Genomic DNA, 61,625 nt, shown 5'->3' on the forward strand with positions numbered 1-61,625 from the left:
ACACTTATTCTCCTTATGTGGCTGCATGGTTAGTGGGGATGTGGGCTACTGATTTAAAGCTATTTGCAAATGAATGGAGGTCTCTCACTGGTATCAGTAGGATGGCTATGTAGGACCTCCAGTTGCTGGGGGTGGGGGACAAATGCAGGGAATGGTTATTGCCTTCATTTCCTGCTTGTGGGCTTCTCAGGGGCATAGGGACATCAGACCATTAGTCCATGAAGCTCAGTATGGTCAACAGTGACTGGTACTGCCATTTCAGGCAAGGTTCCTTCCCCAGCCCTACCTGGAGATGCCAGGGGTTGAACCTGGGACCATCTACATGCAAAGGATACACTCTTCCACTGAGCTACAGCCCCATCCCCTAACATAGGAAGCTGCCTTATGCAGAGTCAGATCATTGGTCCATCTAGCTCAGAATTGTCTACTCTGGCAGTGGTTCTCCAAGGCTTCAGTAATTTTTCTCAGCCTTACCTGGAGATGCCAGAGATTGAACCTGGGACCTTCTGCATGCCAAGCAGATGCTCTATTACTGAGCTACAGCCCCATCCCCTGATAGTCTTCCTGATACCAATGCGAGACCTCTCCTCCAATAATTTACAAATGGCTTTGGTCGTTCTCTGTAGGAAACAGGATGCTGAGCTAGATAGACCAACGTTGACCAACCTGAGGCTCTCCATCTGTTGTGGACTACAACTCCCATCATCCTCAGTTCCAGTTGTGACCGATGATGTAATAAGTTTTCGCAGCTTCCTTTTGCATTTAGTAGTGCCACATCTTTTCCTTCCCCCTCCAAGCTTTTAATAAGTGCAGACAAACTGTGAAAACGATAGCTCCACACTTAATGCTGTATGTGGCACTTAAGACAAAGGAAAAACTCTGTTCATTTACATATTGAGAACAGAGTAAATTGTAACTAAGCCACCCTCTACAGATGCACTATAATACAAGAAAATAAATACACCAAAAACAACAAAAACCCCTTCACCCAAAAAACAATTACAAGCTGGCATACTTACTGCTTCTCATTTCAATAATAATGTGAACTATTAAGTAAACTAAGGCATAATGAGCTGTGGTTCATTAACTTATCTTACTGTAGAAACAGCACTGCAGTTTGGTATAATTAGCAACCCAGCAATCAGTACAAACAGCATATGGAAAACGTCGCTTTGCTGCTCCTACTGACCACTGAGAGAGTGCTTTCCACACCTTTAATGGGCAGAGACAATGACACCAAATAATACAACTTAAAAGGGAAGGCTGTAACCTCAGGTCTGCGGTTACACATGTTGCCAGAACCCAGCACTGACCAATTTCATTACAGAATTTCTAGATTTTGAGCCATGCATTTCATTTCATATTATTTAACCTCACACCCCACTCCCAATTCCTGTAGACAGGGCAATCCCTGTCTTGAACCGGGGTTAGTACAGAGATTTGATTGTGGACCGAACCAGGGCAGTCCGATCCGTGATTGAACCGAACCAGGTTCAGGGTAACCAATTCAGCACGGGAAAGGCGGCTGGGTGGGGGCAGCGAGAGTTAGTAAGCTGCTTACCTTGCCAGCACAGTTGCAGGTGCCACGGCTCACCCTCCCTGGCGCAGCCCCAAGTGCACTCTCCACTCCTTTACCAAGCCACTGCCAAGCTCCACAACGGGTAAGTTTTGCTTACCACTGGCCGGATAAGCAGCTTATAACCTCTCTCGCCACCCCTGCCCAGCTACCCCTTACCTTTTAGAGGATCCCCCCACCCTTGTTCTTGTAAAGGGGAATCCTCACCGGAATCCCCAAGTATATTGGCCACATGAACCGCCTGAACGGGATCAATCTGACCAGACCAGCTAGCCGGTTTGGCCAAAACAATTTGGAGGAATGTGGTCTGGTTTGAATGGGTTTGATTTCAAACAAAACCAGGTTTTTGGGTTCGTTCACACCCCTAGTGGTAGTCCAGCATCTGCAAGGGCACTGTAGTTGTGCAGCCCTGATACAGATTCTAAAAAGGACTTGTATTCAAAATAGTCACAATATTAGGGCCACCCACTAGCCCCATGCTGTGGGTGGCATTTTGCTTCACCCCATGCCTTAAAAGACATGGGATGCCTTATGTTGCCTGGGCACTGGAACACAGTAACATAGGAAGCTGCCATATGCTGAGTCAGACCATTGGTCTATCAAGCTCAGTATTGTCTTCACAGACTGGCAGCGGGTTCTCCAAGGTTGCAGGCATGAATCTCTTTCAGCCCTATCTTGGAGAAGCCAGGGAGAGAACTCGGAACCTTCTGCTCTTCCCAGCATGGCTCCATAGCCTGAGGGGAATATCTTACAGTGCTCACACTTCTAGTCTCTCATTCATATGCAACCAGGGCGGACCCTGCTTAGCTAAGGGGACAAGTCATGCTTGCTACCACAAGACCAGCTCTCCTCTCATAGGAAGGACGGGACTTATTGGCCATTTAGACAGACTGCCCTCTCAGGTCCTCAGTCATGGCAAGAGAAGCTTGGGGGAAGGAGCCTTTTCAGCTGCTTTTCCTGGGGCCTAGGTGGTTGGTGCAACATTGGCGCTTGCAGCCTTCCTCGGCGGTCCATCACAGTGGCTGGAGAATGCCGCGTTAATGGTGACTTCAGTCCCTTGAGGGTGAGGAGCACTGCCCAGTTGGGCTGGGCAGCATCGGGTAGCAGTGTTGCTTTTTGGTGGTAGCAGCAGCGGTCTGCAGCAGCAAGCTGGCTGCAGTGGCTGGAGAATGCCGCATTTGCATAGGGAGGTGCACAAACTGGCATTCAGGCTGGTTTGGCAGTGGGGGTTACCGTAAGGAGCAGGGAGGGTGTCCTTACCATCCTGTACCCCCACCACACACACTGCATTTCCCCTGCCAGCACTGCCCTCTACTTCCCTGCACTCCATCCATTGGCCTCATGCTTATTGTTAACTTTTTAAAAGTGTGTGTGTGTGTGTGTGTGTGTGTGTGTGTGTGTGTGTAGGGGTAGCCAGCCAGACATACAATATAACTCCTGTGAGCTTCTACTCATCGTACTGGGGGCCCCTTTATCTTATCTTTGCATCCTTATAGGCAGGGGTTAGGAAATGTTGGCTCAATTTATCAGCCAGACAAAATATTTTACTCGTCAAGCTATGTTGGTATATTACTCATCAAGGACTTTTTTCACTTGTCAGGCATCATATTTCCCTCATCACAGGCTAGTAGACTAGTGGATTTCTGCAGCCCTGCTTATTGGGATTTGGTGCCACCTTTGTGGTCCTGCTTCTGGAGAGCGCATTGCCTTGGCAGTATAGATGCCTCCTTAAAAAAAGCAAAGGTTTAAGAAGGTTAAGCAGTGTGGCCTCCACATAGACCTGTGGCTCCTTAGTTGTCTTCAGTGGATGATGATGAGGATTTGGGTGAGGTTAGGGCCCTGATAGTACGACTAGAGGTGTTTGAGAAGGCTAAGAAAAACAATGGTAGGGCTGATGGTGCTTGGCCCTATAATCAGTCCAGTGCAGACTGTTTGTTTGTTTGCTTGTTTGTTTATTTAAAATATGTATACCCTGCCCCTCGAGTACACTACTGCTTGGGGCAGCTCACATCAATAAAATAGATACAATATGCAATAAAGTAATACAATCAACCAAATTAAGTGAACAAGTTAAAAGTCAGGTTAACAACTACAATCAGTATTAAGTTTCAAATTAAAAGTTATTTATTTATTTATTTATTTATTTGATTTTTATACCGCCCTTCTAAAATGGCTCAGGGCAGTTTACAATTAAAACAAAACCTCTGCCAGGAAACCTAGAAAATTGTACTTTAGTGTGAGATTTCTAAACACCTTCCTAAAACTACAATTCCCCTTTGTGAAGAAGTTAACATGGTTTTTGATCCAACTGCTGCAAAGCAAGCTAACCAGCCATGAAATACAAGAATCTTCTCACCAAACAGAATTGGGGAAATCACTGTGAAAAAACTGAGAACTTAAATAGTGATTCTCCTTATCCAGAAAGCAAAGTGATAAACTAAAACAGAATTCAAAATGAAGGTACACTGAAAACATACCGGCCCGCTATTCCAAGAATATATCCATCTCCCCAGCTGCTCAAGTTTAATTTTTACTGGGGTACCAGTTGGGGGTACTCCATTACATACAACATGCTACCACATGTATGGTTAAAAAGTACATAAAACTATCTGAACCCCTTATTTCTAGCCCTATATCTTAAAAACAACTTCATATATACATTAGCAGATGGTTACTTACTGCAAGCAAGGACTTGGTTACTACAGCTTGGAGCTATATTAACATCACAGCCACATTTTATTAATGTGCATCTGAAGACATTTTAAAGGCAGAGTTAAATGTACAGTGGACCCTTTCTCTTTCAGCTCCTCCTCTTTTGAGACTCTAAACTCAAAACTTGTTTAAAATTTGGCCCAAGTTTTTTTTTTCCATTATAAAAACTAAAACCCGAAGAACCTACCAGATATAACCAAAAATGGAGCATTTAAAAGCCTCTTTAAAAATGTGTGTTTTTAGTGTTGTTGTTGTTTTTTTAAAAAAAATACTGGTTAAGTAGTACTTGGACCTCATTCATTGTGCCTTCATGGATTTCTTGAGCATATCCTGGGTGCACTCTGATGAGGGCAGCGTTGGATCCCACCATCCCCTGGGACACCCCACTGTGGGAACTTTGGCTGTTGATCATGTCCCCTTCGCAGCCCGTTCATGGCAATTGGGCCAATATTGTTGTTGTTGTTGTTGTTGTTGCTGCTGCTGTAATAATAATTTATCTCTTGTTTACACAGTCAGACAGGTGTTATTGACTGGTTTGTCTTATCCAGACATCACTTTTCGACTTTTGCTCTTATTGCATTTGTTCTTAGTGCCTGTTCTTGTGCAGCCAGTATTAAACCCTCTGTTTCTTTCTTCAAGTTGCCATTCTTAAGCCATTGCCATGCTTAAGCCATTTTTGGAAGGGCGGTATAGAAATCAAATTATTATTATTATTATTATTATTATTATTATTATTATTATTATTATTATCTTGTTTACACAGTCAGACAGGTGTTATTGACTGGTTTGTTTTATCCAGACATCGAGTCCTTCCCAAGGACCTGGGATGCCAGAATTTTATTGTCAATTGTTATAGATATCGTTGCAGAATATAGGCTGTTCCCAGGAAGGCTGCTTTTTGGAATTGGCTGATGGTGATTTCTGTGACCCCTATGGTGTTGAGATGCTCTTCAAGGTCTTTTGGAACTGCACCCAGGGCACCAACTACCACTGGGATTATTTTGGTCTTTTTCTGCCACAGCCTGTCAATTTCAATTTGTAGATTTTTGTATTTGGTGATTTTTTCTATTTCTTTTTCTTTTATTCTGCTATCCCCTGGTATTGCTATGTCGATTATTTTGACTTGTTTTTCTTTCTTCTCGACTACAGTGATATCTGGTGTATTGTGTGGCAGATGTTTGTCTGTTTGTAGTCGGAAGTCCCATAATATTTTTACATCTTCATTTTCTTCAACTTTTTCAATGTTATGGTCCCACCAATTTTTGGCTACAGGTAGCTTGTATTTTTTGCAGATGTTCCAGTGTATCATCCCTGCTACCTTGTCATGCCTTGGTTTGTAGTCAGTCTGTGTGATCTTTTTACAACAGCTGAGGAGGTGGTCCACTGTTTCATCTGCTTCTTTACAAAATCGGCACTTGCTGTTTGTTGTGGATTTTTCGACTTTTGCTCTTATTGCATTTGTTCTTAGTGCCTGTTCTTGCGCAGCCAGTATTAAACCCTCTGTTTCTTTCTTCAAGTAACCATTCTTAAGCCATTGCCAGGTCTTGGTGATGTCTGATTTTCCACTTATATTGTGCAAATATTGACCATGCAGGGGCTTATTTCTCCATTTTTCTGCTCGGTTCTTGACTTGTTCTTTCTTGTAGGCCTGCTTTGTTTCATTGGTGTTGAATAGTTTCACATTATTGACCATTTGAAGTGCATCTTCTTCACTGTCCTTGATATATTCTTCAGTGTCTCTTTTCTCCTCCTCTACTGTTTGATGGACTTGCAGCATTCCTCTTCCACCTGAGCTGGGAGGGAGGTATAGCCTATTGACATCACTGCGGGGGTGCAGAGCATGATTGATGGTCATGATTTTCCTGGTCTTACGATCTAACGTCTCTAGCTCTGCATGGGTCCAGTCTATTATTCCTGCAGTGTATCTGATAACAGGTATAGCCCAGGTGTTTATGGCTTTTATGGTGTTCCTGCCATTGAGTTTGGACTTGAGGATTTTTCTAACTCTCCTGATGTATTCACTTCCAGTTTTTCTTTTAACTTCAGTGTGTGCGATGTTTTCAGCCTGTAGCATGCCCAAGTATTTGTAAGGTTCTTTCTCTTCCAGGTTCTTGATCTTGCTTCCATTGGGCAGTTCTATTCCTTCTGTTTTTCTTATTTTCCCTCTGTTCATTATTAATGCAGCACACTTGTCTAGTCCAAACTCCATTGCTATATCGCTACTGAATATACGGACAGTGTTTAGCAGTGATTCGATTTCTGACTGGGACTTTCCATACAACTTCAGATCGTCCATGTACAGCAGATGGTTGATTTGACTTGATGTTTTAGATGTTTGGTATCCGAGGCCTGTTTTGTTTAGTATTTGTGAAAGTGGGGTCATGGCGATTACAAACAACAGAGGGGATAGTGAGTCCCCTTGGAAAATGCCTCTTCTAATGCTAACCTGTCCAAGTGTCTCGCCATTGATTTTTAACTATGTACTCCACATGCTCATTGCTTTTTAAATAAATATCTGAATGTTTTTGCTGACACCAGTTGTTTCTAAACATTTTAGTATCCATGTGTGAGGCAATGAATCGAAGGCTTTCTTGTAGTCAATCTATGCAACACTTAGATTGGTTTTTCTTCTCTTGCAATTTTCTAAAATCATTATGTCAATCAGCAGCTGGTCTTTTGTGTCTCTGGTGTTCGGGCAATTTCCTTTCTGTTCAACTGGAAGCTGTTTGTTAGTTAATAAGTGTGGCATCACTTCATCTGCTATTATTCCAGTTAATAATTTGAACATGGTTGGCAGGCAGGTTATCGGTCTATAATTACTTGGAATTGCACCTTTTGCTGGGTCTTTCATGATGAGATGAGTTTTCCCAGTTTTTAGCCATTGTTCAATATCACCTCCTTGCAAAATGTGATTGAACTGTTTTGATAGTTGTTTATGAAGGCTTGTTAGGTGTTTAAGCCAAAAGCCATGCAGTTCATCGTCGCCTGGCGCAGTCCAATTTTTAATTTTCTTTGCTCTTTCACTTATTAATTCTGGTGTTCTTATTAGATCTTGCATTTGTTGATTACATTTTTTGACCTCGTTCATCATCATCATCATCATCATCATCATTATTATTGCAGCCATTTGCTGTCTAAGCCAGCAGGTTCCATAGGTACTCCTGGTACAGGCCAGCTGAGGGTTCAACGCCACTTTCTCGGCTGGGAATTTCAGAGGGGGACGTTGTTCCCATAACCTATGTAGATTCCACCATGCTTGTGGAATCTGAATTATGCAGCGGTTCTTCCTGCCACCCTCAGCCGCCATGCTGGGCTCGGCCTGTGGCCTGCTCTTGGTGGGCCAGTGTAGAGCTGCTGCCGCTGCTGCTACCACAGCAGGAGGCAGGTGCTGGGCAGGCTGCTGCAGAATGGCGCTGGAGCCAGTGGGGCCTCTCGCCTCGGTTGAGTGGCGTCTGAGGAGCCAACTGACCACGACAGTGGTGGGGAGGAGGTGGCAGTAGTGAAGAACGGTGGGTCCCTTGATGTAAGTAGCTAGCCTGGGCCTGGGAGGGCATTGGCCCCGCCCTCTTGTGTCTGACATCAGGCACGTGGGTGTGGCTTTGGGTGCATGTGTGCTTTGTGCACGTACTGCAAAACTGAGGTGGTGGTGGCTGCACTTTGTCCACCGGCCACCTGAAAGCTCGCACTACACCACTGGTTCATTGTTTGTAGTTTGAATTTGTATTCCCATATCACTAGTGCTCTGTGCCTGTCTGTACCTCCTTACTTTCCCATGGCTGACGTTCTAAGATTCCTTTTGAATTTCATCAGCTTTCCTAATCTCCTGCTGTTGTGCTTCCCCTAAACACTCTGCTGCATGCCTACTGTTTCAGTAGGAGCTTGGAACTCAGAGGAGGATGCTAGACAAATAGCGGCAATAAACAGTTAGCAAGCAATCTGTAGCACTCCATTCTCCGAAAACATTGGTCAAACAATTGCTAACAGCAAATATTTGCTGGGGCGGGGGAGAACACAAACACGCACACCCATACACACACATTCTGTTTGTAGACAATTCGCTCTGAGGAAATTAGGTTAAATTAGTCAAAATAAATTATTCATTGTAAATTATTCACTCAGCTGTACCCAGAACGTTACAATATCTAAACATAGCATAGCATGCAAACCATTTGTTCCCTTTCAGTACCTCCAACAAACATATTCAATGGCTCTTTCACACATCATGGAACTGGCCCCGTATTAGCCCAACAATGGTGCCACTATGGATAACTCTGTCACATTTAAAAGCTGTATAAAGAGGAAGCCAACAGCATATTCATGAGGTAAATAGGAATGAGCTGAGTCAGTATATTTCAACAACACTCCCTGCTCTATTTGGCATCTCAGTTTCGCTTCGGTCTAGTGCCCACCTGAATATTTCTTAAATGTTTGCCCTTGAACTGTATATTTAACCTAAAGCAAGATTTACCAAATTTAATCTAAATTTGGTACCAACTTCATCAAATGTACCAGCTTTCATCTTCCAAATCTAATATAAGCTACCAAATACCAAATTTAATCTTAAGGTAGATTTGCCTTAAGATTAAGGTCAGACCTTTGGTCCATCTAGCTCAGTATTGTCTACCAGGCCTGCTCAACTTAGGCCCACCTCCAGCTGTTTTTGTACTAGAGCTCCCATAATCCCCAACCACAGTGGCCAATAGCCAGGGATTATGGGAATTGTAGGCCAACATCTGCAGGAGGGCCAAAGTTGGGCAGCCCTGGTCTACACAGACTGGCAGCAGCTTCTCCAAGGTTGCAGGCAGGAGTCTCTCCCGGCCCTATATGGAGATGCCAGGGAAGGAACTTGGAACCTTCTGCATGCAAGCATGCAGATGCTCTTCCCAGAATGACCCCATCCCCTAAGGGGTATATCTTACAGTGCTCACAAATGTAGTCTCCTACTTGCATGCAAACCAGGGCAGATCCTGCTTAGCAAAGGGGACAATTCATGTTTGCTACCATAACACTAGATCTCTTCCCTCTCCTCTCTTCCCTTCATAAGTGGGGTGTGGCTTACCTTGTAGCAGATCAGAGTGGTGGGATTTTTTAAAATTGTTTTAAAAGTGCAAAAGGTCTGTCACAGATCTTCTGGCAGCTGCCTCTTGATGGCTAATATGGTTTCCCTCAAAACACTCCAACACTGCATCGGTCTGGGGCATTTTGGGAGAAAAACTTACCATTGTCAATGGTGAAGCCATGTTTTTATGGTGGGAGCCATGTTTTTTTCCTGCAATGTCCTGGTCCTACACAACATCCAAGTGATCTTGGCGGGGTGGAGGGGGGGCACTGCTAGAAACACGGCAGCAGGTAGCAGGTAGCCACAGGCAGGAGATCTAATGCTCCTTGTTTATGTTCTGGCCTACTATGAAGCAAGTCCACCATCAGGGTTCACTGTAAGAGGGATTCCCAGATGTTGTTGTCTACAACTCCCAGAATCCTGGAGATGGTCTGCAATGGCCTTTGGCTGGGGATTATGGGAGTTGTAGTCAACAACATCTGGGAATCCCTCTTACAGGGAACACTGCCCACCATCCCCCTTTCTCAAGAAAGGACCCCAATAGGCCAAATAGCCCATGTGTGGGGTTGCACCCCATTTATGGAAGAGACTCCCCAGTGAAGTTTGCTTGGCTTCATCACTTTGTTCTTTTAGACACCAAGTAAAGACCTTTTCACCCAGACCTTTTAAATTCGGGTTTTCAGATTTTTTTCCTGATTTTTAACTAATTTTAAAATGAGTTTTTAAGCTGTTTTGTATCGTGTTTTCTATTTTCTTTTTACCTTTTTTTCTGTTATGATTTAATGTGTTACTAACTGACCTGGCGCAGAACATCTGCACCCCTGGTTCTCTCTGTCTCCCCTGCCCTTCAGCCCATTCGTTCTCCTCCCACCAGCTCGTTCTCCCTTGGTGGACATCCTGCCTGGCTGCCGCTTCGCCTCCACAGCTGGCTGGCCTGGCCACCTCTATGGCCTCTGACTCCTTCTTCCTCCCGCCTGCCCGCCCATCCCCACCGCCACCTCCTTCCACCCACCTGTTGCCATTTTCTCCACTGGCCAGCCTCCGCCACCATCCTCCCCCCACAGTTGGCCGGCCGGCGCCACTATTTTCTTCCCTCCCACCCATGGCTATCCAGAAACTCACCAAACTGTCACAAGAGCTGCCACGTATGGGATTAACCTTGGGTTCGTCTTAGAGAATTAAATATATAGATGTGTTTTTATTGTATGTTTTAATCCTCTGTTGTGAGCTGCTGAGAGAACAATTTGTTATGTTTGATGATGATGATGACATTTGGCCCATCGGGCCCTGTGGACACTCATTTAGAGGTGAACATTAATTGGTCCAATTGTGCCCAATTCAGTACAATTCTCCCTTCATCACAAAACAACCTTCACGCTCCTATTAAGTGGTAGTTCTAGTTCCAGTTGTTATTTTGGGCATGGAGCAATTCTTTTGGAAGGAAGCCATGTGCGCATCCAGACAACATTCAAAAATGGCACTGAAATTGTTACACAACTCTCCAAACAGCCAGGCACCACAGTTCTGGAGATTCTGAGAGGGGTTTTACAGATGAGACACTGATGTCCTGTGTGCCATAAGAGCTAGAGGATGGAACTGAACACTTTAGCTCAGAGTTCTCCTTCACAAACTTGGGTCTCCAGAAATTATTGAAATATAGCTTCCACAGTTGCTAGCCACAATGGCTGATGGCCATTTTGAGAAGAACTGCCCTACTGATGAACCTGGTGGCATCAAGGTACCACTCTGGTTCCACGGAGTGATATAGCTCCCAGTCCTCTGCTTTCCTTGAGCCTGGCAACTTGTTGCCAAGGGAGGTCCACAGGTTCTCCCCCACTGAGACTCCCCAGAACTGCCACACACCTGGTCTTTGGCCTGTTTGCTATTTGACTAGTCGGCTCCCACCTGCATGTTGGCCTGCTCAAGGTACTAGTCTGCTCTTGGGCCTCACAAATATGTTCATTAGTTCTTCTTGGGCAATACCAGATTTTTTAAAAGCATGTCGTGCTACCCTAATAGAGTTGATTCTATTTTCTCCTCACAACACCCCCATGAAGTAGCTAAGCTAAGGGACAGAGACTGGCCTACTGAGCTTCGTGGCTGACTGAAGATTTGATCCCAGCTCTCCCTTGTTGAAGTACAATGCACTCACTACTACACATACTACCTCTCATTACACGCATCTCATTTCTTCGTTCTGGGAAATTGCTCGGTCCATAATTCAAAGCAAGCACTTCGTTGTTCTTGTCAAAATATGTGCAAATCTCAGGCCAAAGAGAAATATTTTAGAGCAATTTAAAGGAGCAGGCATTTCTCCCAGACTGCTAATGCAGAATGCTTCTCCAACATTGCTTCAGAGATGTTGTGTAAATGCGTTTAGCAGGGCTCCGAAGTCCCTACGGTGATTACACACACTACTTAAAGCCGAGTACCCCTTCCATGGTACATTTGTGAAGCCAAGTGCTTAATTAGGTATAACCTCATAACTTTAGAAATAAGTTACAGGCAATTTAAAATTGGTCAAAGCCCAATTTATCCACAGCAATGATATACACTCAGAGTTTGCTTTTGGAAAAAAAAAATTAGACAAGGCCTGCAAAATGTTTGGCCACTAATTTCCAGTAACCCTAACCTGTGCCAACATTTTTAAAAAAGGAAAGAAAAGCGAATTTACTGACATGCAAAATTCCCCATATCATTTTCTCATTGTGCATTAATATCCGTGAACAAAACAACATTGTTCGTCTGTGGAGTCTCTCTTTTAATCTCTCGCTATAAACAGTGTGTCAGACAATTACAATATTATAAACATTCACAGCCATTCATGGGGAGGCCTCTCAAATTCAGATACAGCATTTGTGATTCTTGAGCATATTAATATATCAATTAGATGATTGTGATTAAAGCTTTTTGATAGTTCATATTCGACCACCATGACTAGTAATGTGTTTGAGTCCCTACTTCAGTTGAATTTACAAGGTATTTTTGTCTCCCCCGCTCCTTTGAGTGCATTAATTAAGCTGGGGCTCATACTTGAAACATATAATGACATCCTCAACATAAACACCATTTTTTCATTTCATTGTTCAGTGGAGATATTGCACTGCTTTGTGTTTTATATCTTCCCTTTGGAAATAACCACTATGCCATTGCCTTGTATTACTGTACCACGGTGACGACAACGTGGTTAAAACCACAAAGTCTTTGTTCTCAAAATAAGCCTGATCACAGTTAAATAGTTAATCATGATCAGTGAGGCATGATTAGAATGGGACATGAGAACCTGGAATTTGGGGGCAATCCTAGTTAAATTGCTGAAGTTAACTGGCACTTAACCGGGTTAATTAAGCAGTACCCTAAAGTGTAACATAACAATTGAGTCAACATAGGAATTTGTCATATATAGAGTCAGACCATTGCTCCATCTAGCTCAGTATTGCCTACACAGACTGGCAGCAGCTTCTCAAGGTTGTAGGCAAGAGTCTCTCTCAACCCTATCTTGGAGTTTCCAGGGAGGCAATTTGCATAAGAACAGCTGTGCTAGATCAGGCTGAAGGCCTTTCTAGTCCAGCATCCTTTTTCACACAGTGGGCCACCAGATGCCTGAGAAGCCCACAGGCAAGAGGTATGTGCATGCCCTCTCTCTGATGCTGTTGCTCGCCTGCAACTGGTATTTAGAGGCATCTTGCCTCTTAGGCTGGAGGTGGCCTATAGTCACCAGAATAGTAGCCATTGATAGACCTGTCCCCCAGAATTTGTCTAAGCTTCTTTTGAAGCCACCCAAGATAGTGGCCATCACGACATCCTGTGGCAGAGGGAACCTTGGAACCTTCTGCATGCAAGCATGCAAGCACTCTTCGCAGAGTGGCCCTATCCCCTATGGCGAATCCCTTGCAGTGCTCACACATGTAGTCTCCCATTCAAATGCAAACCAGGATGAAACCTGCTTAGCAAAGTGGGCAATTCATGCTTGCTACCACAAGTCCAGCTCTCCTCCCTTAGCTCTCCAGATCTGTCAACTGTCATAGACAGCTCACTTATTGTCTTCTATTGACAGTGGCTGACATCCTGACGAATGGTGTCGGTGTGGAAATACATTGTGCTTGTGCAAGGATGTTGCAATAAACTTGCATTCCAGACTAGTGCTCTAGCAGCATAAAGGATGTCGTGCAAAGAAAGAAATGTCTCTAGACTAGCCCTTGTGCTAGAAGAAGATGTTGCCAAATTGCACATTTGCTGCACACTGTGCCACAACATTGTTCCACAACATCACTGCACAACATCATTGTGAAACAACTGTTGCCCAACACTCATTGCACAACCTTGTAGTGCAGCCTTGTAGATGCCCCAAAGAAGATCTTCAGGTAGCAGTTGTGCAACACCATAGAGTGCCACAACTTCATGGAGCTTCTCAGCTTTCTTGCAGAGTACAATTTTGTTCATTTCTCAAATGCACTGTTAGTCAGGATGTCAGTAAGCATTTAATATTCTGATGTCTTACCCTGCACATATCTATTTACACAAAAAAGCAAACAATAACAGATTTTCAAGAACTTCTACACAATGGTGAGCATTCCCACTGACTGTACAGATTCACACAGGAACTGCTTCCTTAGCTCCATAGAGCTGATTATGCAAAGAGAGGAGTTATTTTCACCAAATGAATTTCTGGGAGCCCTCTACCACCTGAAAATAGGTCCCTGAGGGTTGTGTGACCCTTAGGGACATAGGGACAACAGCATAGGGACATAGGAAGCTGCCATATGCTGAGTCAGACCATTGGTCTATCTAGCTCAGTATTGTCTTCACAGACTAGCTTCTCCAAGGTTGCAGGCAGGAATCTCTCTCAGCGCTATCTTGGAGATGCCAGGGAGGGAACTTGGAACCTTCTGCTCTTCCCAGAGTGGCTCCATCCCCTGAGAGGAATATCTTACAGTGCTCACACTTCTAGTCTCCCATTCAAATGCAACCAGGGTGGCCCGTGCTTAGCTAGGGGGAAAAGTCATGCTTGCTACCACAAGACCAGCTCCTCTCCATATTTTCAGCTGGCACAGGGAACTTCCTGGAGTAGGAGAGACCACCTTTTCCCATATCTAGCTGACCTTCATAAATTCTAACAGTTTTTTCCATTAATGAGTCTTTGGTTCTTTAATAGTACTCGATCAACAACAGTTCTTCTGAAGATTTGTTACTGTTATTAATAATAATACATTTTTAAGTGTCAGTCCTCCAAGGAACTTACAGATCTCCTCTCTGTTTATTCTTGCAACAGCCCTGTGAAGTAAGTTAGGATAAAAGACTGTGAGGCTGTTCACATGATCAAAAAATGCATAGGACATGTTTCCTACTCAGGTTTGAGAGCTGTTTATGCCCCCAATTTTTAGTTGTGTGGGAGCAAACAACTAGGTAGGAGGAGGGAGATGTGATTAAGGTGCTTCACATGATTGGTGTGAAGTGCCTGAGGGGGTTCTGCGGGGAGAGCGGGCTTAGCCCGATCTCTCCGCAGACAAGCAGCCGCTCGTAGCTGGACTGCCGGCTCTGTCACGGAGCCAACAGGGGCAGCAGAGATCGGGGGCCACGCAGCCCTCGGAAGTTCCAGGATACCCCATGTGAGTCTGCAGGGCATCTAGGAGAGACCTCCCTCTGTTTGCAGCCTCCTGGCAGGGGTCTCCTCGTGTGTCACCATGGTGCGGAGCCGCTAACCTGGGCTAAGGGGAGGGCTACTCTCTGCTAACCTGGGCTAAGGGGAGGGCTACTTTGGCAGGCTAGCCACCAGGAAACCACTGGGCTCACCCACGAGCCCTCTGGTTCTCACGATGGGGAAGAAACCAGGCTGGGCTTCTTTAGCCCAGTTTTCCCCCATCGTGAGAATAGCCTCATTGTGTGGGAGGCAGCAGCTGAATAGGACAACACTGACTTGTTCGGTTTTCAAAGCCAGCATTTGACCAAGGCAGGAGGAAAAGCTGTCCGACTCAGCTCCTGCCTCCCACATGCTCACTTCTCCCTCCTCCAAATTAGTTCTTTGCTCCCACGCAACTGATAATTGGGAACATGTACAGCTCCTAAACCCGTGTAGAACATTTGTCCTACCCATTTTTCAGTTGTGTGAACAGCCTCAGCAACTGGCCCAAAATCACCCCAAGAGCTTCATCATCACAAAGAGAACCCAAATCTCCCTGCACAAAATCTAGCCACAAGCTTGTTTTGTAGGCTTGATAAGATGTACTGATCCACTCTATCTTGCGAAGACTTCATTGTTACTGGCAGTGTTCTGTCTCATTCTCTTTTTGTTGCCAAAGCTATTGGCTTCCATAACTGCTTAAAACAAAAATAATTGCCTCCGTTCATTAACTTCTACCATTACACTGGTAGGGATGTGCAAATCGATTCAAATTCAAGGTGATTTGTCTCGAATCTGGGTGATTCAAGTGATGCAAATTAGAATTGAATCAAAAGGGCAATTCGAATTCAAAATAAATTTTGAAATTTGATTCAAATTAGATTCGAGAGCCCTTTGGCACCTTTCAAAAACCATTCAGCCCCCTCATTGGTTAAAAAGGCACTAAAACAGGGTCAAATCAATTCAAATTTGATTAAAATTTGAATTAGATTTTCAGACCTGATTCGAATTGATTCAAATTCATAACCAATTTTTAGAATTTGATTTGAATTCAAAATGAATCAAAAAATGTTTTTTGTGCACATCTCTATAAGCTGGTTTCTTACTATGAAATACTTCATATAATTCATCAACTAAAACTAGAGTCTTTGCCTGGTGATATAAGTTTATAAAGATATATTTGTAGTAACAAAAAACCCTTTCAAACACATGAAACTCTTTTGCAAAAGGTTTATGTTCTATTTCAGCCACAGAATGCCCTCTATATATTTGAGCAGCTGGAAGCCTTAAGAGGCATTTATTTGAAGCAGGGGTGCCAATCAAATAACTGCTCCTCTCTCCCCGCTCCCAGTATTTTCCATATGTGGCAAATCAACAAATTCATCAAGAAGCAAGTTTTATGACATCAGCAACAGAGAAAAGCAGCATGAAAATAGCCACCTCATCATTTGATAGAGTTTGATACACCTCTATATGATACAGAAAATATCAGGCGGTGCCAATATTAGCAATTTTTCACTGAAACCAATATGATGAAAACATTGCCAGTAGAGACTGTATTGAATTGGATCTGATTATTGCTGCAATTCGATGCATCGTCCCAACTTTTTTTTAATAATCTCCCAATGCTAATGTCTCCTTTTCCATAAAAGCATGTTGACATGCATGTTCCAATTTTATCCATATTTTTTAGCAGTGCTGTTCCTAGTCTTTGTTTGGAAACATGTGATGTAATCCTATTTGACTTAATAATTTCAGTACAGGTGCAGTTCTAATCACCTCTTTAAGATTCACAAACTCCCACTGATGTCCCATACATTATGTTTACACGACAAAGACTTGAAAAGCACTGTTTCCACTGCCAAGTTGGAATGCACTTTCTCAAGCTTTTGAGATACAATTTCCTGGGGATTTCTGCGACCCTCCTTTGTAGGGTTGGTTTTGCTTGTATTCTCCTGCTTACAAACCTTTGTCAGATGGTGTGTTCTCCTAGAGCAAGAACATATTTCACCATACATTTATCTGGACCATGCTATCTTCATGGTTTTTGCAGGCTGATTTGGATGATAGAAGGTTTTCCTAACTACTTTTCCTTTATTTTTCTTGATCCACTTCACAGAAAGTTCGACTTCATCCCTCTGCACAAGAGCTCCACTGGTTCACTTCTGCAGCTGATTCATGTTCACAGCAGTGTCCAAACTTAATTCAACTACTGCTTATACATGCCATTGTTTCTAATGCCAAACACAATTTGATCTCTTTGAAGCAAGTTCCACTTGTTGTACTGTATTTTTGACTTTGGACACTCAACTCCAAAAAACCGACCCCTCAGTGGGTTTCTCTATTTCTCTGACATCAAGAATGGAAAAGGCACTTTTCTGTTGTTCTCCCTGGAAGGCAATGCTCCTCATATTCGCTGCAGCATAAAAACTGACTCTTTTCTCATCGGACAGCTCAAAGGAACTGCAAACACTTAAAGCTTCTGATCCAGCAATATTCAGAAAATCACTATCTTGCTGATATTGGTTACCAGCTGTCTGATGGGCTATCAAAAACAGCTGAATTCCTGCTTAAACATTTCCAGTCCTCAGAAAAACATTATAAAAAGATTCAAATAATGAGAAACCCTTAAATGTGACAGAATACTGTATTTACCTGAATCCAAGACTAGGTGTTTGTTTGTTTTGCAAGTTCTTTGATGTTAAAAAGTTGGGGTTATCTTAAATTCAGAGTCCTCTTTCTTACAGGTAAATACAGATATAGAGGACTCTGGATTTAAGATATAATATGCATTTAACCTCTATTTTTAAGGGGTTCGCCTTAAATTCAGAGTCATTCTCTGTTCGGGTAAATATGGTAATACAGTTTCTACAAGTGCCAAGTTGTAAACCACTCAGAGACATAAGTTTTGGGTGGTATAAAAAATAATAAATAAAATAATAAAAATAAAAATAAAATGGCAGCACTTCCCCATCTGCAATGCTCCCCTTCCTGTGCCTTCCTGCCCTGACTAGAGAGCCCAGCTATGACTCCCTCTATGCCCAGCAGGATAGTCACTGACCTTCACAATCTATGAATACTTCCATCGACTTTAGAACTCTCTGCCAGTTGCTGAAAAGGGGACACGTGTTACAGCTAGTGAAAGAGTTCATGAAACATAGAGTACTCCATTTTGGCTCAGCCATAATCAAAGCCCACCTTGACAGAAAGTTGCTTAAGTGTTCAGATTCCAGTTTGTTTTTTTAAAACTTTTCTAATTATGCCTGCTTAAAAGTGAAGTAGCTGGATTCCCACCCCCTCCCCTGTTCCATCTAAGAGAAAAAGATTTTATTCATCCTGTCATCCTAACTTTGAACTGGCTTCAAGGATTGTCTCTATACTGGCCTCAAGAATATTATTTACCTTCAAAAGAGACACCAAGCATGAACAGCTTCGGCCTAAAAATAGATACTTGCAGAGGGAGTTGGGCTTGGATTATAAATAGACACAAACACAGACACAGGCACACACACATGCGCGCGCACACAGACACAGACACACAGACACACAGAAAATCTTTGCAACCAATAACCAATTTAATTCATCTGACATGAGGAAAGAGAACAAAGAGCAGGAATCATTTCCCTTAGGATTTTGTGGGTTTTTTTTCATGTTGGCAGAGATTGATTAGTGTGATTCCTAATTGGTCTGCCTGTGGCTGAATTTTTCTGTGCTATGTTTTCATGGCAGTTCTAAAAAGAGCCATTAAAAAACTCCTACCTGGTTTTTGGCGATTTCTCAGAAGTGCTTATGGAAATTGTCCTGAAAGTGCCTCAGTTCTTCATATCTACCACCACCATTTCATTCCAGATAAAAATGAACATGCTAGAGAGGATGAGCAATGAATAGCCCAGAAGGTGCACTGCAATTTGACAACTCTGTTTTAAATGGTGCAAGCTTTGCCTCGGACCTTAAAGAACAGTATCTGAACTCAGAAAGAGTTGCCCATACCTAACACATTTAAGCTGGAATTAAGGGCCGATTAGATTAATCCAAGATGTGTAGCAAGCAGTGATGTCACCACAGTTTGGAATTGCCTAGCTGGAAACACAAATTTATGGGGGTCAGTGTTAGAAAGCTCCCACCCCAGTAGCAGCTCACGATCAGAACCTCTTTTTGGATCAGCAAACCTAGGAAACACACAGGTAAGCCAGGCAAGGCGTCCATTGCTGAAATCAGGAGCTGGAAGCATGGAAAGACCTCCAAAGGCCTCCCCAGAATGCTTTGCTTTGCAAAGCATTTGGAAGGCCTCCTTACATCAGCAGCTACCTTCTGATTGGTGATGAAGGGGCAGGAGGAAGGCCCAATATAGGATGAAAGAGTGTGCTTTGCAGAGTGGTACATTCATGGATGGCCGCCCTACATTCACATCTCTCTATTGTTTCCAGGCCTGCTGCTGATAGAAAAGGTGAGAAGATCCACACAACAAGGTAAGAGTGCTCTTCTCTCCTCCTACCTTGGTTAAGAGCAGGGTATAAAAACTGGACTACCCTGCTTTGAGCAACCTGGGTTGGAGAGATTTCATGAGTTCACACAACCATGCAAACCAGGGTACAAGGCCTCCTACCCTGATGTTAATGGATGTATGAACAAGCTTAGTGTTTGACTTTCAGACTGTGCAGTACATCAGCCACTGCATCCTGTGTCCGTGTAATAACCCCAGATGCTGAAATAACCCTTGAGCCTTTATATTGCAGCTGAGTAGTTTCATTGCCTTGAAAGAAAAGGACTGAGCTGATCATTTAAAATATTGAATCATATTTTAGATGGGGCTCCCTCCAGAACAACTGCCCCCTTGCCCCCTCCCGGAAAGGCCCTGGCTGTGAGCAAACTTCAGGCATATTGATAGACTTTGTTTTCTCTGCAGCAAAAAAAAAAAAAAAAAAAAATTGAACAGAGAATATCACTTAGTCTACACAACGAAGTGGAAGAATTCCGGGGTGTTAGAATAGACTGCTCCACTCCAAACTATAGGTAAGGGAATCACATTTTTTGAATGTTCCCTTCTGTTAAGAAGCACAACAAACCTATTTGCAGATAGAAACTAGTACAATAGGCAATGTGCACTGTGCTGGAACTTTTCTCCTTGCTGGCTAGACTGTATATTTCCAGGGCATTCTTCAAATCCATTGAAAAATGCAGTTTCCCCCACTTGCAGCCTGACGTGGTACAATCCGTGCTGCTCCCTCAGGATTCTAGCACCTAATTCTACGGCAAGTGTAGTCCAGGGCTGGAACAAGTCTTGCCAAACAGAATCAGTGTGGGTGTGAGAGTTGGTTTGCATGCTGCTGAATGCTGCAAAATCACCTTAATCAGACATCTATTCGCCGGCTTGTTAACGAGAGCTACATGTCAGACTTGCTGCACATGAAGTTATGAGGCTATTCCCCAAAGAGGCAGCTTCCTGGCTAGGTGGGTTTTCGAGAGCTCCCCCTCTCTAATAGCTGTAATTTTCTCCCGCTTTATTAACTCGGAGCTTGCAAAAAGCTCCAGAGATTTTCCTGACAACAAGGGGGCTTGCTGAACGGGAAGACAAAATGGAATCAAAGACCTGCTTTTTGCCACTGGAGAGAATTCCCATTCATACAGGGGATGAGAAGGAGTGGAGTTGATAAGCGCCTCTAGCCATGCATTCATTTCAAAGGGTTGTGAATTTAATGAGCATGCCCCCCCCCCCGTCGCCACAGTACTTCTTACCAGGCACAATTAGTAGTACTTGCACTCAAGGGTGACATGACAGACGGACATAGCACCCTGGGGCTGTGATTCTATGCACACTTACCTGGGAGTAAGCCCCTTATAACACAGGGGACTTTCTTCCCAGCAAACCTCCTAATGAGATTGCACCGTGAGGTTGTGTGATCCTATCCACACTTAATCTGAGAGGAAACATTGGCTGACATCCTAGTTAATTTCAGTAGGACTACTCATTAGTAACATAATCTGGGTGTCAGCCAGTGAGAGCAGGGCAGCATCTACAGCAGGCCTGCTGAGCTTCATCCCTTCTACAGATGTTGGCCTACAACTCCCATAATCCTTGACTACTGGCCACTGTGGCTAGGGATGTTGGGAGTTGGAGTCCAAAAATAACTGGAGGGCCAAAGTTGAGCAGCTCTGATCTACAGAGACAGAAGAATGAGGTGGTGAAAGTCCAAGGTGCAAGAGAACTCAAGTAAAAGTGGCCATTTCTGAATGTCACACTGGCCGCCTTTGGATGTGATGCAGAACTGTGGTCATGATTCTGCTCCCCCGTCCCTCCGCTCTCCCATCCAAATTCAGATGTTCTGGAGAGTTCCCTCTCTGCAGTCTCACTGACTGCAGAGAGGATGGGGAACTGACTGCCTCGGCTTCCGTCTTTATGAAGGACAGCCCTGGCAGCCAATAGCAGCCAGAGTGAGGGAGGAGCTTCCTCCCTCAATTCCAAATGCAAAGCAACCAGAATGCAGTGCCAGTGTTCGGACATAATGCTGGCACTGTAGAACCGGAAGTCCAGGCAATGGAACTCACTACATACCAAAAGTATAAATCACTGTCTGGGGAGGAAAAACCCGAGTCCATTTTCCTGTGAAACTACGGTTGTCCTCTTTCATACATACAGAAAATGAAACTGGAGGTCCCTTCACCTCCGGTGTCATGTTAGGTGCAAATGCAACCTCTAATTCACTTCCTGGAAATAGAATACTAGCAATATCAGGGGGAAAGAACATATCCTAGCAGGCTTCTGCCTGTGCTAGATTTCTATTTGCAGGGGGCATTTCCACCTAAGGGAGCATTTACAAAAATGAATTTCCCTGCCCATATTAAAAAAACAAGATACATTCCACTCAGGACTCAGCCATCTTATTCTTTTTGGGAGTCCACCCCTATTCACACATTATCTACAATATACATGTAATCTGTATACAGTGTACATGTGTACCAGGGCTGCTCAACTTCGGCCCTCCTGCAGATGTTGGCCTACAACTCCCACAATCCCTGGCTATTGGCCACAGTGGCTGGGAATTATGGGAGTTGTAGTCCAAAAACAGCTGGGGGGCCTAAGTTGAGCAGGCCTGAATTGTGTACAGATCTGTACACACATATAGTTATTCATACATTTTGTTCAATAACCAACAATAGTACGCTTCCTATCTGTCCCTTGCATTTGAAGGGGCCTGTACTCAGGTTCACTTTTAAAATGAACACATGTATGATCATTTGCACAAATGCATGTTGTTGTATTTGTCTGGTCAATGACCGAAATAAAGATTCCATTCCATTCCATGTTGGTGTATATGCCTGTGTACGGTTTCAAGAATCAGATTCTGACAAGACCCAGCCCAACCATGGCATGTTGGCCTCTCTGTGGCTTTGAGCCAGTCACATATCTCTCAGCCTAACCTACCGCACAGGGTTGTTGTGAGGATAAACATAACCATGTACACCACTCTGGGCTCCTTGGAGGAAGAGCAAGATATAAATGTAATTAATACACTTTTGTACCATGTGTGTCATGTGGAAGATTCAACATGTCTGTTGGAACCCCCCTCTCTTCATTGCCCTCTCTTTTTCCTTACCCCCCTCCACTTCCTCCTCCATCTTTGACTGAGTAGGGGCCGAAGACAGGGTGAAGATTGTTTGATCTTTCAGGGAAAGGGAGAGAGAGAGAGAGAGAGAGAGAGTTGCCTCCTGCAGCTACAGGAGGGGCTTTTGTTTTTTTAAGGGGGCTTTTTAAAAAATTGCTGGGCCGAATGCTTCTGAGATTAGTAGATTTATCTGAGGCTGCAGCCACATTATTCACAGAACTAAAAGGGCCATGAAAGTTGTGCGTGTGTGCGCACACACACACACTACCTCTGGAGAAAAGATCAAGCAACAAGCAGACTGTCCCCAATCCTACCTAGTCAGAGATAAAGGAGGAAGAGAGGGAGGGTGGGTGGGTGTGGAGTGGGTCCGACAGATATGTCGGATCTCCAACAGAGTTCTGTAACAACAGCCGTTCCGATGGTCAGAGGTTCCCTACAGTCATGTCAAAACTGCCTCTGACAATTCCTGACAGAGGTCTTGTCACTCCTTCATGTCTGTCAGATCCGACCTGGTGCACAGCTGTAACAGACACCTACACACACACACACACACAACCTAGTGTCTACCAAGCTTCCTTGGGATACAGTTTGAAAACCAATGGCCTCAGATATTCCGAAATGGCTCCATTTTCTGAAGGGGGGAAAAAAAAAACCCTCTCCCCAACCCAGCCTGCAACAAAGGTAAATGTTCTTTCAGGGGTGGGGGGAGGAAAAGGGCACAGTGAAGTTTGTGGAGGGGGCCGCTTGCTGGGATTTTACTATCCCTGCTGGAAAGGAAATCACGGAGCTGTTTTCCAGGTGCTCTGTTATAAAAGAAATACTTTGCCGTCCTCATTCAAAAGATATTTCAAAGAGACTGTGCTGAGTTCAAAGCAGCCGTTAACATATGCTAATAATACTAATTCCCTTTTGCTGCTTCTCTCTGAGTAAGCTGAAAGGACTGCCTGAGCAGTCAAAAGGGAATTGTTATGTAGGTGTGCCTTCCCAAAGCAGGATCTCTGGTTTAATTATATGGATGTGCTGGAGAGCTTATGTTCGAGTTTGTTAAAATGTGCCAAGGTACAAAATGTTTCCAAAAGCCCAAGTGTACATTCCCTATCACCTTGCAGAGCAATTAACTCCCAGAGTCACTCTGCAATTTGCTAGGTGGTTTAACAACATTTGGAATAGAGGCTGTCTTTGGACTGCAAGCAATCGCTCCACTGTTTGCTTGTAAGGCACACTCCAATTTCTCGGCAATGGTCACCTTAAACAGGGCTGCATAGCTCTGGTGCTCCAGCTGGTTTTGTATTACAGCTCCCATCACCCCCAGCTTAGTGACAAATAGTCAGGTATGATGGGAGTTGTAGTCCAACATCTGCAGTAGGGCCGAAGTTATGCAACCCTGCCTTATAACTTATCATAGGGCTCACCTTCTCGTAGTTGCCCCAGGGCTGTGGAAGGCACTTGCTGCTGAGATTAGAGCTGCTTCATCCCAGCTGGCTTTTAGGAACAACTAAAGACACATCTCTTCAGCCAAGCTTTTTAGTTGGTATGTTTTTATGGATATTTTAAATTCATTAAATTCTTGGTTTGTTTTACGCTGTAAACTGCCTAGAGACTTTGGTAGTGGTCAGTATACACATCTGTTCAATAAATAGTGAATAAATAAATTACTACAACAACAACAACTACTACTACTACTACTATGTATATACGGCTTTTCAACAAAAGTTTCCAAAGTAACTTGGAAACATGGGAAACATGGTAGCATGGAAGAGTAAACAAATAATAAATGAGAGGATTCTCATTTAACGAAAGTTTTGGGAAGTCTAAAAATATGTTAAATAAATAAATGAAATAAATTTAATAAAGAATGAGAGGAGGAGAGCTGTTCTTGTGGTAGCAAGCATGACTTGTCCCCTTAGCTAAGCAGGGTCTACCCTGGTTGCATATGAATGGGAGACTTGATGTGTGAGCACTGTAAGATATTCCCCTTAGGGGATGGAGTCGCTCTGGGAAGAGCTGAAGGTGCCAAGTTCCCTCCCAGGCATCTCCAAGATAGGGCTGAGAGATTCCTGCCTGCAACCTTGGAGAAGCTGCTGCCAGTCTGTGTAGACAATACTGAGCTACATAGGCCAATGGTGTGACTCCGTATATGGCAGTTGCCTATATTCCTATGTTCCTATTCCCTATCCCAAAAGGCTCACAATCTATAAAGTGACATAAGGTAGACACCAACAGCAGCCACTGGAGGAATGTTTGCTGGGGTTGGAGAGGGCCAGTTGCTCTCCCCCTGCTAAATATAAGAGGATCACCTCTCTGAAAGGTGCCTCTTCCTTGTCAGGTACCATGTCTTGGTCCTGATTTCTCTCATCTCCCCTGTCTGATTCCCCTTCAGGATCAGCTTCCAAGTCGATTAACAAGGTAACTGGTATTTTACGCTTATTAGGGAGAACAGGTCTGGGATTCAGTGTGTTAGGGTCTCCTGAATCTGGATCTGACGGATCTGTTGTACTCCGGATTTGCGTTTAAAATCTCTAATCCCTTTTGAATGTTTTGTATGTTTCCTCTTTTTTGTTGCTTTCTTGGAGTTGGGCTAGATGACCTCGAGCAAAGAGGCACCCTTTGGACCTGCTCAGTTAGCAGGGGTACTTGATGGAATTCAAAGGCTGTGCCCTCACAACAAACGTCTTTTTGCCTTCCTGGTCCAACTTCCCTCTTCCTGTCAACCACCATCTTGGGAGGGTCAAGTGTGTGTTCGATCCACATCGGCCCTGTTTGCATATGGGCTGGTGTTTACATGGAAAGGACAACATGCAGAAAGGGAGTGAGACCAAAATGGTTTAGTGCGGCGGTTCCAAACTGTGAACCGCCCCCCCCCCCCGGTGTTGTTGGAGTGCAAGTCTCATCACCCCCCAGCACAATGGCCAAAAATGTGGTTCAACAATTTCTGAGAGCTCCAAGTTGGGAGACCCTAGTAAAGTGGTTAGTATGTCACAGCAGGATTCGAGAGACCCAGGTTCAGATACTACTTTGCTTTGAAATGCACTGGGCTCATTCTCATGTCTGTATGAGGGTGGGCTGGAGGGAAGGCGTGCTCCTTGCTCCTACTTCATGCCTCCCAGATGACCAGAGCCTAGTTTGGGCTCTGCAGCTTGCGTGCTCACATGAATGCCACAGTGGCATTCTCGATTCGTGAAATTGGGGGCTGGGTCCTCCACATATCCCACAATGCATTGCGTGAGCAGCACAGAGGCAGCCCTCTGTGTTGCAGCAGCTCCGCTCTGCCTGGCCCTGCTTTCCACAGAACTCTATGATAATCATGGCCACCAGCAACCTGGGAACAGTTTAAATCATGCTGGTGTTGTAGACTACATCAGAGAAAGGTAGGACAGCACTCTTTGTCTCCTACCTCACTCTTAACCTGGGTAGCGGATCTGGGCTACCCAGGTCCAGAGCTGTGGCGTTGGGAGGCCTCTCAGTTCCCCAAATATTCCTGAGTTAACCCTGTCCTACCCAGGAGTCTGTGGTCAGGAGAACAGGCTCACTGAGTGATCTTAGGCCAGTTACCCTCTCTCGTTCTAATTTAACCCACCTTACAGGGTTGTTGTGAGAATAACATGACATGGATCGGGGACACCATGACTTGAAGCATGACTTGAAGCAGCACCCCAAAGGGAGAAATCCCTGTTGTTGGTGACCCATCAGCAGTGACACACTGCCTGCCGTGGGCCCAGAGAAAGGCCCATTCTCTTCTCCCATTGAAAGTGTCATTGAAAGTGCTGAATCAGTGCTGTTGAAAGTGTCAACGCAATGTGTGGCAGATGTAAAAACGGCCAATTCCATGCTTGGAGTCATTAGGAAGGGGGTTGAAAATAAAACCGCTGATATTATCATGCCCTTATACAAAGCAATGGTGCAGCCACATTTGGAGTATGGTGTACAGTTCCAGTCACCATATCTTAGGAAAGACATTGTAGAACTGGAAAAGGTACAGAGGAGGGCGACCAAGATGATCAGGGGCCTGGAGCACCTTCCTTACGAGGCAAGGCTACAGCATCTGGGGCTTTTTAGTTTAGAAAAAAGACGAGTGCAGGGAGACATGATAGAGGTCTATAAAATTATGTATGATGTGGGAAATGTTGATAGAGAGAAATCTCTCTCTCTCTCTCTCTCTCTCTCTCTCTCTCTCTCTCTCTCTCTCTTTCATAACACTAGGACCAGGGGTCATCCCATGAAACTGATTGCCAAGAGTTTAGGACCAACAAAAGGAAGTGCTTCTTCACACAACTCATAATTAACCCATGGAATTCTCTGCCACAGGATGTGATGATGGCCAACCGCCTGGATGGATTTAAGAGGGGTTTAGGTAAATTCATGGAGGACAGGTCTCTGTCAATGGCTACTAATCTGAGGGCTATATAGGCCACCTCCAGCCTCAGAGGCAAGATGCCTCTAGATACCAGGTTGCAGGGGAGTAACAGCAGGGCATGCCTGCAGCTCTTGCCTTTGGGCTTCCCAGAGACAATTGGTGGGCCACTGTGTGAAACTGGATGCTAGACTAGATGGGCCTTGGGCCCGATCCAGCCCAAGGATCTTATGTTCTCCCCCATAGAAGTTAACCACTGGACATGGTGTGGATGTAATTATTGGTAGCTTACGTCTCCTCCTTCATAATGCAGGTGGTATAGAACCCCCTCCCCCATCGCATTTTGGGGCTTTAAATCGCCTGACGACACTGCTGTGCAAGAGGGCAGTACCGGCACTGATGATTTTTGCGCAATTGCACATCTCACACTACTTCCAGTATTCCCAGTGGAAGTAGTGCACAATGTGCAGTTGTGCAACATGTTACTGTGCAACAGTCAGCAGTGCCAGTGCTACCCAGCAGTGTCCCCTCTAACGGGGATTCCCAGATGTTTTTGACTACAACTCCCACAATCCCCAAGCAAAAGCCATTGCAGCTGGGGATTCTGGGAGTTGTAGTCAATAACATCTGGGAATCCCCATTAGAGGGAACACTGCTACCCAGTACTATGACTGTGGAAGTGGAACTAACTGGGTGATTTAGACTCTGCTACAGTAAGCCATTAATTATTATTATTATTATTTATAATATAATATTTATAATATCATATCATATCATATCATATCATATCATGGATATGTAAGCCATTATTATTATTTCACCTTACAGGTGACTCCTTATGCTTATTTTTCTATTGTGAGCCCTTTGAGGACAGGGTAGCGATGTGAAGACCTTGGTGGGGTGGGTGTGTGTGGAATGGAAAACATTAAATAAAGGGTGGGGGGCTATGGAAACAGGTTTGTTTTTCATTTTTTTCTGGGGGAAAGGATTTTCCCCATTCACCCATTCCCCACCCCCCACCCCCCAGGCCTTAACTTCTCTAAGACAAGTAATTCCTTTTGCTCTGCAAACTTCGTCAAGAACTTTTTATTATTATTAACAGAAAAGTGGCATATATTCTTTTTAACATAGAAGAGAACTCACATGATACAATTTAACTTGTTTAATTAATTTATATGTATATTTATATTATGTATATATCGTGCTTTGTCCCAAACCCCAGGGCAGTTAATAACAAGATAAAAACAATCCAATGAAAACATTAAAACAGAACAGCTAAGCATTTCAAAAGCGCAAAGGACAGCTCATTGGCCAAAAGCCTGGATAAAAGGGCAGTATTCACTTCACAATGGCACCACATTTTGAGTTTCCGCCTCCCTGTTCCCCATCATTGGCTGCTGCTGGCGGAGAACAGAAGTTTGCAACATGTGATCCCGTTGTGACCACTGGGAGGCGCTCTTTGATGTGGAATAACCCGTCATAGGGATGGCGGTGGGGGGGCATTCCTATAGGGGGCAAACTGTGCAGCCCCTCCTGTCTTAAAGACCCTCTTGCTGACCCCACAAGGTGCTCCACTTCATCCTGCCTACATCTTTCTTTCCGGTGGTATTTCAGTTCTTTGTGGAAAGGCTGCTAACAGGTACAAGCTGGCCTTTTAACTTTAAAGAGGATTAACCTTTGAGCAACTTTTCCTCAGAGAGCTCAAGACGCCGCCGCATTGCCCTGCAACCACAACAAAAGCCTGGTAATAATAAGCTTTTCTGGGTAGGGGCTCTTGAGAGTGAAGTACCTTATGCAATGAGGCAATTAAGTTGCCAGGCAAAGTAACCATGAGAGATTCCTTTGACCTGCCTATGAAGGGATGTCAGCTCTTCTCTCTCTTCCTCTCCCTCCCTCCCTCCCACGAAATCCATTTCGGTTTGCCCCTCAAACAAACAACAATAATCCAGTCTCCACCACAACGTCATACAAAATAAGGGTGAGAGGGTCAAACTACACAGGGCAAAAGAGGCACCTTTGAAAGGGAGAACTTTCATATTTAGCGGGGGGGGGAACTGTCCAAATAAAAAGGCAATGAGTACTAACAATGTAAAAGTTTTGATGCAATGTAAGTGGGGAAATGCTTGACTAACAAGAAGAAGGTTGCCGTTTCGAATCCCCACTGGTTCTATATCAGGCAGCTGCAATATAGGAAGATGCTGAAAGGCATCATCTCATACTGCACAGGAGATGGCAATGGTAAACCCCTCCTGTATTCTTCCAAAGAAAACCACAGGGCTCTGTGGCTGCCAGGAGTCGAAATTGACTTGATGGCAAACTTTACCTAACTTCCTAAACACTCACTGTAAAGAAATGTATTAAGCAGAATCTAAGTAGAACAAAGATAGCGACCAAAATGAATACAATGGATGCAAATATGCAAATAATGCAAAGTCCAAATGTACAAAAAAGGTGATATGTGCCGTGCTAAGAACATGTTTTGCTATCTTCTTCAGTCCAGATAGAAATCATTAAAAAGGGTGTTCCTAACAGTCATTCTAACAAGGAGTTCACTTGTGAAAAAATACAATAAATAAATCTAAAAACGTGGCATACCAACATTTCTTTACTAAATATTAACTTTCAGGAGTAAGAGAGAGTATGAAAATCTAGAGATTTTCTCCATTAGTCACAGATATTAAAATATTAAATATACTGTATTTATTTACTCTGAGTCTTATAGGATGTTGCACCTTACACTGCATTAAAAAACTACATTGTTAGTACTCATAGAGGTCATTCATATAATCGAAAACTGTGTTCTACCTGGGCTTGGGAGCTGTTTGTGTGCTCAATTTTCAGTGGTGTGGAAGCAAGGTAGGAGGAAAACCTGGGTAGAAGTGATTGTGTGGACGCAAGGTAGGAGGAAAAGCTACCCAGTTCTACCCAGGTTTGCCTCTTACCTTGCTTGCACACAACCAAAAATTGGAAGCACACATGGCTCCCAAAACCTGGGTGGAACACAGTTTTTGATTGTGTGAATGACCTCATAGTTTTTGTATTTGTCCAAATTTTTGTCTGAATAGTACCCCTCTTTTGCATCCATCCTATTTAACCCAACACAGTGTCCCTCCCAGTGGCTGTTACTGATGTGTTTCTTTTTAGATGGTGTGAGCCCACTCAGGACAGGGGGTCCTCTTCTCATTCCTTTTGTTACATAAAACCTCTTTGTGATTTTTGTTGTTGGAAATAAGTAGGCCTGTTCACATGGCCATTAGGAGATGGGTTGGAGGCTTACAGAGCTCCTACCAGTGTTCCTTCTAACAAGGATTCCCAAATGTTGTTGACTACAACTCCCAGAATCCCCAGCCAAATGACACTGCAGCTGGGGATTCTGGGAGTTGTAGTCAACAACATCTGGGAATCCCTGTTAGAGGGAACAGTGGCCCCTACCCCATTAGTAGCAGATGATCATAACCTCTGTTGGGTCAGCAAACCCAGGAAACATATGATTAAGCCAGGCCTGGTGTCCGTGGCTGAAATCGGGAGCTGATAGGCCTCTATGTCTTCCCAGCATGCTTTGAACTACCAGTAGACTGGAAAGTGTCATGACATGAGCAGTTGCACTGTGATTGACCATGAAGGTACAGGAGACAACCCCAGTCCTGCTGAAGCAGCTGCAGGATCATAGAGTGTGCTTTGCAGAGTGGCACAGTTATGGATGGCAGCCTTGTAGTCACAGCTCTCTATTGTTTCCAAGCCTGCTGGGTCCCAGGGCTGCATAGGAAAGGTAAGTGGATCCACACAACCCGAAAAACAAAATACGAGTGCTCTCCTCTCCCCCTACCTTGGTTACAAGCTGGGTACATAAACTGGGCTATCCTGTTTTGAGCAACCTGGATTGGATGGATTTTTGTGCATTCACATGATCATGCAAACCAGTACAGAATGGCCTAATGTGTCCCTCCTGGTGGCTGTTTTTGATTTGTCCCCTGCTAAATGAGCAAAGTTGCACCTTTTCAAAGTTAAGTTAAAATACAAAAAATATTAAAACAGGATACAATGATTAAAACAATTATGATATAAAACCAATTAAAATTATTTAAAAGTCTGAGAAAACAGATGTATCTTAAGGGTCTTTTTAAAAACAGAGATGAAGAAACTCTGATTTTAACAGGGAGGGCATTCCAGAGCCCTGGGGCAGCCACAGAGAAGGCCCAATCCTGAGTAGTCAGTGAACGGGCCAGTGGTAGCCATAACTGGATCATAAGATCCATAACCGGATCTTAATAGGAGGGAAGGTTCATGACAAAGGAGGCACTCACTTAAAATGAAAATGCTTTTCATTTTAAACAAGTGGAAATTATGCAGAATTTCATCTGTAATAAAAACCGGGCTCACACAATCAGAAGGATCCTGCTTAAAAGGTAATCAGAATTAGTGAGCCCAGAAGAGCTGAATGTGAGAACCCAAAATTTCAGGGAAATTCTGAACAAACCAGTGGTTGATTGAATCCTGGTTATCTGTCCTGGTTAAATGCTGGGTAACTGGAGTGATTTGACCAGGTTTGCCCTGAAATTCTGCATTCTCACAATCAACCCCCAGAGGTCACCATACCTGATTAATCTTTTAACCAGGATCTTTGTGAATGTGTGGACCCAGCCTTATAATTTGGCCCACCATAACAGGGGTAGCCTAAGGCATGGTGCCTGATGTGAAGGACAACTTAACGGCCATCCATCTGTGGGTAGGTGCTCACCATTCTCAGGCCATGCTACCAAGATAATAGTGTCTACAGGCAAGCGTTCTCAGACTAAGTCACCAAGCCAGAAAGTGGTGGCAAGGGCATTCCTAGCTCAGGTTGGAGCAGGGAGAAAAAAAGAGGTGCACCCCAGTGGGGTGAGGAGGGGGAGGTGAACAGCATGCCCCAGCAGACTAAGGAAGGGGAGCAGCAGCAGTGGACAATGGGGTGGCACCATGGTGGTGGGGGCCAGCACTAGCCACCCTCTGTGCCTGCACTGGAGGCGAGTTAAGAGAACGTCTTCTTTGCCTAGAGCCCCGTTGTCCATTGAGATCATCTAGAGAGGTTTGTCTGCAGTTGCCACTGGCTCATCTGGTGGCTACACAGGGACAGGCCTTCTCTGTTGCCACCTCAAGACTCTGGAATGCTCTCCCTGCTGAAATAAGAGCCTCTCCACCTCTGACAACCTTTTAAAAAGTCTTTAAAGACAAATGTATTCACCCAAGCTTTTTTACTTGACTGTGGTTTTAAATTGTTTTGAGGCTTTCATTTTTGTCTAAATTTGTTTTATATTGTTGTAAAGGGCCCAGAAATGGAAGTTTGGGGCAGTCTACAACTGAGATAGATAGATAGATAGATAGATAGATAGATAGATAGATAGATAGATAGATAGATAGATAGATAGATAGATAGATAGAAGTCCGTCACCCTGCCTTATGGAAGGTCTGCCTCTGCACCATATGGGGGCATTCACACAACCTACTAGATGTGGGGGAAGGCTTCCAAAACCTTGCCTCTCCCCCCCCCCCGCCCATGATCAGTTGTTGCTTGGTGGCACTCCCACAGTATCAACCCTGCACCATGCAGTGCAGAGCAGGGTAGATTGATCTGAGGCTGGGACTCGTTGTCCCAGCCTCCGTGAATCCCACATTGCACCGTGCAGCACACGTGATGCATTGGGGGGATTCCCCCAAGAGATGGACACTCTAGACACTCTAGACACCGTCTCTGTGTGCGGCCAGGCTGGAAGCAGCCCTTGCTTGCACACAAACAGGCAGCTGGGGGTAAGGGAGAACTCACTCCCTTAACCTTGGCTAACAGCTGGGCTTAAAAGCTGGATTAGGCAGTCCTGCACCACCGGCATAAGGCCCAATCCCGGCAGTTCTCATGTGCAGCCTAACCGGGGCTCAGTGTTCCTAGCCCAGGCTAGGCTGTGCATGAGAACAGCCTCCTGGTCTAATGAACGGGACCTAGAGGCTATTCACACAATGGGATGAAATTGGGCTAGTGGAGGCTAGTGCTATTTCGTCCCTTTGTGAGAACCACCGGGCTCGGCTGCAAGCCCGGTGGTTCCTAAGCGGGTCACCCGCTTATGTAGCCCTCCCCTAAGCCCGGGTTAGCAGAGCAAGCACTCTGCTAACCCAGGCTTCCAGATCATGATTTGCCACAGCACTGCTCTGTGCCACAGCTACTCACGGGTAGACCCCCGGCTGGGAGGCTGAAAAGCAGCCTCCTTGGGGGTCTCTCCAGCATACCCTGCACGCTTGTGCAGGGCATGCTGGAGCTTCCGGGAGACGTGCAGCCCCCAAACTCCCCAGCCCCGGCCGGCTTCGTGACGGAGCTGACAGCCGTGTGGGCGGCCGCTGTGGCCGCCCAGAGCAGACTGGCTGGTCGTCTGTGGGGAGAGCGGGCTAAGACCGCTCTCCCTGCTCACTCTCCCTAGGTGGGTCTCTTTGATCGTGAGACCCGCCTCCTAGGTTTAAATCTCCTTCATCTATGAAGGAAACTTGATGATCTTTTATTATCTATTTTATTTATTTACTATATTTCCATACCGCCCCACCTAAGTAGTTCTGTGCGATTACAATATAACCACCTTGAGCAAATTACAGAATGGCCTGGTTCAGCAATTGCTTGAATCTAAGTTTAATGTGGGTTACCAACTTTAGTGTGATGGTGTGAATCAGTGCCAAGATGGTTTATGGCCCACAAGGAATCTGAGATTCCCAGCTTTGCCTGGTTTCACACAATTATTCTAACGTCAGTAACCCACATTAAACCTAGATTCAAATTATTGTGCAAACCAGACCCATTTCTGCCTAACCCGATACATTGAATTGTTGTGAGGGTAATATGAGATATCCCCATGGATGGTGCCTTTTGGTGTAAGGGGTTACACATTTTGTCTATCTATCTAGTCTACTTTCTGACATAAGGGTCATTTACACAACCCACGAATCTTGGGCTAGGGAGTGGGGTGAAGGCAGGATCAGTCATATCTTCCACCGTACAACCACCACTAACCACGCCACTCACCATGTCATGCTCCCACATGATGACCACTGCAGAGAGTGGCACCGTGAGAGAAAGGCCAGGGGAAGGATGCCTGACCTTCGTGAAGCTCACAATACTGTGCTACTCTCACTGTGCATTGCAGACATTCTAGGAGCCAGGATGCTCCTTCCCCTAGCCTCTTTGGTAGCACAGACAACCAGGCAAGCACCTTGAACAGGGCTGAAGGCAGTCTGTGCTGCTACATGACCGAGCAGTGGGGTAGGAAGGCACCCACACACCCTCCTACCTCGCTTTTAGCCTGGGTAGAAAACCCAGGCTATCTGGTGTGGGAGTGCCAGGATCAGTCCCGATCCTGGCACTCCATATGACCAGTCCTACCCAGTTAGGGCTGTGCAAACCCAGGTAGGGCTGGTCGTGAGAACCGCTCCCTAGTGGCTGACATCCAAACTAACGCTGTACTAGTGCAAACATGTCCCACTAGTCCAAGGATGTTGCACTAACAAGTCCCACAAAGAGCCGGGTCTCACGATCAGTGTGACCTGCTTTGTAAGGGTAAGCAGGATGAGCAGGGTGGGAGCCCTGGGTGGCTGGATCGGCTGCCCACGCAACTGCCAGCTTCATGACAGAGCTGGTGGGGGCTGGGAGGATCAGGGGCCGTGTGGGCCCTGGAAGCTCTAGTATGCCCTGTGCGAGCACACAGGGCATACTGGAGAGACCCCCAAGCTGGGAGGCTGCTTTTAAGCCTCCTGGCTGGGGGTCTACTCATGAGTAGCCACAGTGCGGAGCCACACCTACACACGATTTTAAAAACCGGGTTTGCGGCGTGCTCGCTCTGCAAACCCGGTTCAAGGGATGGGCTACAGAAGCGGGTGACCCGCTTGTAAGCCACCGGGCTTGCCTGTGAGCCCAGTGGCTTACACGAGCCACAAAAATCGGGCTGGGCTCTCCCCTAAGTTAGAAGCTTGCATTCCAGACTACTGTTGCACCAATGCAATTGGGTATGCTTGTGCAAACTGTGGCATGCCTCCTGCTATGGAAACCTCTTTCTCAGGCCATACATGTTGCAGGGAATGCTAACTGAGCAAAGAGATGCCCTTTATAGTGGCAATTCTCTTATATTTAGGAGGGGGCGAGCAACTGGCCCTATCCAGCCCCAGCACAGCTTCCCTCTAGTGGCTGTTGAGGGTATTTCCCTTGTGTTTCTTTTTAGACGATGAGCCTTTTGGAGATACAGGGGACCATCTTATTTATGTATTATTTGTTTTTTCTATGTAAACTGCTTTGAGAACTTTGGTTGGGTATATAAATATCAGAAGGAGGAGGAGGAGGAAAAACAGTATCCTTGTTGTACAAGCACAATGCTTGTGCAAGGAGACTGAGACTGCAAGAGACTGATTAACTTCGAGCATCTGCTCAGCTATGCAACCATCTTCCATGGGTGCATCATTGCACTAAAGGAAAAGTGTGCCGTCAGGTCAATTCCTGGCACCCACAGAGCCCTGTGGTTTTCTTTGGTAGAATACAGGAGGGGTTTACCATTGCCTACTCCCTAACAGTATGAGAGGATGGCCTTTCAGCATCTTGCTATATCGCTGCTGCCCAATATAGTACCAACGGGGATTCGAGCCGGCAACCTTCTGCTTGTTAGTCAAGCATTTTCCCGCTGCATCACTTCATTAATTGGATGTCAGCCATTTTCCCATGTTCTGTCATACTCTCACGTGACCAAGAAGCGCCAACATGCTCAAGTGAAAGGAGGAAGGGTTAACACCTTCCAATGGTGTCTCCCATCATTAAACACTTTAAGTAAATGACATCTGAGATTTTTAGGAACCCAAAATACAGACATTGCAGAACCCTGCATATCTATGGCTACAAGCAGGGACTTGTGAATATTTGTGAAGGGGGAAATTGGGCTCAAAGGAGTGTGTCCTCTGAAGCAATCCCACCATCCAGGAGCCTTTAAGCTGCTTGGAAGTGTATCCAGCATTGGAAAACCATGACTGGAGTTTGATGCCAGGAGCCCAAAGTAATTACTTTCCATTTTGTCTGAATTTGGAGATTGGAGAATTAACACTCTCCCTAAGCTCTATGCTTGGCTGTCTCCACCTAAACTGATTATTTTCTTAGAAGCAAATTTGTTTCTTGGCCAGTTCTTCTCCTCTCACATTTCCTCTCCTGCCCAACACCCCCGCCATCATCAGTGGACTTGCAGTTCCATAACAATACAGCTTGCCAGCACACAAAAGCTTCTGCTTGTGATACAGCTGGATGTGTCCACATGGCTGTGGACTGTATTCACCCTGAATATTCAGAAGAGCACATTACAACAGTGTCACAAGGTCTGCTCAAGCATGCATGAATTGTCTACTTTGATAAGCAGGGTTCACCATGGTTTGCATTTGAATGGGTGACTACATGTGTGAGCACTGTAGGATAGTCACCTTAGGGAATGGGGCCATTCTGGGAAGGGCATCTGCATCCTTGCATACAGAAGGTTCCAAGTTCCCTCCCTGGCATCTCCAAGATAGAGATGAAAGAGACTCCTGCCTGCAACCTGGGAGAAGCCACTGCCAGTCAGTGTAGACAATACTTCTTATTTATTTATTTATTTACACAGTCAGACAGGTGTTATTGACTGGTTTGTTTTATCCAGACATTGGGTCCTTCCCAAGGACCTGGGATGCCAGAATTTTATTGTCAATTGTTATAGATATCATCGCAGAATATAGGCTGTTCCCAGTAAAGCTGCTTTTTGTAACTGGCTGATGGTGATTTCTGTGGCCCCTATGGTGTTGAGGTGCTCTTCAAGGTCTTTTGGAACTACACCCAGGGCGCCAATTACCACTGGGATTATATTGGTCTTCTTCTGCCATAGCCTTTCAATTTCAATTTGTAGATCTTTGTATTTGGTGATTTTTTTTCTATTTCTTTGTCTTCTAATCTGCTATTCCCTGGTATTGCTATGTCGATTATTTTCACTTGTTTTTCTTTCTTCTTGACTACAGTGATATCTGGTGTATTGTGTGGCAGATGTTTGTCTGTTTGTAGTCGGAAGTCCCATAATATTTTTACATCTTCATTTTCTTCAACTTTTTCAATGTTATGGTCCCACCAATTTTTGGCTACAGGTAGCTTGTATTTTTTGCAGATGTTCCAGTGTATCATCTGTTACCTTGTCATGCCTTTGTTTGTAGTCAGTCTGTGCGATCTTTTTGACTACAATTATTATTATTATTATTATTATTATTATTATTATTATTATTATTATTATTCACATTTTATTTTTATTATTATTATTCGATTTCTATATCGCCCTTCCAAAAATGGCTCAGGGCAGTTTACACAGAGAAATAATAAATAAATAAGATGGATCCCTGTCCCCAAAGGGCTCACAATCTAAAAGAAACATAAGATAAACACCAGCAGCAGTCACTGGAGGTACTGTGATGGGGGTGGATAGGGCCAAAATTTTATATCCCGCTCTTCCTCCAAAGAGCCCAGAGCAGTGTACATAGTTATGTTTCTCCTCACAATAACCCTGTGGGGTAGGTTATTTATTTATTATTTATTTATTTATTAGATTTATATACTGCCCTTCCGATATGGCTCAGGTTAGGCTGAGAGAGATGTGACTGGCCCAGAGTCGCCCAGCAAGTATCATGGCTGAATGGGGATTTGAACTCAGGTCCAATGGCCTGACTTGGTAAAAGGCAGATTCCTAAATGACACATCAGACCCTCAATGGCCTGGTCCTATTACTTGTGGTGTCCATTTCCTCTCCTATGCCTGATCACGATCTGTAATAAGCCACAGCTGACCATTTGATAGGCTGGATCATGCCTGTTGCCTTAAAGTATGTCAACAAGCATTCAATTATGTCACCTAGCTTAAAAAATATAGTTGCATAATGATACATTGCAGCCGGCGATGATGGGAGTTGTAGTCCAACAGCATCCAGGGACCTAAAGATGAGAATGCCTGGTCTAATTGATTAGAATGTATTTAGCAATAGCAATAGCAATAGCAATAGCACTTACATTTATATACCGCTCTATAGCCGGAGCTCTCTAAGCGGTTTACAATGATTTAGCATATTGCCCCCCAACATTCTGGGTACTCATGTTACCGACCTCGGAAGGATGGAAGGCTGAGTCAACCTTGAGCCCCTGGTCAGGATCGAACTTGTAACCGTCTGGTTACAGGGCGGCAGTTTTACCACTGTGCCACCAGGGGCTCTTCAGTCTAAGATTTCTTGCCTCTGTGGAGGAGAGCTGGTCTTGCTGTAGCAAGCATGAATTGTCCCCTTTGCTAAGCTGGGTCTGTCATGGTTTGCATTTGGATGGGTGACTACATGTAAGTTTTGTCTTCTGTAAGGTATTCCCCTGAGGGGATGGGGCCATAATTCAGTAGTAGAGCACCTCCAAGTAGCTCTGCCTGGGAGAGATTCCTGCCTAAATCTTGAGAGCCACTGCCAGTCAGAGTAGATGGTACTGATCTAGATGGACCAACGGTCCAACATGGTATAAGGCAGCTACCTATGTTCTTATCATGTGACAGCCTTGTTATACAGTATGTTGCTCTTCTCTCTGTGTCATATGTCCTCCTCTAGCATATACTCTTTCCTAAGAATTACAAATTCTGCTCTTGTTGCTAACTTTTCCATGGCCACTCTTAATGCAAGAACAGCCCAGCTGGATCAGGCCCAAGACCCATCTAGTCCAGCCTCCTGTTCCACCCAGGGGCCCACCAGTTGCCTCTGGGAAGCCTACAAGCAAGACCTGAGGTCCACTCTCTTGCTGTTTTCCCCCCTGCAACTGGTATTTAGAGGCATCTTGCCTCTGAGGCTGGAGGTGGCCTATAGCCCTCCGACTAGTAGACCTGTCCTCCATGAAAGTATCTAAACCCCTCTTAAAGCCATTCAGACTGCGAGCTATCACATCTTGTGGCAGAGAATTCCATAGGTTGATTACACATTGTTTAAAGAAGTACTTCCTTTTGTCGGACTTAAATGTCCTTGGGGCTCTGGCTAGGAGACACAGCTGGAAAAATAACAGGGCCCAGCCTGTTTCTAATCTGCTGTCGTTGCAAGAAATGTCCCCCAGCGGGGGTTGTTTTACTTCCTATTACCTTCCTCCCTTACTATAAACCTTGCTGATTTTTAATCTCTCTTGGTCCCTATTTCCCTTTGCCTCCCATCTTTTATTTGTCTAAAATGCCTGCCTGTACTTTTCACACTTCATCATGTCTCCAGTATTACTGGCTCTGGGTCCATGCCAGAGACCGCAGCTCCACAAAATGCACGGCAAGGTGGTTCTCCTCGCCACTACACACGTCCCACCCCCGCACTGTCTGTTGCTGTCAGCTCCCCTCAAATGTTGGTGTTACACATTAGGAGACAATGGCAAAGGAATATGAAGAGCTGAGCAGGTTAGGAATGGAATGGGCATTGTCCTTTCTTTTCTGCTCACTTACCAAAGGGAGAGTGGGAAGTTTGTACAGCTATCATTGCCTTCACCACATCTTCTCCTTGTCATGTTGTAGCAAGCATGACTTGTCCCCTTAGCTAAGCAGGGTCTGCCCTGGTTGCATATGAATGGGGGACTTGATGTGTGAGCACTGGGAGATATTCCTTTTAGGGGATGGAGCTGCTCTGGGAATAGCAGAAAGTTCCAAGTTCCCTCCCTGGCATCTCCAAGTTAGGGCTGAGAGATTCCAGCCTGCAACCTTGGAGAAGCTGCTGCCAGTCTGTGAAGACAATACTGAGCTAGATGGACCTATGGTCTGACTCAGTATATGGTAGCTTCCTGTGTTCCTATGTTCCACATTCATCCTGGGTGATGAAAGGTCACTTTCTGTCAGTTGATTTCATTGGCCCGAGTCAGTTAATTTCATTGGCCTGTAGGCCTGAGCTTGCAAATGTTTTCTTTCTAAAATATTGAGGCTGCATTCTCACAATCATGGTGATCCTGGATGAAAGGTTAACCAGAATTTCTGAGGCCCACAGAAGTGGTTGTGAAAACACAGATTTCCTGGGCCTTCATGGTCAAACTGCTGTGGTTAAACTGCATTTGTTTGTTTGTTATTTAACACGTGTTTATACTTTCCCAAACTTACGTCACTGGGTGGTTTACAACAAAACAAAATAAATGATAACAGAAAAACTAAAACATTAGTTAAAACAAATACAACAGAAAAAATTAAAAACTTTAGTTAAAGTAAATGACAGCAGAATAGTTAAAACATTACAACAATTTAAAATTTAAAAACAATTAAAACAACGTTAAAACTATTAAAACAGTATTCAGTTAAAAGCCTGTATGAACAGATGCGTCTTTAAAGATTTTTTAAAAATTGTCAGAGATGGAGAAGCTCTTATTTCAGCAGGGAGCGCATTCCAAAGCTTCAGGGCAGCAGTGGAGAAGGCCCCATCCCCGAGTAGCCACCAGACTAGCCGGTGGCAACTGCAGATGGACCTCTCCTGGTGATCTCAATGGGTGGTAGAGTTCATGACGAAGAAGACATTCTTTTAAATACCAGTGCCCAAGCCATTTAGGGCTTTATAGGTTATAACCAGCACCTTGTATTCTGCAACAAGAACAACTTCTCAGCGGCCAGTGTAGCTCTTTCAACATGATAATATTGAAATATATTTCTGTTGGATTCTAGTTGAGACTTTCTCCACTTGCACTCCAGTCGTCTACCTCACCGCTTCAGCTCCCGTATTTCTTCTGTGTACCAAGGGATCAATTTTGAAGTGGGTTGGAAACGATGCTTAAGAGCGATCATGTCTACTGCCCCGGTGAGTTTACAGTTCCAGTTCTCCACCAGAGCATCAACAGGATTGCCGGCAGAGCCAACACTAAATCCCTCCAAGGCTTCTTGGAATCCTGTTTGGATTCAATAACCTTCTCAGGCGGACCATCCTAATAGGCCCCTCTGCCCTGTGAAGGTGGGAAGTGATTGTGAGTCCAACCTGGATCAATAAACATCCTGGGTTCTGTTTGATGTTGAGCAGCCAAATGGGAATCTATGGACACTGAGCAATCTAAAGAAACCCCACTGCTTTCCTGCTAACTGAGTAAAGAGGCACCTTTTTAAAATAGTGATTCTCTTTATTGAGCAGGGGGAGAGCAACTGGCCCTATCCATCCCCAGCACAGCATCCCTCCAGTGGCTGATGCTGATGTCCATCTTATGCTTCTTTTTTAGATTGTGAGCCCTTTGGGGACAGGGAACCATCTTATTTATTTATTTATTTATTTATATGTAAACCACGTTGGGAACTTTTGTTGAAAAGCAGTATATAAATATTCATGGTATTCGTATTTGTATTCATAACTACTTTTGTGCAGCCAAGGGGTATTTGATAGGGATGTGCAAAATGATTCTGGTACAAAATGATTTGTACTCAAATCTGTCCGATTCGGGTGATTTGTAGACAAAACAAATCACCCCTGTCCTCACTTGCCCAGATTCGGGCACAAAACAAATCACCCCCAATTTGGATCTGAAAAATTTGGAGATTCAGACCTCCATTTTGTGGCCAAAGTGGGTTGTGTGGTAGTGCCCAATGGGTGGAAGCTACCACCCAAATTTCAATGAAATCTGGATGGTAGCAGGCACTCATTGGGGCACTACCACCTGATCAACTCTTCTGCCCCTGAATTCCCCCTTTTGCCCCAAATCTGCCCCAATGACATGCCAACTTCAAAAATCATTTAAAAATCACCACTTTGCCCAATTTCTTTGAAATCTGACTGGCAGCTTCCTTGCATCCATTGGGCACTACCACCCACCACAACCCGCTCTTGGCCACCCTGGTGCCCCCTACGTGGAGCTATAAGGTTGCTGAAATCCCCATTATTCCCTATGAGAAAAAACTTAAATACACATAAACTTCAAAAATTCTTTAAATATCGCTCCATTGCCCAATTTCTTTGAAATTTGGCTGGTAGCTTCCACCCATTGGGCACTACCACCCACCCCACTATTTTGGCCCCAGGGCCCCATTTTTTTTAAAATCCAAATCAATTTGGATTTAGAGTAAGAAAATTTGGGTACAAATCGAATCAGGGGTGATTCGGGGGTGTGTGTGTCAGATTTGGACCCAAAACAAATTGGGGGTTATTCGATTCAGGTACAAATTGAAATTTAAAAAATTGATTTGTGTACACCCCTAGTATTTGACTACATGAAGTTGCCTTATAGCAAACCATATCACAGTCCACCCATCTCTACTGTCAGTAGCTTTCCATTAATGTCACTCATGGACACTCTCAGTAGCTTTCCATTAAAGGCAAGATATCTTTCTTCAGCCATTCTACCAGAGATCTTTTCAGGTGGAGCTGCCAGGACAGAACTGAGACCATCTGCATACAACAGAACCTGGGACTATTTGCATACAAAGTATGCGCCCTACACCTGAGCTACATGTAGGGGAAAAATGGCAGTTCAGTCCCCAAATAGCAAAGCAAAACCAGTTTGGTGAGAAAGCAGCAAAGCAAGAGGACTTCAGACAGTTCTTTAGTACTGAAGAACTACAAGGATTTATTTAAAGAAAACGTTACAAACAAATGCGAAAAAGCCTGCAGCTTAATTTCAGCTGTAGCTCATGGCTGAAGAGAGAGACCAAAACAAACAGCCATCTCTGGAGAGAAAAAATGGAGACTAACACTGGGAGAACAAAGAGGGGAGGAGTCCAGCACTTTTATCCATGACCCTAAAACCCCCCAGTGGTCACTATGAGACATTGCAGCTGAGAGCTGATGCTATCAGGGTCCTAACTCCAACACTACAGCCCCTTCTTCTCTCCTACTTTGCGGGGACAGCAGCCTTACATACTTCATGACACACCACTCTTTAAAACGGAGGGAAGTTTCAAAAGCAATTCGTGATACAGCTGGGAGATCTGCTGTTCCAAGAAAGAAAGAAAAAGTCAAAAATCAAATTGTGTGCAAACAAGCCCCTTAATGTGTTTCACCGAAACCTTTGGACTCCAGCCACTCTCTTCCTCCGGATCTGAAAACTTCTTTCATGTTTTTTGATTATAAGTCGTCCCGCAGCTTCCGGCTATGTTTCTTATATTAGCTGAACAAGAGACAAGTTGTTGGAGGCAATCCTGGAGCAGTTTCTTGGCACATCATGTCCCTGTTTATTCCATGTTGCCTTCAGTTCCCATGCTATGTCTGGCTTCCTTAATCTTTGATCGTCTGCTCCTGTTCTTCAGCCACTCCTTGGAAGTTCCAATGCATTAGTCATGATGAAGCACATGGAGAATACCAGTGTAATCTGAAGGAGAGAACAGTGACTGATGATCTTGATGGCAAGTCCAAGGGGGGTCCCTGAACAATTAAAAAATACTTGCCCTTTGGCATCATCAGGTTGCACCTGAAGGAAACAAATGGCCACTCATATTAGTTTCCAGAAGCCCCAGAGACATCACCTCTGGCAGGTTTGATTTAGCACTGTCCAAAAGGGAATGGAGCTTCTTCAGAAACTGGGAATAATCTCACTTATCTAAAAATGACTGTGAAAAGGAAGATTCCAATGAGATCCCTGGAGGACCCTTCCAATCTATCATTAGTCACAGCTGTAGGAGCACATTTTTTTCCATGTATCTCTCCCACTCCCTCCAAGTCCGTTTTCTTTACCTCAATTCCTCTGTTAAAGTATATGGGTCACATGCGTTTCATTTACAAACATATACCATGGAAAGCATCAAGCTGTGTGATTTATTGAAAGTATGGATTTCAGTCTGGATGTATTTATTGTAAACTGCCCAGAGAGGTGAGTTTGAGGTGGTATATTAATTAATTAATTAATTAATTAATTAAACGTTAATTGAAGATGGCTCATGGACAAGGGTTTACTGGCTGACATCCTATTATGGGGCACTGGTCCTAGAGGAGAAAGTTCTGTGCTGCTGTTGACTTTCAGTCTAAAGCAGTGTGGGTGATCATATGGGGGGGGGCACAATTTTTGACCACCTCCTCTTGCCCCCAGACTCCTCTGTGCCATGATCAACCTTCAGGGAATATTTCCACATAGTTCAGAATAGCCTCATTCAGACATTAATAGGAACACAGGAAGCTTCTGACTTAGAAACATAGGAACATAGGAAGCTGCCATATACTGAGTCAGACCATTGGTCCATCTAGCTCAGTATTGTCTTCACAGACTGGCAGCGGCTTCTCCAAGGTTGCAGGCAGGAATCTCTCTCAGCCCAATCTTGAAGAAGCCAGGGAGGGAATTTGGGACCTTCTCTTCCCAGAGCAGCCCCATCCCCTAAGGGGAATATCTTACAGAGCTCACACATGTTATCTCCCATTCAAATGCAAATCATGGCAGGCCCTGCTTAACAAAGGGGGCAATTCACACGTGCTACCACAAGACCAGCAATCCCCACCCCTCCAATTATTATTAAGAGGAGTACAGCCTCTGAAAAAGAGGCAGAAGTCCCGCCTGGCACATCAATCACTCTCCCTTGCCAGTGGTCCACCACACCTTCGTCTGAAGAGGAGGCGGCTACAGACATGATGGAGGGCACCGGAGCGGAAGTGCCCGTCATCACACGTACAGCCTTGTCCTTTTCAGGCAAAGGCTGTAAGCATGATGGACCTGCCCAGCAGGGGAAAGTGACTGACATGCCAGGCAGGACCTCCACCTCTTTTTCGAAGGCTGGACTCAAGTACAGCCTCCTTTTAATAATGTCTGAATGAGGCTAATATTTCTGGGAGGAGAGGAAGTTGCTGAAAATCAACCGCCCCCCCCCCCCCCACACACACACGATCGCTGGATCTCATTAGTCTGAAAGTCTGCCTTAGCACCAGAGCTTCTTAACTCAGGGTGCCAGCCACCATCAGCAGCTCTGAATCATAAGAACGTAAGAACAGCCCTGCTGGATCAGGCCCAAGGTGGATCTGCCCTTCCCAACAGTCAATAGGAATACTGTAACACCACCACAACTATTCTACACACTCCAAAATGTAGAACAGAAAAGGCCTTCAAGGTCCATCCAATTGCAACCAAGGAAAATCCCGTTTAGTAAAGGGAACAATTCATGCATGCTCCCACAAGACCAGATTAATTCCAGTGCCCTTTATTCATTTATGGATTGAATTAGGAATTATTTTCTCTAACAATATGTTTTTTAAAAAATAATTTAAAAATCATGTTTGTGTATCAGTTTCAGTTTGATATCAAACTAAACTGATATCATGTGTGTGTAAAGTTTGTGAAGAGCTCAGTAATAGGCAATACTGTCCCTGCCCATGGGATCAGGAATGGGATGTGCTGAGAGAGCACCGGTCGTGATGTCTTCTGTGGACATCCTGACATGCTCCTGGCAGGTCTCTTTATAGCCTGAGGGGCTGTTCATCCAAATTGCCTCACACAAGTGCTCCAGATACTTGTTTAAATGTGTATCTAGAATGAGTATATATGGATCATTTATCCATATTTATTTATCCATAAATGCATAAAGGGCACTGGAATTTAGCTGGTCTTGTGAGAGCAAACATGAATTGTTCCCTTTACTAAATAGGATTTCCCTTGGTTGCATTTGTATGGGTGACTATCACATAACTACCCATGTGATAAAGGGTCATACCAAGAGGGCATCAGGATTCCTTGGAGCATGTCATGACCAGCCCACTTTTGACATGCCCCCATCTGAATTGTGCAGGCAAGGATGGCATTATCCAAACCAGCCCTTTCTCAGAAAAGAAACCAGGAGGCTTTACACACAGGGCTTCCGCCCCGAATTTCTTTCAGAAGAGATGGTGTGCATTCACACACCAGCCAAACTTACCTCGAAGTCCCTTTGAGATTTTTGGACCCACTCCACACACAAACCGGGCTTTGTAATGCAAGTTCTAGCTTATCTCATCGTATGTCCAGGTTTTAAAAATGCTGTTTTAAAGCTACTTTTTCTGAAAACGCCCCAGCAAATGGGAGAGGCACTGATAAGCATGATAAGAGGCAAGCTCTCTTCAGAAATGCAGATCTATCTCTGCAGGAGCTCTCTCTCTCTCCCACTCCCTCCCATTGGCTAGAAGGAAAACACGGAGCATGCCATGTGGACTTGTTTCAAAATAGAACTGAGAGCAGAGGGTAGGGGCTGCTTCCCTCAAAGCCGCAAGTGTACTTTGAAGTGGCTTTGCTCAGCGTTCACCCTGAAGCCAAGTGCAAATAACTAGCAGGAAGAATTCTTTACTGCCTACCCCTGCACTACACCCCCTCTCATTGGTTTCCTGTCAAGAATTATTGAGGATATCATGCCTTTTATCAGCTGCAGGCTCCTAGAAAAAGATGGTGTGAGAGAGGTCTGGCCCCTTTGCAAATTCCCTGCCTCTTTCCTTGTTCTGTGCCTCAAAAAACCAGCCTCAATCTAGTTGGTGCTCCTAGGTGCCTCATATTCTCTCAGATAATGTATGCCTCCCTTATCAATGGAAGCTCTGGGCCATAGCTGACCCTTAAGATGAGATCCTCCTTAAGCCATGAGATAGAAATGTCTCACCTTAAGCCACTGTACCTGCAACCCACAGGGACTGAGATTATAAAACATCTCCTGTGTTTGAACAGTTATTGAAACTCTCCATCAATATGATCATATTTGGAAGCATCATTCTGACCCACATTTCTTTTCTTTTTTCCAGATTGTGACACCCCTTGGTCTAGTGTGTCTGTGTGCAAAAGTGTCTCCTTTCAAGACCTGCTTAGACGTATTTTGATTAATTGATCCATTCCCTTCACAGCTGGGAGCCAGGTGGCTAGATCCCGTTGCTTAGGATGCTAAATTCAGGGTAATTAGTTTATTTTTAATCTTTTAATTCTGTGGGAGTCAACTTTAGTGTGTTAATGGGAGAGGTTTGGAGCAGGAGAATGTTGACTAATGTGTTATTAGCAGGCAATTGTTTATGGATGAAGCTGGCTTTTGCAGACTAGAGATCTGCATGGGAAAAGAAATTGGAGGTGGGAAGTTTTCCCTGTGGCTTTTAGGGCCAGGAAGAGCTTTTATGTGATGTTTTTAGCTAGTTTCCCCACTGGTATAGTGAGGTCTTTTGGTGTGTGTGTGTGTGTGTGTGTGTGTGTGTGTGTGTGTGTGTGTATGTTTAAAGGGCTGGTCGTATTCCTGAGTAAGGACTAACTAGGGAATGGGGATTTTTTTTACAGTAGAAAAAGCATTAACAGCATGGAAACTGCATTAACTGTATGATTCTTTTACCAGGTCTCACAGAAGGATGGGGAAGAAAAACACCCTGTATATTATTACACCACAAAAAATTGCAGGCTCGATTTTTTATATTTAATTGATTTCTGATTATGGACATATCCATTCTATTCTGGTTCGAGTGATTACAAGTTTTCCAGTGCGGATTAAGTATGATTGTCAGGCCTGGCACACACACTCTGTCCCCCACCCCCTTCCAAAACTCAGCGAGGGTTGTGTCTTCCATACTTGGATTCAGTTCTGTCTTCACATTAATTTAATGCAGGGGAGACAGCAAAAGCATAGTCCACAGGTTCCCAACTGACATTATTTGGTATAAACTGCAGGGGGCTGCTTACAACCCCCAGAATTACGACGTTCCATGTTTGGGGCTATAATTTCTTGTATCATTTTAATGGTCATTTTACAAACTCCATCAATTCTTTTTAACAGCTCTGAGTCCCCATAGGAAACATGTCTAGGGCGGGGGAGTCTAGGGCGGGGGAGATGGAGCGGGACATGATAGATGTTTATAGCATTATGCATGGGGTGACGAAAGCGTGGAGAAAGAGATGTTTTTCTCCCTCCTGTATAATACTAGAACTTGGGTCATCCAATGAAATTGATTGTCAGAAGATTCCAGAGGGACAAAAGAAAGGGCTTTTTCACACTAGCTTAGACATTTAAAAAAATAAATACAAATAATCAAATTCAGACAAGTTGGAATTTGGCAGAGGGAAAGTCTGACAATGACTATTAGTCATGATTGCCAAACAGAACCTCCACGCTCAGACTAAGATAATACACCTGTGAACACCAGTTTCTGGAGAGCAATGAATTTTATTTAATTTTATTTTATTTTATTTTATTTTATTTTATTTTATTACCTGCCCCATAACAAACTATCCTCTGGGCAGCTCACAACACAACATTAAAACATGAAATAAAAACACACAGCACATTAAATCATAACAGGGGAAGAAAATAAAAAATTCAATTCAAAACAATTTAAAAGACATTTTAAAAAATCAGTTAAAATCAGATCGAAATTTTAAAAAGTAAAAAGCCTGAGTGAACAAAAAGGTCTTCACCTGGCATCTAAAAGAACACAGTGATGAAGCCAGGTGAGCCAGGCTATTCCATAAATGGGGTGCAACCACCAAAAACACCCTCTCCCTAGTAGTCACCCACCTTACCTTGTTTGGCAGGGGCACTCAGAGGAGGGCCTCCAAAGCAGATCTTAAAGTCCAGGTTGGAGCATACAGGGCAAGATGCGCTCTCAGATAACCTGGTCCCAAGCCATTTAGGACCATTTAGGAGACCAACAGCAGGAGAAATTGATAGCCCCTTCTTGTGAGCTTCCTGGCGACGTCTGGTCGACCACGGTGGGAAGCAAGATGCTGAGTGGGGCTGCAGCTCAGTGGCAGAGCACCTAATTTGCATGCAGACGGTCCCAGGTTCATTTCCTGGCACCTTCAGGTAGGGCTGGAAAAGGCCCCTGTCTGAAACCGTGGAGAGCCGCTGCCAGTCAGCGTAGACAATACTGAGCTAGATGGACCAATGGTCTGACTCGGCATCAAGCAGTTTCCTATGTCCCTATGGACCATGGGCCTTGCTGATCTGAGCCTTGCTGCTCCATAGTGTGCCCCTACAATGGCAGAAAGAGGAACTGCAGTCAGCCACCCACCCAGTGGGAGCCAAGAGGGTCCCTGCTACCCTATAGGAGACCTCTCCTAGCCTTGACTTCCCAGTCTGAGCAACTTGACATACTGAGTAACTCTATTGACTTCCTTGTCTTCCCCCACATTTTCTGTGCAATCCAGTACCACAGCTCATCTTTGACCATGGCCCCATCTGCCCATAATGGACAACCGGAGTTGGAGGGCCCTGATGTTTAATTTTTTTTTTTTTAATGTCCAAATCTGTGCAACTGCAATTCAGACACCAAAACAATCCAAGGTTTCCTTCCCCAAACTGCAATGCAAACTGCAATAAATAAATCTTATTTATTTGTTATTTCTCTGTGTAAACTGCCCTGAGCTATTTTTGGAAGGGCTGTATAGAAATTGAATGAATGAATGAATGAATGAATGCAAACCTTTGGTTTGTAGTGAGTTTCGCTGCTCTTACCCAAGCCAGTCCTTTCGTGTTATGTCTGAATGCTGGATGCTGCATCAACCAGAGTGGATTGGCGCCCTCATCTCGGCTCTGATTGGCTGCCAGCCCCCGCAGTCAGTTGCCCCTCCTCTCAGCAGTCTCCCTAACTACAGAAAGGATCCTGCCAGTTACATCAAAATGCAGACAGGTAATCGTACCGGCAGGGTGGGGGAACCACAGATTCATTGGACCCACGGTTCTGCATTATGTGTGAATGTTTTCTGCCTCTGGTCCTTTTGATCTTTGTTTGTCTACCTGAACCTCAGACAATTTTAACCTAAAATTTCCCTGATTCTGCTGGGCCCTGACACTTACACCCAATGCACCACCCAGCTCTACATGGGTGCTATAATGAAAAGAAATTGAATGCCTTGCATGTGTGCTAGATTTCTGAAGGACGCTTGTCACTTAATATAGTTCTATACCTTTCTGCCAGCCTTTTGCCCTCTGGAGCAAAACCCACAAGTGCCCATATAATACAGGGGTGTAACTATAATACAGCAAGAGAGGGACAAATGGCCCAAGGCCCCGAGGGAAGGGACCTGCTGGTTGAGTGAGAGCTTGCTCTTGATTCTCCTGCCTCCCTGACTCACTAGCATGCTGCTGGCTTCTGATCAGAGGCCTAGTCTCAGCTTCAAGTGAGATACGTCTTCTCCCGAAGGGGAGAGGGGAGGATTGTCAGGGTGCATCCCCCTGCCTTGTCCTCCTGAATGGCTGGCTAGTGCCCAGGTTAAACCCAACCCTCCCTCAGCCTGACTGACAAGCTCAGCAGTGGAGGGGGAAATTGCTGACCATCAGGAAGCCCATCAAGAGGAGAGGAGGAGGGACAGATGCTTGCTGGCACTCCTCTCCTTCCACCTTTCCTCCTGGAGCTGAGACAGAGCTGAAAAGATCTTCAGTTAAAGGAACTTAGAGACCCTTTTTGAAATATGCCCTTTTTAGAAACAACAGGGTACAACCTTTTCTGTTTCCTCCCACAAACATTCCTTAGCAACTGGATTCAGTTTACCCCTAAATCCTGGGGCAAAATCTGGGACTGTTTCCAAAGGAAATTCTTGATTGGGAGCTGTGAGTGAGTGAAGAGGAGAATGAAAGAAAAAATGATGTTGTATGAATACCTGGGGTGATTTGTAGTTAGTATACAGGTGAAACTCGGAAAATTAGAATATCGTGCAAAAGTCCATTAATTTCAGTAATGCAAGTTAAAAGGTGAAACTGATATATGAGACAGACGCATTACATGCAAAGCGAGATAAGTCAAGCCTTAATTTGTTATAATTGTGATGATCATGGCGTACAGCTCATGTAAACCCCAAATCCACAATCCCAGAAAATTAGACTATTAAATGGAACCAAGAAGACAAGGATTGTCGAATAGAACAATATCGGACCTCTGAAAAGTATACAGTGTACTGTGCTTGATTGGCCAGCAAACTCGCCTGACCTGACCCCATAGAGAATCTATGGGGCATTGCCAAGAGAAGGATGAGAGACATGAGACCAAACAATGCAGAAGAGCTGAAGGCAGCTAATGAAGCATCCTGGTCTTCCATAACACCTCATCAGTGCCACAGGCTGATAGCATCCATGCCACGCCGCATTGAGGCAGTAATTGCTGCAAAAGGGGCCCAAACCAAGTACTGAATACATATGCATGCTTATACTTTTCAGAGGTCCGATATTGTTCTATTCTACAATCCTTGTCTTCTTGGTTCCATGTAATATTCTAATTTTCTGAGATTGTGGATTTGGGGTTTTCATGAGCTGTACGCCATGATCATCACAATTATAACAAATTAAGGCTTGACTTATCTCGCTTTGCATGTAATGCGTCTGTCTCATATATCAGTTTCACCTTTTAATTTGCATTACTGAAATTAATGGACTTTTGCACGATATTCTAATTTTCCGAGTTTCACCTGTATATGTTAAGAAATGTTTCTTAGCCAGGGAAATGTACACATACAAGTATGTATGTTAAAGTGTCTGTGGGTGGGGTGGGAGTGTGTGATATTGGGAGTGTGTGCCAGGGTTCTCCCCAGGGGCGTAGCTAGGGGAAAAGGGGCCTGTGTTCAACCCTCTCTCTGGCGGCCCCTCTGAGTGATGGAGATAATGGAGAAAATAGGGAGGGGTGGAGCTGAAGGGCCCTCAGGAGCTGGGGGGCCCGAGTTCTTTGAAACCCTTCGCTCAATTATAGCTACGCCCCTGGCTCTTCCAGCTTGCACCTGCTCCTCAGCCTCCATTACAGTTTTTAGAGAACAAGTAAAAACGTCTCTCTTCACGCAGGCCTTTATATGAGAGTACCGTTTTTACGGTGGCTGCTTTGTGTTTCTTGTATTACGGTTTTATATAGGTTTTTAAACTTTTCAATAGAGATAGATTATATTTATATTTTATATCTGTACTTTTTGTATTTTAATTGTGCATTGTTGTAATTAGAGTATAAAGCGCTTTGGGATTATTGTAACGAAAAGCAGTCTAGAAATCGTACAATAAATACATGATGTGCATAGGAGCGAGGGAAAGGGTGGCATGAGAATGTCCTTACAGTTCTTCTGTAGCAGGCCTGCTCAGCTTAGGCCCCCCAGCTGTTTTTTGATGACAACTCCCATAATCCCCAGCCACAGTGGCCAGTAACCAAGGATTATGGGAGCTGTAGGCCAACATCTGCAGGAGGGCCAAAGTTGAGCAGTCCCGATCTGTAGCAAAGATGAGGGGTGGGGGGCAGTGTTCCTTCTAACAGGAGTACCCAGATGTTGTTCACTACAACTCCCAGCATCCCCAGCTGCAATGGCCTTTGGCCATTATGGGAGTTGCAGGCAACAACATCTAGGAATTTCTGTTAGAGGGAACACTGGTGGGGAATGGGAAGGAGACGGCAGGGAGCCCAGGAGGGGCTAACCTCCACTGCTTGTCCCAGGGCCCACTTCAACCTTGCCACATCCCTGCATATAATACCTTTATGTTTTGCAGCCAGGGTAAACAGCAACTTTGGAGAGGAGACTTCCAGCTAGGAAATTGCAAAGAGGGGAAAGGTTATCTTCCCCCCACCCCACCCCATTCCCTGTTCTACAGTTCTGATATAAATTGTACTCCTTCTGTGGCTGCTATTAGCATTTCAATAAAACAAAAGCGATCCTATTCATGGATCTCTTCCATCACATCCATTTTGGCCCTTCTTTAAAAAGAAAAAAAGAAAAAATCTCTCAGTATTCAGTAAAATTCTTTAGATGGCCATCCTTGGAGAAAGAGTGCATGTAACCAGCCCACAAGTTTTCTTTTCTTTTTTTAGAAAAGAAGAAATCCATTAACACCCTTCACACTTTGCAACAAACAGATACTGCAACAATTCCCTAATGATGCACAGCACACAAAAAGCGGGGCAGCGGGGGGGGGGGAGCTCTGAGTGGTGGGGAAAGCAAAATGCTGTTACAAATATAGAGGCATGCAGGTTCCAAACAGATGTATTGTTGGAATTGAGGTAGGGTGTAAGCATGGCACGCTGGGAAACAACAATCTAAAAGTAACCAGCATCCTCAGGAGACTTGTTCAGATGAGCAGTTACAGAGAAATCACACGTGGAGCTGAATACTGAGTCAGACCATTGGTCCATCTAGCCCAGTGTTGTCTGCTCTGACTGGCAGCAGTGCTCAGTGATTTTTAGTAGCGGTATTTCCCATCACCTGCTAAGAACATAAGAGGACCTTTGCTGAATCAGGCCCAAGGTCTGTTGAGTCCAGCATACCTGTTTCCTGCAGTGGTTCACCAGATGTGTTTGGTAAGCCCACAAGCAGGAGGTGGGTACACCCACTCTTTGGCTGTTGCTTCCCTGCAACTGGTATTGAGAGGTATCCTACCTCTGTATCATATAACTATCAAGACCAGTAGCCATTGGTAGACCTGTCCTCCAAGAATTTGTCTAAGCCCCTTTGAAAGCCATCCAAGTTGATGACCAACGCTCCAACCCATGGCAAAGAATTCCATGGCTTAATTATGCACTGTGTGAAAAAGGACTTCCATTTGTTGGTCCTAAATTTCCTGGCATTCATCTTCATGGGATGACACCCTGGTTCTAGTGTTATAAGAGAGCCTCATGATACTTTTACCTGGAGATGCTAGGGATTAAATCTGGCTCTTTCTTCATGCAAAACACATGCCCTTCTAATGAGCTATGCCTTCCTCCTGGTCTTACTTTAAACTCCGGATTACATCTGGGCTGTTTATACTGGAGACAGTGATCAGGCTGAGGGATTTGCTTACAACTACCTGGCTTTCCCCGTCCCGCATTTATGGATGTAAATGTTCTTGTAATGGGTGTTATTTCTAAGGAATGTGTATTAAGGATCACAATAGGCATGATTCTAAACACATGTACTCTTCAGTCCTGTTGAAATAAAAGGCTGTCAGTGCACAAGAGCAGCATCATATGATTATTATGCTCTTGCTTGAGGGGAGAGTTGACCTAGAAAAGGAATGTGATGATGCGTTGATAAGAGAAGTTGATATTACAATGGTTTCCAGAGCAGGGTCTGATCCTAATTAGCTGTGGAAAGAACTGGTTTCAGGGACTTCTTTACACACAGAGACTTTTTGCTGATTGCGGAAAGTCTCCACAACGTATCTGTGGTTACTGAGCTGCAGAAGGTGACACCATGAATGGAAAATCAGCCCTATTAACTGGACGCCTAAATCAGTCTGGGTGGGCCACTAAGAGCCTGATTGGCACACACCACAGATGGAACACTAGCCCCAATAACACCAGCCCCAATAACAGCCCATCAGTCTGGGTGGGCCACGTGGGGCTTGATTATTTTGGTTCCACCAAAAGCAAAAACAGAAGGAAGGTCAAGTACCTGAAAGGCCACATGACTAGCCGGCTGCAGTTCAGCTTGGTGGGTCACAATTTATGCAAGGCTGTGAACTGCTTGCTCCTTATGTAAAAGGGGCCAATGGATAGGGATGTGCAAACAGGCTCAACTCCAAACCAGTTCAAAGTCGAACCGGTCTGGTTCGACCACTCAATGTCAAGCTGAAACCCCCCAGTTCAGTTCGACATCGGACCGACCCCCCCCCCATGGCCATTTTTATTTTATTTTTACTTACCCCCTCCGGGGAGCTTCTCCGAGGCCATGGGGGGTGTCCTTGTAGGTGCCCCCCCCCAGCTTCCATTTTGCTATGAAGTGCCAGGTTCAGCCAATCTTCAGCCCTTTTCGGTCCTTCCCCCCATTGTGGTGGCCATTTTGGAGGCCACTGCACACAGGCAATGGGCCCCTGTGTTGCCTGGGTCATGACCTGGTCATGCAGGGCCCATTGTGCATGTGCAGCAGCCTTCAAAATGGCCACCGCAACAGGGGAAAAGCCCGAAAGATCACCCAAACTGGGTGATTTTTAGCAAAATGGAAGCTGACAGGGGAACCTCTGCAGACCACCACCCCTGACGGCCTCAGAGACGCCCCCAGTAAGTTAAAAAAAATTGCAAATAATATTAGTGAGCCTCTCCTCCCCCAAGCCAAACTGAACTGGGGGTGGGGTTCAAGGTGGCCAAAACCAAACTGGCCCAGTCCAGTTCGAGGCCTGTTCAGAAAACTCTGCAGTGCACAGTGGACAGGTACAGACAACTGCCTGTAAGTACTTACCAAACTGGAAGGAGAGGAACCAGAGAACAGCACACGTTTCCATAGGGCATGTCATCTTAAACCAATCAAATCCGGTTACTGAGTTTCTCCTGCCAGTAGCGTCTGGTACAGGCAGGACAGGGGTGGTGGTAAACAAGCGGAATGTGGCAGCTCCTCTCCTCTCCCTACATTGGCCACTTAGCTCTGCCCTCTCTCACCCACTGCTACATTAATCCCTGGTTGATTATTTGCCCGCCTGGGCAACCCAGGGAATAATCAGCCCAAGCACCTGGGATTAATGTGGTGACGGGTGAGAGAAGGCAGAGCAAGGAGGCTGTGGTGGGGAGAGGAGGAGAGCAGTAACGAGCCTCATCTGTGGCTCATTGACCACCCCTGTCCTGAACGCACTGGCCATTGCTGTCTCTGCCTGACTTCCAGATCTTCGGAATGGAAGTTGGTAAAATGTTGGCTGGAGAATCTCAGATTTGGACAGGTTCAGAGACAACATGCCTGATGGGAGCACATACTCCCCGTGTCCTCCAGTTCCTCTCCGTTCAACTTGCAAGTACATATAGGCGGTTGTCTGGATGCATCCATTAAATCCAGAGGCTGTCTCCCTCCTAGACTGCGAACACAAACAGCAGGCTAGAAGAACTCTGGCCTATTTCCATCCACTTCAATAAGACACACACGAAGGTTGCCCTACATCTCTCCAGGAGCTGGAAGTTAGCAAAAAGTAGGTCTGGCATATGCTAATTAGTTCAGAAGGAGGATAAATTAGCAATGCTATTCAGTGAAGTGGCATTAACAAGACGGTGGTGTTTGAAGAGTAGCTATCACATTTCTTTGCACATCCCAGTGCTTGTAAATGCTAAGAAATTTCAAGCTGCTGTATATTTCAGGAGGTGGGTGCTTATGCTGCACCCTTATGGCTTTATATAAATTGTTTATGTACTACAACCCTGGGCTTCTAAATCCTTATTCTCAGAAGCACCCAAATACAAATGATTTGTAAGAGTTATATATTTGTCTGGCTCTCAACAGAACCCTGTTCTTCATTTTCTTGGCTCTTTCTCACTAGAATTATTAGGCTGGAGGTTTCTGCATGCTCATGTGAAGAACCTTGCCATTTATGCATAGTCTTTTCTTCTTCAGACCACATTCTCATTAAAGGAAACAATATGAAAGTCCATTTTATGGGTAGGACAGGACAGGAATTATCTATTCCACAATTCTGGGTGCAAAAAAGTTCTTGCAGAATCTTTTGGGGCAGAGTTTAATACCTGCCACAGATACCTGAGAAATTCAGCTGGCTTTCTTTTTAAAGTTTCTAGCCCTCATCTTTGAGGGAGACGGTGGCAATAGGTGGCAGTATTAGGAAAAAACTGGGTGGCAAAAAAGGGGCACAGTAGATTCTGAAGGGACAAGTTCTCTTTCACTATGTGTAAACCTTACCAAACAGAAGAAATAAATGTATTATTTATTTATTCTATGTAAACCCCTTTGGAAACATTTGTTGAAAAGCAGCATAAAAATACTATTACTACTTCTACTACTAGTAATAGTAGTAGTGGTGGTAGTAGTAGTAATAGAAGAAGAAGAAGAAGAAGAAGAAGAAGAAGAAGAAGAAGAAGAAGAAGCAACAACTTGGTATTTCACATTAAATGATCTGATCCTAAATGTATTTTTTCATCAATGCATTATACTAATTTCAATAATACGTTGTTAGGGACAATTTCGATGATGCACCAGAAGATCCGTGATCAGATCTCTCATCTTTTTTTAAAAAAAAGTTTAACAGCTCCTGCAGGAAAGAGATATTTCAGTACAGTAGTACACAGCAGTACATTTCCTGTCTGTATCCTGTGTTTCAGGAGCCCTTTACCCAGGTTCACTGAATGCAGGTACAGTCATGCATACACAAACACACACAAATGTACACAGGAACATAGGAAGCTGTCATATACCAAGTTAGACCCTTGGTCCATCTAGCTCAGTATTGTCTACACAGACCGGCAGCGGCTTCTCCAAGGTTGCAGGCAGGAATCTCTCTCAGCCCTCTCTTGGAGATGCTGCCAGGGAGGGAACTTGGGACCTTTTGCTAGAGACTACATTCATTTCAGACTCGGCAGCCTTCACACAGACCCTGAAACAGGGCTCAAAAAGCAGACTTCCCTGCCAGTTCTGGTCAGCTCTTGCATATTATTTTCCTCTCATAATAAAAGCTGTCAATGTAATCACGGCCGGCTCTAAATCACATGGCATCCCAGTTGAGGAGCATCTTCAGCAACTGCCCCCCAGCTATAGTACCATCGGTTTATTACCTATTAGCCCTTTTCACAACTTTGACGCTCAATCTGCATGCATGATTATCCTACTCATATAAGAAAATGGCTGATATCCAGACTAATGCTGCACTAGTGCAAGGATGTTGAACTAGTGCAAGGATGTTGCACTAGCTCACTCTCCTAAGTTGGGAGCTTGCATTCCAGACTAGTGTTGCGGTGGTGCAGCAGGATGCATTTGTGCATCCTGTGGCACACCTCCAGCTGTGAAACCACTTCCTCATAGGCTGTAGAGAATGATGCAAAGCTCTCGTTGCACAGGCGCAACTCTTGTGAGAGTGGACCAAGCGTGCAAGAGACTGAGCAGCCTGGAGCATCTACTCGGCTACGTGACCTTCTTTGGGTGCATCTTTGTTTGTTGCGCAGATGCAGCGTTAACCTGGATGTCAGCAAACAAAATTGCACTGTTGAATCTGGACTTCTGTGTAGATTCATGCCATATGTGAGCAGAGCAAAACAAATTTGTTTTCTCCAATCCTACATAAGCATTTTTAATTAATAATTTAAATGTATACCTCCGCCCCACCCCTTAGCCTTCTTAGGCAGTTATAGAGGAACACAGGAAGCCGCTTTACACTTTAGTCCAAAAATTAGTCTATCTAGCTCAGTATTGTCTGCACTGGCTGGCATCTGGAGATAGCAGAGATCAGACCTGGGGCCATCTGCGCAGCTCCGCCACTGAGCTATAGCTTCACCTTCAAAGGCAGGCCTGCTCGACTTTGGCCCCCCAGCTGTTTTTGGACTACAACTCCCATATTTCCCTCACAGTTGCCAACAGCCAGGGATTATGGGAGTTGTAGGCCAACATCTGCAGGAGGGCCGAAGTTGAGCAGGCCTGCTCAAAGGTGCAGAGGCGCTCTAACCCCTGGATCTTGGGGATCTGGTCCAGTCCTCCAAGGTCCCGGGACGGCCGCCAATTGGTCAGGACCGGGGGCCTCCAGCAACCATCCCATGCCTGACCCACCAAACCTTCGTGTTTTTACTACTACTACTATTATTATTATTACCACGGTCGAAGGGGGGCTGCCAGAGGGCAGCGGAGCAGTCCTTCTCCCTTCTCCCCTCTCCCACCCCCCGGCGGAGGCCAGAGTGATGCTGGGCCCATCTGTTCGAGCCAGCGTCTTTTGCCAGCTGCAAGGCGTGCCTGCATAGTTGAGAGATCGTCGCAGGCCTGTGACATCACAGGCTTGCGACAATCTCAACTGCGCAGGTGCACCTCGCAGTTGGCAATAGACGCTGGCCTGAATTGATGGGCCCAGCACCTCTTCAGCCCCTGCCGTTGCTGGGGGAGGAGCGAGAGGGGAGAAGGACTGCTCTGCCCACCCCCGAGGCCACCCCTCAGCCACAGTGACCAGTAATCATTTTTTTTTTAATGGAGGTTTGGTGGGGAGCGCTGTAGCTTTAACATGAAAAAGAGGTTTTGTGGGGCCTCGGGGGGGGGCTCACATGGGGGGGCCTCATGGCTGGGCGGTTCGAGTGCCCAAATTACCTAGGTGCACCCCTGCAAAGGTTTCCCATCCAGGCACTGGCCACACCAAACCCTTCTTAGCTTCAGCAAGGCGGCTGTATCATGTGCCCTCAGACCACGGGCAGGCAACCTTGGCTCTTCAGCTGTTGAACTACAGTTCCAATCATCCCTGACTATTGGCCACTGTGACTGGGGTTGATGGGAGTTTCAGTTCAACAACAGCTGGATAAAATCTTTATCACAGTCTGAGACCAGCATTAATACAAGGATATAACAATAGACAAAATTACCCATACCAAAATCCATGCAGTTCAACCAATATGTATACAGTTCTTACCTAGTATCTAATTTCCCCTGCTAACTGGGCAAAGAGGCACCTTTTACCGTGATGATTCTCTTTATTTAGCAGGGGAGAGTAACTGGCCCTATCCACCACCAGCACAGTACTTCCAGTGGCTGTTGCTGGTGTCTATCTTGTGTTGTTGCTTTTTTTTAAGAATGTGAGCCCTTTGGGGACAGGGAACCATCTTATTTATTTATTATTTCTCTGTGTAAACTGCCCTGAACCATTTTTGGGAGGGCGGTATAGAAATTGAATTAATAATAATAATAATAAGAATAAGAATAAGAATAAGAATAAGAATAATAATTCTGCTTATGTTTGTCTGTTTGTAGTTAGAAGTCTCATAATATGTTTGCATCTTCATTTTCTACCACTTTTTCAATTTTATGGTCCCACCAGTTTTTGGCTACAGGTAGCTTGTATTTTTTGCAGATGTTCCAGTGTATGGAAGGCTGTGGCAGAAAAAGACCAAAATAATCCCAGTGGTAATTGGCGCCCTGGGTGCAGTTCCAAAAGAACTTGAAGAGCACCTCAACACCATAGGGGCCACAGAAATCACCATCAGCCAGTTACAAAAAGCAGCTTTACTGGGAACAGCCTATATTCTGCGATGATATCTATAACAATAGCAACAACATTGACAATAAAATTCTGGCATCCCAGGTCCTTGGGAAGGACTCGATGTCTGGATAAAACAAACCAGTCAATAACACCTGTCTGACTGTGTAAACAAGATAATTCCGCTTATATAATAACTATTCTAGTAAAATCACCTTTTTAGTCTGTTCGTTTAAAAGCCTAATCCAATGCATCTACTGTAACACACTAACTTTAGCCAAGATTTGTTGTTGGTTTTGTCGGGCAGCTGCACAATACTTGGCTGCATTGGTCCGATAATAGGAATAATATAGATGATTCATTTGCTGCAACTGGCCTAAAATTTAAAAGAGGCAAAATCAATGCTGCTGGCCAGTCCCGGTAGAAACTACAATATAATAAAACATGTCCTATGTTCTTTGTGGCATTGGTTCCACATGGGCAAAAATGTTCCTGGTAGGGGATCTTTCATATCTCCCCTCTGTAACTGTTGAGGGTAATATATCAAAATGGGCCAAATGAGTAAGTTCTATGGCATTTTGAAGCTACTAGGGGTGTATGATAATCAAGTGATTCATTACTATAAGAAAATCTCCATAGTTTGAGATGCACTGGAAACAACAGCTAGGCAACGGCCACATTCACATGTAACGCGAAACCAGATCTGAAGGGGGCAGAAGTTGCCAAACGTCCGAATGCAGGACCCCCCTTCCAAACTCGGGTTTCATGTGGAGAGTGACCTGAGGTTCCGCTCTCCAAACTCCAATTTGAATCCTTAGGTTGTAGTGAGTTTCACCACCCCATCCCAAGGTTGAACACAGCCTGTGTTACGTTCAGATTCTGAACTGCAGGCTGTGTTCCCTGAAACCGGAGTTGAGGGAGGAAGCTCCACCCTCTCTCCTGCTGTTCTTGGCTGTGTGAGCTGTCTTTCAAGCGAGAAGGAAGCTGGCACAGCGAGTTCCCCCTCCTCTCTGCAGTCTCACTGACTCCCTGCTCTCCATTATGTTCGAATTTGGACAGGAGAATGGGAGGGGATCGCGGTTCTGCGTTATGTGCGAATACGGTCAGCCAAGGTTGCCTACTCCTACTTTAGACCATGCTCTGAGACTTGGATACGAACCCTAAATCCAGCCCTGAACTCTCTGCCCCTTTCCTGAAACTTATGGAGTAAGGAAGGGAAGGAGTTTAAAAATCGCCAGCAGTGGGCTATCTTGTGTCAGAGATTCAGGACTTTTATCTTCCTGCAGGTGCAAATTTTCTCACTGTTCTTGCCATAGTGCATGCCCTACTTAAATTCCCATGCAGCATACTGAGATGAAAGGAGATTTACATATTACAGTTCAAATGAGTGTTGCACTCACAGGTGCTGTAAAATGAGGCAAACAGGTAGTCAGTTGAAAAGGCAGAGGTAAGTGATTGAAAGCAGGAGTGATTGAAAGCAGGGTGTGCTTTTTCAGAAAAAAAAAGAATATTGTGCTATAAAAGAAGTGATGAAACAGAAGCCATCTGGAAAGCATTATCAGTCTGCTTCCAATGCAAATAGGACAAGCAAGAGACGACTACTAAGTTTTCGATCAGAATTTTGCAGGAAGATTAAAGAGACCAGAGTGATTTTTCCCAAGCAGACAAGGAATAATCATTTGGTGTAAAGTGATGCAGGTCCTTTGAGCCAGGAATAGTTTTCATTCCGGTGTACGTTTACGACATTAGGGAGTAACTGGATAATACCTACATCATATTTTTGTAGACTTTGGAAGGAGAGAAAATGAGGTAAAATATTTACGGGGATATTTGTGATTTAAGAACAGTGATCAGGAAACAAGCAAAGCTTCCAGTGAAGTCTCTGCCTAAAATGAAATTTGAGGCATATTTGGAGGGTCTTGTTAGAACACCCACAGGAATTATGTGGGAAGCTATAAGAATTTCAATCACATTTGAAAAATTTCTTGGA

General features: G+C 44.8%; 2 long non-coding RNA genes across 3 annotated transcripts; one reads left to right on the forward strand and one right to left on the reverse strand.

Moving 5' to 3' along the window:
• The first annotated feature begins 19,324 nt into the window (after positions 1 to 19,324).
• Positions 19,325 to 47,620, forward strand: LOC128349270 (uncharacterized). Its single transcript, XR_008318682.1, has 3 exons — positions 19,325 to 19,436; positions 46,596 to 46,742; positions 47,168 to 47,620. It is a non-coding gene; the product is annotated as an uncharacterized LOC128349270 (long non-coding RNA).
• On the reverse strand, positions 42,459 to 58,419 carry LOC128349271 (uncharacterized). Of its 2 annotated transcripts, none has more exons than XR_008318683.1 (2): positions 58,274 to 58,419; positions 42,459 to 43,227 (listed from the first exon to the last, which is right to left on the reverse strand). It is a non-coding gene; the product is annotated as an uncharacterized LOC128349271 (long non-coding RNA). The 2 variants fall into 2 exon arrangements; XR_008318684.1 differs by lacking the exon at positions 58,274 to 58,419 and adding an exon at positions 48,346 to 48,489.
• Between the last annotated feature and the right edge of the window lie 3,206 nt (positions 58,420 to 61,625).

Source organism: Hemicordylus capensis, chromosome 3, assembly GCF_027244095.1.
Source record: "Hemicordylus capensis ecotype Gifberg chromosome 3, rHemCap1.1.pri, whole genome shotgun sequence".
NCBI classification, from domain to species: Eukaryota; Metazoa; Chordata; class Lepidosauria; order Squamata; family Cordylidae; genus Hemicordylus; species Hemicordylus capensis.